This window comes from Gorilla gorilla, chromosome 8, assembly GCF_029281585.2.
Source record: "Gorilla gorilla gorilla isolate KB3781 chromosome 8, NHGRI_mGorGor1-v2.1_pri, whole genome shotgun sequence".
NCBI lineage: Eukaryota > Metazoa > Chordata > Mammalia > Primates > Hominidae > Gorilla > Gorilla gorilla.
In genome coordinates, this window is record NC_073232.2 from 90189870 (window position 1) to 90261958 (window position 72089).

At 42.1% G+C, this 72089-nt stretch overlaps 1 protein-coding gene across 1 annotated transcript; it reads right to left on the reverse strand.

The window, feature by feature from the left end:
- Window positions 1-15025: 15025 nt before the first annotated feature.
- On the reverse strand, window positions 15026-48795 carry LOC109025321 (putative uncharacterized protein C10orf126). Its single transcript, XM_031015694.2, is given in 5 exon segments — window positions 15026-15824; window positions 15827-15887; window positions 22733-22768; window positions 47670-47820; window positions 48773-48795. Coding segments are annotated over 5 exon segments (516 nt in total). The 3' UTR covers window positions 15026-15579.
- Window positions 48796-72089: the final 23294 nt, after the last annotated feature.

The window sequence follows — 72089 nt, forward strand, 5'->3', positions numbered from 1 at the left end:
GGTCCACACTGCCTTTATGAGCTGTAACACTCACCGCGAAGGTCTGCAGCTTCACTCCTGAAGCCAACGAGACCACAAACCCACGGGGAGGAATGGACAACTCCAGACGCGCCACCTTAAGAGCTGTAACACTCACTGTGAAGGTCTGCAGCTTCACTCCTGAGCCAGAGAGACCACGAACCCCCTCAGAAGGAAGAAACTCCGAACACGTCCAAACACCACAAGGAACAAACTCCGGACACGCCGCCTTTAAGAACTGTAACACTCACCTCGAGGGTCTGCGGCTTCATTCTTGAAGTCAGTGAGACCAAGAACCCACCAATTCCGGACACACTATCTTGATGGATATGGAGTCATAGCGTTTGAAAAGAAAAAAAATATTAAGAACTGAGAAAAGGCACTTTGAGAGGTCGAGGTGGGCAGATCACCTGAGGTCAGGAGTTCAAGACCAGCCTGCACAACATGATAAAACCCCGTCTCTATTAAAAATACAAAAATTAGATGGGCATGGTGGCAGGTGACTGTAATCCCAGCTACTTGGGAGGCTGAGACAGGAGGATGGCTGAAACCCAGGAGGCAGAGGTTGCAGTGAGCCGAGACCATACCATTGCCCTGCAGCCTGGCAACAAGGCATGCCCTTGCCCTGCAACAAGAGAGAAATCCCCCCGCCCCCCCCAAAAAAAAAAAAACTCAGAAAAGGAAAGGAAGGTATAGTGGAGAGTGCCGTTAGTTCACTGAAATTCATTTTCCATTTCTTCCTGAGCACAGTCTAGACTACATTTTCCAGCGACTTTTGCAATTAGGTATGGCGTCCAGTCCAGTGGATCATGAGCAAGCAATGAGGAACCCAGGCCTTCAGGGAGTGGGCATGTCTCGTCCATGCTCTTTCCCCTTCTCACAATGGAAACTCAGACATGCCTCTATAATCAGCTTCAGCCATGCAGAAGACAATTCTCCCAGAGAACAGGGGGCAGGGGAGGACAGAGCAATGACTCAAAAGAAACCTGTGTCCTTAAATAACAGTGGAACAGAACAGGCTGCACCTGGAACATTTATTTTGGATGGTTATACAAAAGAAACTTCTTCATCTTTTAAACTTCTATACTGTTGAGTCTGTGTTATGGCAGCTCAGCCTTTTACCCTACCTAATATAAAAATGATTCTCAAATCAGATCAGAAAGAGATTCACCAGGTCCCATCTTTCCTTTACCAGCTCTCCATATGTCACATGTTGGCTGGGCAGGGTGGCTCATGTCTATATCCCAACACTTTGGGAGGCAGGTATGGGAGGATCACTTGAGTTCAGGAGGTTGAGACCAGCCTGGGCAACATGGCGAAACCCTGTCTCTACAAAAAATAAAAAAAAAATTAGCCAGGTATGATGAGGTGCACCTGTAGTCCCAGCTACTCAGGAGGCTGAGGTGAGCTGCACTCCAGCCTGGGCAACAGAATGAGACCCTGTCTCAAAAAAAAAAAAAAAAAAAAGTCACACATCACTGTGCGGAAAGCCAAACCTTGGCCAAGACGAGGGCCAATGATTCCCCCAGCCCCTCAACTCTTTCCTCAGGCAAGCAGCTCACTCGAGCAGCAGTGATGAGCAGTGATGATCTTCAGCTCTCCCTTTGGAAGAGTTTGTTGCTGTCATCTTAAGGCGGCAGCCAAAGTTTCTCAGGCTCACGAGGGCTGGGTGACCTTCCTTCTGAGCAGGGGCAACCCAGTCCATAGTTCACAGAATCTCTCTCCTACCCAGAGGCCAGCAAGGAATTGTGAATGCAGGACTCAAGTGAAATATGTGGAAACAGCCCGAATGCCTGCGTCTTTTAAGACTCACATATGAGAAGGAAATAATCATTTTTCCAGAGAGAATTCTGTATGGAGGATTATTCAGAGTGAGGTGTTACCCTACTGCTCAGAAGCAGGCAATGAGTTTAACTCATTCCCTGAAGTGATTTTTACCTTTGATTTTAAAAAGTGATGGAGATCAAAGAACATGATATGTTTGGGTTGTGAGTAGATTTATACACAAGATTAATGTGTTACTGATTAATACATTAGATTTTCATTCATATGTAGGTTTAAAGTGAACTTTCTGTAATGGTGGGTATGTTCTGTGTCTGTGCTGACCTATATGGTAGCCACTATCCACATGTGGCTAATAAGCACCTGAAATGTAGCTAGTACAAATGAAGAAATGTGTGTGTGTTTGTGTGTGTGTGTGTGTGTGTGTGTATATATATATATATATATATATATATATACAAAAAATATATAAATTTTTTCTGTTGCCCAGGCTAGAGTGCAGTGCCATGATCTTGGCTCACTACAACCTCCGTCTCCCAGGTTCAAGCAATTCTCCCACCTCAGCCTCCCGAGTAGCTGTGATTACAGGCGCCTGCCACTATGCCTGGCTAATTTTTTGTATTTTTAGTAGCAACAGGGTTTCAGCATGTTGGCCAGACTGGTCTCAAATTCCTGACCTCAGGTGATCTGCCCACCTTGGCCTCCAAAGTGCTGGGATTACATGTGTGAGCCACCGTGCCCGGCTGAAGAAACGTATTTTTAATTATATTTAATTTTAAGACATTTACATTTGAATAGCCACATGACACTAGTGGCTGCTGTACTGGATAGCACAACTATAGACAAAGGATCAGCAACTTTTTTTCTCTAGAGGACCAGATAATAAACATCTTAGGCCTTCTGAGAAGTGTGGTCTTCATCACGATGAGTCAATCCTGCCGTTGTAGTGCCAACAGCAGCCATAGAAAATATATAAATGAATGGACATGGCTGTGTTCCAAAAAAAACTTTATTCACTAGAGTCACTGACAAATTTGTAAATACTTTCCACGATATTTTCAGCTACTAAGGCTAAGTAGATTTCCACCAGAGTGTTAGTGACAATATAATTCATTATCTGGATTTTTTTTTTCCTTCTTTGGTAAGAACCCAAGGAAAAGAGTGTTTTACGTGGAAGATTGAATCTCACATGTTAGCATTTCAGACCCTGTTGGACTTGATGGGAGAAAACTTTGGGGCAGAATGGTTTTCCTTCCTCGTGCTCCCACAAACCACATTCCAGAATGAACAGGCCCTTGTTCTGCCTCCTTGAGGAGCTCTGCTCTGTGCCCCAGGCCTTGTCATGAGTGTCAGCTCCTATCAGACCTTCATCTTTACACAGCTCAGAAATGTAGGAAAAATCGCCCTGGCCAGTTTCTCTTCCACAACCAAATCTGTCCTTTCAAAGCTCATTTTTCATGCCACCTTTATTTTGTGCCAAGATTTGAAGATTAAAAGGTAAATAAATCAAAAGCCCTTTTTACCACATGGTAAAGACAAATCAATACACTCAATTTCTCAGAGTGTCAGAGAAGCCATGCATCACTTTTTTTACATTTCACCTCAAAAACCATTACTGGCAAATATAGGATACATTATTTCCTGCGCACTAGGGCTCAGCAAGGAAGAGAAATGGAAAAAAGAGAGTTTTGAGATGAAAGAGTCACAGCAATTAAGGAATCTGGATTAGCCTCAAAATGAAATGCTTTGCACAATCAGACATGTGGTTTAATATTAGTTAAAGAAACGTTTAATTTTAATAAACATTTGTACCCTAAAACATTGCTGTGTACCTTAGAGAAAGACCTTCTTCCCCTGGCCCAAGAGTGGTGGAGATGATCATAGCCCTGAGAATAAATGCTGCTCGATCATTAGGAAAGCACGTGGTTAGATGTATAATATCATCAAAGTTATATCACTAATTGTTTCCAATTGTGGTCATTCTGCAGGAAAATGAGTTTTTCTATGCAGCCATAATATTGTCAACATTAAGTAGGAAATGCTTCCATACATATGACACCCAGCACAGAATACATAACAAAGTTGGGCAGGGCGCAGTGGCTCATACCTGTAATCCCAGCACTTTGGAAGGCTGCGGCAAGAGGATGGCTTGAGCCTAGGAGTTTAAGACCAGTCTGGGCAACATAGGGAGACCTCACCTTTACAACAAAATTTTTAAAAATTAGCCAAGCATTGTGATGCTTGCCTGTAGTTCCAGCTACTTGGAAGGCTAAGGTGGGAGGATTGCTTGAGCCCAGAACGTTGAGGTTGCAGTGAGCCATCATCGCGTTACTGCACTCCAGCCTGGGCCACAGAGCAAGACCCCATCTCAAAAAGTAAATAAATAAATACAATTAAAAATCAAAAACAATAATCCCAGCACTTTGGGAGGCCAAGGCGGGCTGATCACCTGAGGTCAGGAGTTCCAGACCAGCCTGGCCAACATGGTGAAATCCCGTCTCTATTAAAAATACAAAAATTAGCTAGGTGTGGTAGCTAGCGCCTGTAATCCTAGCTACTCAGGAGGCTAAGACAGGAGAATTATTTGAACGCAGGAGGTGGAGGTTGCAGTAAGCCAAGATTGCGCCACTGCACTCCAGCCTGGGTGGCAGAGTGAGACCCTGTCTCAAAAAAAAATTTAAAAAACTAAAATAACCAATGTTGACGGAGGCAACTGTGTATATGCTTTTGCCTTTTCTCTGGTTTGTTGCGTCACCTTCTAAACTTAGCACTAAGTGTCAGCAGAGTATGGCCTAGTTGTGGTGCTTCTCGGAGCACACGCAGAAGGGCCTGAGGATGACAGAACAGAGTTTAAATGAGGAACTGCTCATGTCTGCTTCTTCAGATTATTTCCTAGTTCTTTGCCTCTGTTTCTCGGTACCTCTGGCTTTCCAGTGCTCCACACTAGCAATAGCAAAGGCCCTGCTAGCATCTACACCCCAAGCTTCACCTAGCCTTAGTCAGCAGCTGCCAGGCTCTATGCACCATGTGGCTAATGACTGGGCTTGTCTATTAGAAGGGCCAGCTTCGGTGTCAGCCAGCCAGGGTGCACTAGAAGCCAACTGTGTAACTCTCCAGGATGAGTCAATAGGTGCAGGTAGAAGGGAGGGGTGAGGAAAAGAGAGCCCTGAAGACACCACTCCCTTCTAACATTCTGGCAAAGAGAAAGAAGGGGAAGACCACAGAGGAAGGAAAGGAGAAACACCGCGAAGAGGAGAATCCAGTGCCCGAAGGAGACCCAGATGGTTTTCTGTCCCCTGCAGACCCTCAGCTCTCAGGGCCCTGCCTCAGGAACTATCTGGGAATGTGGTCTCCAATGCAGGTCTCCTGTCAGGAGATTTGTCTGGAATATCCCACAAAGATTTTGAATGCACAGTTAAAACCATACCACCTCTGTTTGATGTAGGCAAGAGACTGCTGAAGCCCTCACTCCGAGGGTGAAGAAGGCTCTGGAAGTTTCTCATGCCCTGGTTATGACAGCTGCAAGGGCCTCTCCCAGAGCCACAATGTGCCCAACTGCATTCTGTAACCTGAGCAACAAAACATTTTCCCCAGCCCCCAGCCAGGGGAAACACATTCCCCACCTCAGGCTCCACAAGGGCTGCCTGGGGCTCTTGGCAAATCCTTAGGGTTGTCTTCAGGAGGAGAGTCCCAGTCCCCCTGATTCTAGAGGATATGAGGAGTGAGAGAGTCCTATAAACTCAGACCTGGTCAGGCCTGCTCTCAACTGGAGTGACCAAAACCTCATTCGATATCTACCTACTCTTAAGGCCTATGACAGCCTTTTACTCATTTAGGGTTTACAGTGTGTGATAATCCCCATTCCCCTCATCCAAACCCCACCCACCAAAAAAACCCAGCTGAGATAATATCCACATTTACTCAACACTGACCAACAGAACCTGCATCTCCTTTTATGGTAACTGTTCTCCAATTTCTGACTCAGAAACTTAGGTCACCATAAGTGAAGTGGGGCAGCACTGGCCTTGAATAAGGTGATCTGAGTTCTAATCCATTCTCAGGAGATTCATTTAATCACATAGTGACATGGTTTGGCTCTGCGTCCCCACCCAAATCTCATCTCCAACTGTAATCCCCACATGTGGAGGGAAGGATGTGGTGGGGAGTGATTGGATGATGGGGGCACTTTCCCCCAGGCTGTTCTTGTGATACTAAGTGAATTCTCATGAGATCCGATGGTTTTATAAGGGGCTCTTCCCGCTTCGCTCCTGTCTCTCCTGCCACCTTGTGAAGAAGGTGCTTCCTTCCTTCACCTTCTGCCATGATTGCAAGTTTCCTGAGGCCTCCCCAGCCACGTGGAATTGTGAATCGATTACACTTCTTTCCTTTATACATTACCCAGTCTTGGGTAGCATCAATAGAGTAGTGTGAAAATGGACTAATACACACAGGTTTTTTAATGTATATTAAATGACAGCTGAAAGAATGACCATCTCTCAAATTCTATGGCTCTCTAAAATAAATGACCAAATCTAGGATGCTAGAAAGTATTTTACATAGATTGACAAAGCCCTGAGGAAGAGGGATAAAAGCAAATGAAACCATCCTAATTACAACTGAGGACAAATGGCCAAATTTGCTACTTTATTAGTATTCCTGATAATTAAAGGAGTTAAAGATACCTAAGAAAGTCAAGGGTCTTAACAAGGAGTTCTAGACACCTGGAAGGATAGGATGTTAACCTCTGCAGTTAACTCAGATCTACCATATAAAGAAGTCTAGCTTATTCTTTATAGTGATACAAGAAAAGTGTTTTAGAAAACTACTTTAATAAAGGGTCCAGCTAGGGGGAAAATCATTCATTGGATGAGAGATAACATTTTAGCAAAAGTTGAAAATTTGGAGAATTTCTGGTGTGAAGCTGTGGAGGCGAAACCCATGATTTTCCACAGAAATGTGAATCCAAAGGAAGCCAAAGATCTTAATGCACATTTCAGTGAAACCACAGGTAGAGAAACCACTGATGCTGCTACTGAACTGTTCACAAACTGGATGGGGAAGATTAAAAACCAGTTTTCTTAGCATAATGTAAAATATCTACAAGACAGCCGGGCATGGTGACTCGCATCTGTAATACCAGCACTGAGGGAGGCCAAGGCAGCAGATCACTTGAGGTCAGGAGTTTGAGACCAGCCTGAGCAACACAGGGAGACCCCATATCTACAAGAATTACAAAATATATATATATATATATATATTTATATGTATATTAGCTGAGCAGGGTGGCAAGCATCTGAAGTCCCAGCTGCTTATGAGGCTAAGGTGGGAGGATTGCTTAAGTCTGAAAGTTCAAGGCTGCAGTGAGCCGTGATCACACCACTGCATTCTCTCTCTCTCTATAAATATATATATTTGATTATATATAATTAATTATATATAAATATATAATTAAATATATAAATATTAAAAATATATATTTAATTATATATTTATATATAATTAAATATATAAATATATATTATTAAACATATAATTAATTATATATAGAGAGATACATATCTAGATATATAAGATCACAGAGTGAGACCCTGTCTCTCTTTATATATGGATCACACCACTATAGATAGGTAGATATAGATATGCCTATATCTGTCACACCACTATAGACAGATAGACCACTAAATATATATATATATATATGGTGGTATAATCTATATATAGAGAGAGCTATATATCTCTCTATATATATAGATATAGATATAATGGTATGATCTCTCTCTCTCTCTCTCTCTCTATATATATATATAAAGAGGGAGAGACAGGGTCTCACTGTGTGTGTGTGTGTGTGTGTGTGTGTGTGTATACATCCACAGGAAGCAGTTGGGTTTTTCTCTCTAGCCGCAATGGTTCACATAGGAGGAAGGTCGCTGGCCAGTGTTCAGGGGTGACTAAAACTGGAATATTAAAGGAAATTTCCTTCCCAGGTCATTTTTCTCCTCAAAGCAAAATAAACCAGTGAGCATTTTATCAAGGAAGAGGGACTTGCCCTCACTGGGGTGATATGACCTCACATTGCGCCAGATGCGCTGTATCCTCCAATGAACCCCAGGACATTAAGGGGCAAGAATTTTTTTAAAAAATCAAACACCACCTGTATAGGCAATTTTCTTCTTTTTTTTTTTTTTTTGTTTTGTTTTTGAGATGGAGTCTTGCTCTGTCACCCAGGCTGGAGTGCAGTGGTGCAATCTCAGCTCACCACAACCTCCACCCCACTGGGTTCAAGTGATTCTCCTGCCTCAGCCTCCTAAGTAGCTGAGATTACAGGCATGTGCCACCACGTCTGGCTAATTTTTTGTATTTTTAGTGGAGACAGGGTTTCACCGTGTTAGCCAGGATGGTCTTGATCTCCTGATCTTGTGATCCGCCTGCCTTGGCCTCCCAAAGTGCTGGGATTACAGGCGTGAGCCACCACGCCCAGCCTGGTATAGGCAATTTTCTAAAGTTCTAATTGTGTTTCTCTAATCCTGGAAGTTGAGAACAGGTGAAACAGACATCAATCAGTTTGTACTACAAAAAAATCTAATCACGATAAGACACTAGTGAGATGATTGAATATTATAGGGTACATCCATAATATAGGATACCATGCAACCGCTTTGAAAGAATAAAGCACAACCTTTGTATTGAACTGAAAAAAATCTCTAAAATATATTGTTATATTTTTCTTAAAATGTTAGTTACAGATTAAAACATATGATGTGATATGGTTTATATTTTTCAAATCTCACAGAAGGAAATCATGTTATATATACACATACCACAAATGCATAAAAACAAAGATCTGGGAATCTCCTAAGAACTTTGGGAGATGACTGATATAAGACAGGGGAGTTAAGGGGGTTATCAGCTGCATTTCTATCGCATGAACATTTTTCCAACTAGGATACATTGTGCATTACATATGATAAAATGATTAAGATCAGGATCTTTGATATAAGACTTGCTGTTTCAAATTTCAGTTTCACTGCTTAGTAACTGAGGTAAATGACTTACACTCTTTTAGCCTCACTTTCCTCATCAATAAAATGGAGAAAACAATAGTTCCTAACTCACAGAGTTGTTATAACAGTTAAATGGCCAGTACACTTACTAGTTACCCACAAAGTTAAAAATTTAAAATTAGAAAAAAGACAACAGGCGTGGTGGCTAACACCTGTAATCCCAGCACTTTGGGAGGCTAAGGCAGGCAGATCATGAGGTCAGGAGTTTGAGACCAGCCTGGCCAACATGGTGAAACCCCATCTCTACTAAAAACACAAAAATTAGCCAGGCATGGTGGAGAGCACCTGTAATCCCAGCTATTAGGGAGGCTGAGGCAGGAGAATTGCTTGAGCCCAGAAGGCAGAGGTTGCAGTGAGTTGAAATCGCACCACTGCACTCCAGCCTGGGCAACAGAGCAAAACTCCGTCTCAAAAAAAAAAAAAATTAAAAAAATTAGAAAAAAGAATTAAATGACCATATGATATGCACTTAATACTATGGCACTTAACACAAATTAAATGCTCAATTAATGTTAACTATTATTATTGCTATTACTACTTCTAAGATTATGCTTAACTCAGTACTGATCAGGAGAGCATGCCAACAGTGATCACGCCCCCATTTCAGAAACTTACTGAAAATGAGCAAATGGGATATAAGTTCCCACTAATGAATTAACAGTCACTAGAGGGGTGTCCCCTCTCCCCACAAGGAACAAGCTTACTCTCAATCAAAACTAGAGGCTATGAGTGGAGAAACACACGGCCAAGAAATCACAAAGAAGGCAGAACCCCAGTCAAAGGGTAGGGCCACTTTGATGCATATCTTGAATGCTCGAATTAATTTCTAGAACCTAACTCATCCCTGAACAATTTTTTCTTTTTCTTTTTTCTTTTTTTAGCATTGGAGTTGGGGTCTTACTCTGTCACCCAGGCTAGAGTGCAGTGGTACAATCACCGCTCACTGCAGCCTCAAACTCCTGGGCTCAAGCTATCCTCCCACCTCAGCCTCCCAATAGCTGGAACTACAGGCATATTCCACCATGCTCAGCTAAGTTGCTGGGGGTTTTGTTGGTTTTGTTTTACTTTTAGAGAAGGGATCTAAACAAAGGATTTAAAATGTGTGCTCGGGACAGACAATTCACAGCCCAAAGGGCACAGACACCTCAAGTGTCAAGGCCCCTCCATCCTAGGGAAGAAATGCTCAGGCCGTAAGAATAGGGAGGGCTGGGAGACAGGGGTGAATCAGGATTTTTCCTTCTTTTTTTCTTATACATAGGCCTCACTTCTGTTTTAAGGAACCTGGAGCTCAGCATGCTTCATTAGGTTACATAAATTAATCTTTAATATCTCAAACAAATCCAGAAGCTGTTATACAACAAAGTCATTTATTTTAACATGTTGAAACACATACCCACACTGCACCCAGAAGAACCACAATTTTTTCAAGCTATCAATTATAGCCATTAGAAACCAGATAATTCAGAGTTAGTCCTTGATGCAAGCCAAGTGCTTTAAAGTCTATTTAGAGATGTAATATACACTTTCATTACTTATAAAACAAACTTTTAGGGGTTTTTTTTGTTTTTTGTTTGTTTGTTTTTTTGTTTGTTTTTGAGATAGAGTCTTGCTCTGTCGCCCAGGCTGGAGTGCAGTGGCGCAATCTCGGCTCACTGCAACCTCTGCCTCCTGGGTTCAAGTGATTCTCTTGCCTCAGCCTCCTGAGTAGCTGGGATTACAGGTGTGCGCCCCCACTCCTGGCTAATTTGTTTGTATTTTTAGTAGAGACAGGGTTTCACCATGTTGGCCAGGCTGGTCTCCAACTCTTGACCTCAAGTGCCTTGGCTTCTCAAAGTGCTGGGATTACACACATGAGCCACTGTGCCCAGCCAAACTTTTAGGTTTTTTGTTTTTTGTTTTCAAAGCTCATGTGTGGCAGGCAGCACTCTTCCTAACTGGCTCAAGACTGACTTTGGCCGGGCGCAGTGGCTCATGCCTATAATCCCAGCACTCTGGGAGACCAAGGTGGGAGGATTGCTTGGGCCCACAAGTTTGAGACCAGCCTGGACTACATAGTGAGACCCTAACTCTACAAAACAAAAACACAAAAATTAGCCGAATGTGGGGGCACGTGCCCATAGTCCCTGCTCCTCAGGAGGCTGAGGCAAGAGGATGGCTTGAGCTCAGGAGATCGAGGCTACAGTGAGCCAAGATTGCGCCACTGCACTCCAGCCTGGGCTACAGAGCAAGACTTTGTCTCAAAAAAAAAAAAAGAGAGAGAGAGAGACTGATTTTGTGCTATAGTAATAATGTTACTAAACTTAGATTTTTGAAAGTCTTCAGACAGATCCTTGAGACAACCAGGGACCAAGGGCCTACTTGAGTCAAGGTGTTAAGTGTTAGAAGAGGTTCAAACTAAACACTTATTAACTAAATTGTTAACTTGGGGGATAAGATCCCACTTAAAGAGGCAGTACTTTGACTGTTTGAGCACCAACAAGGAAATGCTGTAATACCTTAGTCATATTTGCTATCTGGGAAAATAATAACTGAATATATGTTTACTGATAGAAGTAAGTTCTCTGAAGAATGACAGAGTGAGTGTCATTTTCTAAATATTAAACTCCTTTGGCCTGGGGGAGTGTTTCTCATGACAAAGGACTTGCTGTTTGTTTAGTATTAGTATGTATTAATAATGAGTTTTCAAAGAGTGGAAGGGTTGAGGACTGTTTGACTAAACTCTTTCAGAGAGTTCAGTGTACATAAACTGTTCATTAACAAGAGCAGAAAGATCCCTGGAGGTAAAATTTGGATTTCAGAAATGTGATTTTTATTATATTTGGAGCCAAAGCACAGTAGGAATGCATATCAGATTATAATAGAGAGATAAGATTTGAAATTCAATTACTTGCCATAAACAGTTCATGGGTACACGCTCCAAGGATCAATCAAATGAATAAAATGACGACAACTTGGAATCATGCTATTATCAGAACAGGATATCTGAGGAACATTGCACTCTAACTGAGTGCTTCAATGGAAGATTAATTATTCTGAATATAAGTAATTCTAGAAATAGTGTTCAAAGAAAGCTGGGCCTATGGTGGAAGACGGCTTGTCATTCCCGACCACTCTGAATGTTTCTCAAACTCCCCTTTGTACAACAATGTAGCAAACACTGAAGAAATATGGCCAGGAAGTTTTATAATTTATACTCTCAAGGAGTCTGCATTAGTAATGGAAAACAGGACAAACAGACATAGAGATGACACATAGATGAGTGATATACACAGAGAGACCTCACTGCCTGGAGCACAGCGAGGATGCCAAAATTATAAGAACTCTCAAGAAACTTACAATCATGCTCAGAAAATAAAATATACATAGGCGATAACTAGTTTTCTAATAATCAAAGAATATATCAGAATCTAAGCATCTTAGAGGCAGATGAGAAATTGGAGTTGATAGACTAACTCTTTGATAGTTGAAGAAGAAATAAAGATATGAAAAAATAAGGCAGAAACTAATAATGAGTGACTATGGGTAAGACAGACCCCAGGCTGGTCGCCTGATACATTATCTCATGGAATACTCATGACAGCTCTGTGAGGCATGGGGATTACCCTCCTTTGATAAAGGAAAGGACAGAGGATTTGAGAATTGAAGGAAAATCACACGGCTAAGAAGATGGATCAGGGACCAGACCCAGGTTATTTTGTCTATGTCTGTGGTCTTTCCCCAAACAATGCAGGGGGGTACTAAGTGCCAGATCTAATGCCTGGTAACAACATGGATATGTATATTTGAATCCAGAGGAGACAAATCTGGGAAATCTTCACAAGAAAGATGGAATTGAACTAAGATGTAAAAAGAACATAAACCAGAAACGTCTAAAGAACAAAGTAGCTCAGATGGTTTCTACCTCCAGTGTGCGTCTTTCTCACCCATAAAAGAGAAATCTTCGCCAGGGCTAGGCATAGGTCTTACTCTCCACGAAATTTTCAGTGCCAGCCCTCATATCTGGACCTCGGTACCCTGAGTAAGTGTGTGTTGAACTATTAAATGCGGAGAGACTTGGGGATGATAGTGGTAATAGGCTGTGAATTGTAAATTCACAATTGTGAATAGGCTGAGAAACAGAGAGCAGATGTTGCCTAAATGAACAGCAAATAAATGGGGAATATGAAAATTTAACAGATTTATCCAATTATGGTGTCCATTCTGCTGCCCTCCTGTCCCCCATGGGTAGCTGACCTCTGACCTTGGCTAGAAGAGTATTTGCGGTCTTAGAGTCGCTGAGCAAGGGTCACATCATTAGCCCCAAGGTTGAGGGTATTTCTCCCTCCTAAGTCCTAAGAAAGTCAGTGTGAAGGTGGACCCAGGGTCTGAGTCCGCACTAGCGGGCGGGAGCAGAAAAATACCCCAGACCCACCATTACCAACAAACCTGTCAATTGCAGAACTTTGGCTGGCAACATTCTTGGCTTGGGGGTGAGGAGAGAGTTGGAAGGGACAGACAGAAAGGTGCCAGTGAATCAATTTTAGTTTTGGCAAACACTGGATGGAGACACATCAATAACAGTAGGGCTGGAGATTAATTAAGAAAAAACTTTAAGTGGAAGAGATAATCTATTATATCAGATAATCTATTATAGCAGTGGCACGATCTTAGCTCACTGCAATCGCTGCCTCCCGGGTTCAGGCAATTCTCCTGCCTCAGCCTCCCAAGTAGCTGGGATTACAGGCACGTGCCACCATGCCCAGCTAATTTTTGTATTTTTAGTAGAAACATTCATTTAGTGCATAAATTAATATAAATGAAATATATCAATAGAACAGTGCTGGATATAATCTAAGTTCCAGATTTTGCCCTTTTCTCTTTTTTTTCTCAAATATGTTTAGTTGTGTAATATCTCAGCAATTCAGAAGAAATTAAAACAATGACAATGACCAAGGGGTTCATCCACTAGATCTAAGAAGTGTTATCCTTAACACAATCTTTCCTTTAGTTACCTTTTTATTTTTTGAGAAAGAAAATATTTTAGTGTCAGCTAAAGCATCCCCATTTCATTGTTTACTCTCCATCACCAGAGATAGACAGTAATTGACTATATTTTTATATTTTACAGACATAAAACGGTAAGCAATATACAGTAACATTTGAACATCTTTAAACGTACAGATGTGGTGAATTACATTAAAAAGATTTCCTAATGTAAACCATCCTGCCACATTAGGATAAACACTAACTGGTCAAAAATGTATTATTTAAATATTTTGATAGATTTGGTTTACTAATATTTTATTTAAGATCATTACACTCATTTCGTAATTAACAATGACCTATAATTTTGCTACACTCTACTTTACTTGTTCAGTTTTATTATCAAGGTTATGCATACAAAATGATGTGGGAAGTTGTCTTTTTTCTATTCTTTGAAAAAGTTTATACAAAGTAGTGCTTATCTGTTCTTTGAAGATTTTGTAAACTTGGCTGTGTCTGGCCTGTTTTTTGGAAAGGGAGGCATCCGGGGAAGGAAGGCTGTAGATTATTAACTTGATTCACTTCTTTTGTTGATTATAGGTATATTCCAGCTTTTTCTTTCATCAGTTTTTGTAATTAATATTTTTCTAGGAGATTGTCTGATTTCTCTGTTTCCAAATGTATTGTCAGGAACTTGTCCATAGTATTCTCTTACAGGCTTTAAAATCTCCATCAGTAGTTATGCTCTGTTTCTTTTTCATGCTTTTTCTTCTCTCGTCCTTGGTCATTCTTGCCAGAGATGGCTTTATCACTCTTTTCAAGGAACAGGCTTTTAGTTGGGTTGATTTCTGCATTATTACTTTGTTTTCTAGCTCATTAATTGCTCTCCTTATCTTTATGGTTTCCTTCCTTCTTCTGCCTTCTTTCTGCTTGCTTTGCTGTTGTTTTTCTGTTGTACTGTGTCAAGCACGTAGCTGGCAAATTTTTCAGTCTTTTTCATTTTCTAATATATGTGACTGAGGCAGTAAATGTTTATTTGAACCAGAGGTGGCCAGTCTTTTGGCTTCCCTGGGCCACATCAGAAGAAGAAGAATTGTCTTGGGCCACACATAAAATACACTAACACTAATGATAGCTGATGAGCTAAAAAAAAAAAAAAAAAAAAAAAAAGTCTCACAATATTTTAAGAAAGTTTACGAATTTGTGTTGGGCCGCATTCAAATATGTCCTAGGCCACGTTGTGGCCTACAAGACACGGGTTGGATAAGCTTGATTTAAAGTATCATTTATTTAGGCTGCATCCTACAGGTTTTTTCTCTGCTTCATTTTAATTACTTCATAATCCGTATTATTATTTCTTTGGCTCTTACAGTTTTTCAATTTTGTTATGGAGCATTTCAAACATACAAAAGCAAACACTGCTTCACGTGGAATCCTTCTGGAATGTTCCCAGTTCAACATCACTGCAAGTGATATGCTCTTGGGTAATAACATTCTCTCGTTATTTTTACTCTAAAAATCCATGCGTGTGTCTTATTTCTTCTCTTTGAAGACAAAACTATACCTTAAATAACCTCATGTCATACAATGCAAGGGCTTTGCAAAATCCAGCTGAATTAAATCTTTTTTTAAATCCCACATGACCAGATTAAAAGCAGCCCATTTTGCCAAAATGTAGACTTGCTTCATAGACAGTTAAAAGTAATTTTTAAAACACAGCTCTCATTTCATCACTACAATTTCCAAGTTTGAACTTCTACAAAAGTTCAGGATAGTTGAACAAGCACCGTTTTTGGAACTGTAAATAAAGCAGTTGCCTATGGAACCCGGGTCCTGCTTTTTTTGCCTCTTTGCCTGCCACTGATCCTTGTCCTGCTGCTGCCTTTCCAAAGGGCTCAGTGTGTGCACTCCCAGGGAATGAGCCATCCAAGCCGCAATCCTGAGCCCAAGAAAAGCACCACCGAGCCTCCGCAGGAAAAGTAAGTTGCTGCCACACAAAGGAAAGATTCCAGAGCCTTCAGACTCCGCCGCCACTGGCTCAACTGTTTCTAAGAATAGCGTGAACTGTGGAAAAAAAAAAAAAATACTGGCACCAGACATTGGTCTTTAATTGTCTCCAGGCATTAAAATAGAAACAAGCTGAAACGGAAGTGCCCCTGGAAACCCTCTCCCAGCCTCACTCAGTGTGGACCAGGAAGCGGGATGTGGATGCGGCTTCCAGAGACATGGACTCCAGAAGGCCAACCCCGCGCCGTGGTGTCACCACGGAGCACGTTTCCAGGACAGGATGGTCTCTCCCAAAGTGGAAGAAGGCCAGGGGCCAGGAGCAGTCTCCAGGGGCCCAGGCCTCACCCACTCTCAGGCTTCCTAGCGATTCTCTCGAGGCCTCTGATTGGAGGCCCCATGGGATGTGAGGGGTCCGCCTCCCAATAGCCGAAGTTGTTTATCAGAGGCTTCTCTTTCTGGTTCATTTTCATAATCTTAAATTTAGCTAATTGGTTCCTAAATCAAATTTTGCAAATAGTTTCTTGTCATAAAAAACAGCATCAGCCTTATAACTGGGAGGCCCCTCAGCATAAAGGGGTGTGTGCAGTTAGATCCTATATTCATAGGCTGGAGAGCCCATCACATCCCCTACAACATAGAGGGAACTCTTCAGTTCAGAAGGCACAAAATTGTGTTTTGTTTTGTTTAATGAAGATGTGACAGTCATCTGAATACTGGGTTTCACAACCTAAACAGATCTCCAAACTTTGGGGATTGCTTCCAAATAAAAAAAAGTGCTGCATGCAGAAAAAGATCAAGGAGCCCAATTCTAGTTTCCACTCATTCAAATTTCTCTTGCCTAGTGCCTCATTCAAATTTCCCTTGCCTAGTGCATTAATCATTTTATGAAAATAGGTTTTTTCCCTGCAAGGTTTCTAGTATTTATGAAATTACTCTTAGTTGGAAACATAAGATAAACCAACACTCAAGCTTTTCTCAATTCCTAGACAAACACACTAAATAAAAGAGGTGGTTAGGGCTAAGTTTTCCAGAAACCCAGTGCCAATTCCTGATGGGATTATTTCAGCTCTACTTTTTCTAACATGGTTAATTGTTGATGAAGTATGGAAAAAACCAGAAAATAAAATGAAGCTCTTTTCTCTTATGTGCATAATATTCCATAATATATGGAAGTCAAAGGCTGCTTCACAGGTGGGGAACAGGGCTGGAGCAAGGAGAGATACACACTTCAAAAGAATGCAACTTAATAGGGCTGGCAGGCCCCACGTGGCTCCAAACCCTACACAGCATGGCCCTCCCAACTCAAACTCCAGTTGAAGACCTCAGAGGGAATTGACCGGATTCTGTTTTAGAAACACATAAAACCATAAAAATCTAGCACCAGAGGGAGACAGATACAAATGGGAACAGCCCAACCAGATGGAACATTTACAACGTAGGTCTCTCAGAAGCCCTGTCTTTGGTTGCAACCATCAGCACATGCAGAAATGTGTCACCCCCCACTCTACACCCTCCCCCAACACAGTGCTCACTGTGATCCTTATCTACGCAAACCAGATTACTCAAGCCAGAGAAGAGATTGATTGTCTTTGCCAAAGGTCGGCAATCAGCCATCAATTATACTTGCCACATGCTAGGCTGTTCCTAACTCAGAAATCTTAGAGCATTTAGTTGCACATAGAAAGGACTCCATAAATGTTTGTTGAATTGAATGGAATGATTGTGCTCAACTAATAGCCATTGCTCAACTGTTTCCCAATATCCACTGGTCCTTAACATCAACTCTCATCACTTGGACCTTCTCTTGCCTGTGTTTGTCAACAAGGTTTATATTTCAGGACACCAGACCAACTCACCTTCTAGACCCTGAACCTACCTATGTTCTCCACCAACACCTCACCCTCATCTCCGCCTTAACTCGAGATTCACCTGTCTCCACTGTCTGACATCTCTTGATCTATTCACAGCTACCAGTACTCAGCTGTGATATTTAGAAGTGGAATCAAGGAGGAGAAGGATTGTGAGGAAAGAGGAAAGAGTTTACATTTGCTCTCCCCACTGCTGTGTGCCAGGCACTGCATATATTATCTCTTGTAATTCTGTTTTTAAAGAATGCTGGAGACTAGGGAAATGATACTTCCACTGTCTGAGCCTTTGGGTCAGGAAACTAACTCAAATGCCAAGATCCCAAATGCCTTCCACAATGGAGACATTAAACCCTTTTAAATTAGTGATTTTTAATTTATGATTTTAAATTATGAGAATTGATGAACACCCATAATGAAATTTTTCATCCACCCCCTATAAAATGAAGTACTAAAATGTGATTCCCTAAGGCTGAAATATACTATTCAAAGAACTATCCTTTGTTCTGAGACTATAGGGGAATCCTATCTTAGGAAGGAGTAAAATAATCTCTCATTGCAAAAATTCACATGCTCAAAATTGCTCTTCAAAATCTTTCAAGGAGGTACCAAAATCAAGTCCAATAAACCATTACTTCTTCTTCTTTTTTTTTTTTTTTTGAGATGGAGTTTTGCTCTTGTTGCCCAGGCTGGCATGTAATGGCACGATCTTGGCTCACTGCAACCTCCACCTCCTGGGTTCCAGCAATTCTTCTGCCTCAGCCTCCCAAGTAGCTGGGATTACAGGTACGCGCCACCACGCCAGCTAATTTGGCATTTTTAGTAGAGATGGGGTTTCACCATGTTGGCCAGGCTGGTCTCAAACTCCTGACCTCAGGTAATCCACCTGCCTCGGCCTCCCAAAGTGCTGGGATTACAGGCGTGAGCCACCGTGCCCAGCCCCAGTAAACCATTATTACTTAACAAGTTTAATCACAGCCTATTTTTCTTACAGCATTGGACAAGATCACTAGTTCTACAGCTGACTATACCCGGTGAAATATTTGGCTCACTTTAAGTGCCAGGCTGTTAAAAAGAAAAAAAAACAAGCAGAACAAAAACCTTCTCTTAAAGACTAGAATCGCACTCAGTTGAGGAACACGGAACTGTGTGGTAGTCACGTGGTTGTAAGCATATGTATAAAAGTCATCACATTTTTTGCCTTAGATTTTTTCACTTTACTATATTTAAATTTACCTCCATAAAGTGTTATAAGAAAGTCTTATAGTGATTATCAAATGATTTTGCAGGGAATTCTCAAACAAGAATTCTCCCTTCTCTCACAACTGAATTTTAATCAATGCACTTAAATCCTTTAAGCTCCCTCCTTGGGAGGAAGTTCAGTACCTAAGGAACCTTCGTAATTCTTTCATATATTGAGTAAAGATGCCAAAGTCACTGATTAAAGCTCCCTAACCTCTTAACTCATTACCACAAAACCACCCTGGAGGCCAGGGATGCTGGGTTTTCACTGCCTTCTTTATGAAACTTTCTTTCATCTTAGCTGAAATAATAACTCAAAATCAGTATGTTAGTCAGTCAAAGCATTGTTAATCCAATAGCAAATGTCTTGACTTTTTAGATTACAGGCAACTAGGGAAATGCTTATAATAGTTGAGGTTTTTTTAAAAACAAACAAACAAATCTTCCATGAAGTCTATATGAATTTTTTGTTGTTGTTGCTTTACAGAGCAAAAATTGTCTTAAATCTTCTCGATTTAAAAAAAAATCAAAGTGATACTTCCTTGTTAGCTTGCAAAACCCAGAAAATGATACTGTCGGAAAACACTAGTGATTTAATTAGCTATTAAATAGACAACTTCCTTTCACCCTCTCGATTCATAGCTCCCATGGGAGAATTTATTAACTTTAGTGGCTAAGTTCACATTAATTAAGCCTAACTGCCCTTGACCAGTTTAATAGCTAATCTGTAAAAATGCAGCTGATTTTGGATGTGTGTGTGTATAAAATTATTGATAATTTTTTATGTATTTTAATATCGCCATTGCTTCAGGATACTGCTTTACAAGCATGCATCATTAGAAGATAAATCCATAATGATAAAGCATTTCCATTCACACATGCGATCTTTCGCATCAGCCTTGTAAATGTCAGCATTGCCCCCGAACATTTCTTCACGTGTTTTCCAAAGCTAAGTCTCTGGAATCCCTGACTTTAAACTGTTGAGTAAGTTCAAGTTGAGTTTCATGCTGGCAAAGAGAGTGCCTAACTACAAAGAAATACCTACCGTGTAATCGCTGTTTCATGTAATCGCTGTTTCATGTCCGCTCGGACCCCCCATTCTGTTTCATTATTCCTCTTTCAGCCACCTCCAGGTCGAACACTCAGACAAAATCACTCTGGCAACTTGTGAATGCCTTCTGCTCATATAGGATGGCTGTTTTGCCCCCTGTGCTTTCTTTACTGAGCTGTTTAATAAACAGCAGGGTAGCTGGGAATTTCTTGGAAGGAGCCTGGCAGGGAGAGGGCACCGTGGTGCCGACTTTCCAGGCTGACTCGCCGTTGCATTTGCAAACCTGGGGCTCCCCAGCCATCCCCACAGAGCTGCTGAATAGGTTGCTAAGGGCTTGGCAATGTTCTGCACAGCCACTGCTGATACTAAAGAGGCCGCAACAGGCTGGATCCCAGAAGAAAGGAAGTGCTAACAGGTTGAGTCACCATGAATGCGGGACTCCTTCGTCTAATAATCTCAGACAATTCTGTCTGGGCTTAAACGCCCCACAGTCCTGTGACAATGTCCCAGAGATTCAAAGGTAAGTTACCTGATGCCTTCAGAACATATTTCCTTTTATTCATAAGATAGTAAAGCTTCTCCCTCATGCATATTCACTGGGTTTTGTTTTGTTTTGTTTTGTTTTGTTTTGTTTTGTTTTGACGGAGTCTCACTCTGTCACCCAGGCTGGAGTACAATGGCACGATCTCTGCTCACTGCAACATCCATCTCCCAGGTTCAAGTGATTCTCCTGCCTCAGCCTCCCCAGTAGCTGGGACTACAGGTGCCTGCCATCATGCCTGGCTAATTTTTGTATTTTTAGTAGAGACAGGGTTTCGCCATGTGGTCAAGGCTGGTCTCGAACCCCTGACCTCAGGTGATCCTCCTGCCTCGGCCTCCCAAAGTGCTGGGATTACAGGCATAAGCCACTGTGCCACATATTCACTGTTAACCAGCCCTCTTCATTCATGGCATCTGGCCTTAAACAAGGGAATGAAAGTTTTTTGTTTTTGTTTTTGTTTTTACATCAAAAAGGGAGGGGAATAGATGAGAAGGAACATTAATATCACCTTAACTGACCTGAAACAGCAAGTGCAAAGTTGAGGGGGATGTTGGGGTCCAAAGGTGTGTGGAGGTTCAGCAGGCAATCTTTCCCCACACACACACATCCTCCAAGTAGGGGAAGTGGAGATTGGAAGGAGACATTGCTCTTATTTTGGTTGTTAACTGGACACAGGTATGTAGTCATGCCTCAATGACAGTCACAAAGTCCTGGACAAGGTAACATTGGAGTCCAGAATAGATGCCCATTTTATTTCCACCTGCTATAGAATGCTGAGCCCTTAGGAAACAGGAGAGCTTTTGTAGTAGTATTTATCTCCACCCATCTCATTTTTCTGTCACTCTAGGGTGGTTGAACCATGGCATTATGTTCTCTATCTCATTCCTACTATGGGATGAGGCAATGCTTGACAGAGAAAAATTGGGATTTGGACAAGATCTATTCAATGTCCCTGCACATTGTGTAGAAGCTAGAATTGATGGTGCAAATATTACATCTTGAAGATAATGCACCTGATCTCATCCAAACTCAGACGCTAAGCAGGTTTGGGCCTGGTTAGGATTTGGATGGGAGACCACCTGGAAATACTGGGTGCTGTAGGCTTGGCCGGGCACAGTGGCTGATATGGTTTGGCTGTGTCCCTACCCAAATCCCATCTTAAATTGTAGTTCTCATCATCCCCACATGTCATGGGAGGGACCTGATGGGAGGTAATTGAATAATGGGGATGGGTTTTTCTCATACTGTTCTTGTGATAGTGAACACGTCTCATGAGATCTGATGGTTTTATAAAGGGGAGTTCCCCTGCATTCCCTCTCCTGCCTGCTGCCATGTAAGACATGACTTTGCTCCTCTTTCACCTTCCCCCATGATTATGAGGCCTCCCCAGCCATGTGGAGCTGTGAGTCCATTAAACCTCTTTTTTTTCCTGTGAATTACCCAGTCTCAGGTATTTCCTCATAGCAGTATGAAAAAGGATTAGTACAGTGGCCCATGCCTGTCGTCCCAGCTACTGTCATCTCAGCCTGAGGATCACTTGAGACTAGGGGATCATTTGAGCCTAGGAGGTCGAGGCCAGCCTGCACAACACAGGGAAACTTCCTTTCAAGAAGTAATTATTAACTTAAAATTTAAAAGGTGAGACTGCTCCAGGACCTAGCCAGTCTCTGCAGTCACCCTGAGTACGTCACAAGCCACAGGCACACAAGTGCAAACTCCCCCGGGGGACAAGGCCACCTCCTTCCTTGGTGACTTCCTAGCAGGTACAGGGTGTTAGCTTAAACTATAACCTGTCCTCCCCAGGCCACAGGACCTTTGTCCTGGCCCCTCCCTAAGACTCACCAATCACCTCCCTAGGGAAGCAGAAGAAACACATAGGGTGCAGAGTGCCAGAGTGGCACACACCACAGTCCCAAATAATTCACCCGGGTGGCCAGGGGCTCATCTGTTCCCAATTAAAAATACATCTACAAGCCAGAAATCTTGATTTCAAACAGATCCAAGGGTGCAAAAAGGCACTTTGAGCACATAAGGTATAGTATATAATAGGGAACATAAAGTTTCGTTAGAATAAGTAAGTGTTAAGTACACGTGTGTATGTGTGTGTGTGTATATATATATGTATATACTAGAAAACTTTTTCAGTTAATAAAAATATATCGTATATCATGCAAATACACTGTGGTGTGTAATAAGTACTTACTGTCATTGAGTTCCAATCGTACAATTCTAGGCTTACCTGAAAATGAAAAAAAAAAAATCACAACATTAATTAAACCTTAAATAATAGAGACTAAACATAATTCAAGCTGTGTACTTATCCAGCATAACCTGAAAGGAATAGAAATTTCCATTACACATTCATTGCCTTAAAAGATCTTCAAAACCATCATTCATAATCATAAATAAAAATGATTGTAAATCAAAATTTCTCTGATCTACAGGGAGCAGTATGACAAAATCACGTAGAAGGATTTGTTGTGATATCATCCAGTTAAACCCCAGGAAACAGTGATGCAACAGCTCTTGGGAAAGATCCTGCGGTGTTATCAGTTCTTTCTTTCAAATTCTCTTCAAGCTTGTACATCTAGAGTATCTCCTGCTAAATGGTAAATAAGCACTGTTTCATAATGCTTATAAGGCATTCACAAAATAAAATACGGACATTTTTTGACTCTTTTTCTTGTCCATATAATGTGGATTAGTCTCCATGACAACACCAACTGTCGCATCACATTATCACGAACACCTCCCAACAACTGCTGTGCTGCTGTGACCCACAGTAACCCATTGTTCGATTTTTATTTTATTTTTCGAGACAGGGGCTCACTCCATCACTCAAGCTAGAGTGCAGTGGCACAATCATAGCTCACTGCAGCCTCAAAGTCCTGGGCTCAGGCTATCTTCCCACAACAGCCTCCCATGTAGCAGCGACTACAGACACACACCACCATGCCTAGCTATCCTTTTTTTATCTTTAGTAGAGATAGGGTCTTGCTATGTTACCCAGGCTGGTCTCGAACTCCTAGGCTCAAGCGATCTTCCCGCCGTGAGTGCTGAGATTACAGGTGTGAGCTAGCACACCCAGTCCGTCATTCCATTTTTAAATAGATGACCATGTATTGAAAAATCTTGGGGAAATTATTTGGCTGCTTATGTGTGTCTAGTATTTAAATACCCGGAGAAATGGATTTCTCCTATATGTTGTAATTTGGTGTGGATGAGTGTGATTAGGAGGCTGTGGGCCCTGGAAGTCATTCCTAGTGTCTTGGTGACATCAATTCCACTGGAGCTGGCTCCCTGGGAACTTTTCCACACACAATGGGACTTTCCCAGCCTCCAGAGTCCTCATGTCCACACAAATTTAGACACATTCATCACAGAGAGAACATTCTTGAGGCTGTGTGGCAACGAAAACTTCATTTGTTAAAGGTTAATCTATGGGGGCAGCAGAAATACTCAATAAGGGGTTATTAAATTTTCTTATTAAATGTGATCAGGGAGCTTTGTTGTCTGGATGTCAAGTTAAAGCCACAACTGGGCAAAACTCTTCTGAAGACAGTCAAGCACAGTGTAATGCCCCTAACCGTAGGTCAACATACTCTGTCACTTGCACTTGAGAGTCCTTTCATCGTAATGAAATGTATCAAGTGTTGAGTGTGTGTTTTACAGCTTACACAGAGCCATAAGCCAAAGGAGTGGGTTTCAGTATTTCAGAAATTCCCTAGGCTTCAGGTTTGACAGGAGGGAAATAGGCCATTATACCCCATGTCAGGCAAGGGTCCTGTTAGATAGAGTACGCTCCCCACCAGCCCTGTACCCTTCAACTAAGGGACACATAACATGCAGACACGTTTCAGAATAAATTCACAATAACCACATACAGTCCACGACCTCACAACTCATCTGTCTAGATAATGTATTTTACAAATAAGGACGCTGACACTCTGAAAAGTGAGAAGAATTCAGAAAAGTGAGAGACTTCAAAAGAAGGCTGAGCTCTAATCAGAAACCAGGTTTCCAAATTTTGGCTTGTTGCAGGAAACAAGGAGGCATTTGGGCACCAAAGGACAAATGTATAATGGAGCTTTTGATCCCCAAACTAGGGCAGTGATGGCCTCTGACATAGTCCACAGAGGCCTGGACCATGAACACATAAGAGCAGAGCACTGGAAGTTCTGGAACAATCCCAAAGCTAAGGCTGAGTGCACCACGCAGGTAACAGAAAGGCTGGCTGAGGAATGAGTCAAACTGAGAACCCCCAGAAGGAGAGACCCTAGTGGGCCCCAACTGGCTATTGCTCTTTGGGAATGAGCCCAATGACGTCAAAAGAAGCCAGAAATCCAGATAATTTAATATAAAATCTCCCAATTTCTTAATGCCGGCAACCTGTTCAAAACATTTTTTAGGCTGGGCGCAGTGGCTCATGCCTATAATCCTAACACTCTGGGAGGCCAACGCAGGCGGATCACTTGAGGTCAGGAGTTCGAGACCAGCCTGGCCAACATGGTGAAGCCTCATCTCTACTAAAAATACAAAAATTAGCCAGGCATGGTGGCGGGCACCTGTAATCCCAGCTACTCGGGAGGCTGAGGCAGGAGAATCACTTGAACCCAGGAGGTGGAGGTTGCAGTGAGCTGAGACTGCACCACTGCACTCCAGCCTGGGCAACACAGTGAAAAAAACAAAAAACAAAAAAACATTTTTTTAGAAAACTTGCCTGCAGGCATAATTCACTTCCCAGGCCTCCAGCTTTCCATTTCTGTCCTGAAGCAGTTCATACCGAATTTTTTTTTTCAGACAACCATGCATATACTGCTGGGTTGCCCTATTCATTCCTCCATCAAATTGTAGTGCATGTCTTCTGTATCCAGCTCAAAGGTCAAAGGGTGTGCAACCCAAAGATGCAGAGATATCAGGAATATCCAGGAAACCAGAAGAATGAGAGCACCATATTGCTTATGTTTGTAAGGAAGGAACTTGGAAGGATCTTGGAAGGGACTTAACCTACAAGGAGAGAGTGCTGAGGAATAAGACTGTCTTGTAGCAGAGGAGTGGGAAGTCTCAGGATAGCACAGTTAGAATGTCTTGGCAAGAATCCAGTGAAGGTATTATAAGGGGGTAAACAAAGGCAGACTCTCTGGGAATGGAGAGAAAAGATTCAAGAGATATTCAAAAACTAGTTTCAAAATGTGATCCATCAAGAGTGACACTGCCTTCAACATTAGTGGCTTCACACAACCTGCCTCCACCCTGAGGCCTGAGGCCACAGAGCAAACCTCTCCCCGTACCCTCCCCACAGCATCAGTCACATGTAGCCAGCAAATACTTACTGGGCCCCTGATACACACAACACCTCAAAAGTTGATCGGACTAATTTTGACAAAAAGTCTTACTGACAAACACACTCATTATACCAAATGGCATTTAGATTTATTGAAACATAAGTATTTATTATTTAAGGATGTATTGCAACATATTGTGACATCTTTTCAAGGTGTGCATGTACACAGCTTTCTGAAGAGCAATGTTTCAGGACTTATCAGTATCAGTAGGATGTTTTCAGGTGCGAGTAACAGGAAATCACAACTAAAAGTGGCTGTAAAGTAAGGAAATTTGTTAGCTCACATCACAAAAAGCCTAAAGAGAAGGTTTGCCTTAGGCATGATATGTCAGGCTCCGGGGCCACTTCTTTGCATTTCTTTCCACTTTGATCTCCATGTGTATTAGCCTCGGTCACAGACTGGAGATAAGATGGCTGAATCAGCACCAGGCCTCACAATTAAAAGCATCTAGAGAAAGAAGAGGAGGAATCATCTCTTCAATGGTTTCTAAAGGAATTTAGAACCTTTCCCTGAAGTCTCCCTCAAGCCAGCTCTCCACCTTTGTGTTAGAATTCTTTTCATATCCATCAACTAAAGTGAGGTCACTCGTGTATTCCAAAACCCATCGTTGGCATGAGTTGCACAGTCACCATGATTGGCTTAGGTTAATCCATTGTAGTGGAGTGAATATTGAGGAGTTGATGACATTAGCCACAATAATATCAAAAACCTTGGCCGCGCAGTAGCTCACACCTGTAATCCCAGCACTTTGAGAGTCGTGGCAGATGGATCGCTTGAGCCCAGGAGTTCAAGCTCAGCCTGGGCAATGTAGTGAGATCCTGTCTCAAAAAATATATATATAGAAAAGATTAGCTGGGCATGGTGGTGTGCACCTATAGTCCCAGCTATTCTGGGAGCTAAGGTGGGAGGATCGGTTAAGTGAAGGCGTTCAAGGCTGCAGTGAGCTACAGTCCCACCACTGCACTCTAGCCTGGGTGAGAAAGCGAGCCCCTGTCTCGCCAGAAAAACAGGCTGCAACTTTTTACCGTCTTTAAAAAAAAAAAAAATCCCTTAACTCCAAGTCCCTCAATGCACCTCCTATATTCTGTTCCCTTTTGTAATAAAACTTCTCTAAAGAATTATCTGTGTTGACCATCTTTCTTTTCTCCTTTCTTATCCTTTCATGAAAATACTCCATTTAGGCAGGGCGCAATGGCTCATGCCTATAATCCCAGCACTTTGGTAGGCCCAGGAGACAGGATCACTTGAGCCCAGGAGGTGGAGGCTACAGTGGGCTGCATTCGTGCCACTGCACTCCAGTCTGGGTGACAGATTGAGACCTTGTCTCAAAATATAAAAATTAAAAAATATATACTCCATTTAGACTTTCATCTTCACTAATCCGCAGAAACCGCCCTTGTCAAGATCAAAACGACCTCCCCATTGACAAAATGAATGGCCAGTGTTGTGTTACTTGTTGCATCCGCTGTGCTTGGCACTGCTGAACAATCTCCCTTTCCTGAACACTTCCTAAGTTTGGCTTCCAAGGCTATATGATTTTAAACTTCTGTGCAGCCAGAAAGGGAGCCCTGCTCTACACTCTGGCATCGCTAGACTACAGTTCTCAGACCTCAGCTTTTCTTTTCCATCCATTTTCACACCCCAGATGACTGATTCTATGCTGGGGACTCCCAAAGTAACATCCTCACCTTACCTTTCTCCCAAACTCCATACTTTGCCTATTAGACAAAACCTCTCTTGTCTAATAATGAAAGACAGTTCCCCAAAAGCCCTTTTACAAGAATTTCCATTATTCTAAAAGTTCTTTAAATATCTGCAGTTCATTCTCGGTTCTTTGCCAACTTGTTTTCAGCATATGCTCAATAAATGATGGTGAGTGATAAATTATTCATTGATCATAGTAGCAACTTAGGACTCCCCTCAGATGGAAATGTAATACAGATGAAAAGAACCAGGCAATTCCACAGATAGGACATAAAAGGGCACCTAGATTTTATATATTAAAATGAAGAATTAGGGCCAGGCATGGTGGCTCACTCTTATAATCTCAGAGATTTGGGAGGCCATGGCAGGAGAATTGCTTGAGTTAAAAAACTCAAGACCAGCCTGGGCAACATAGCAAGGTCCTGAATCTACAAAGAAAAACAAAAATTAGCCAGGCATGGTGTTGCACACCTATAGTCCCAGCTACTCGGGAGGCCAAGGTCAATGATCACTTAAGCCCAGGAGGTGGAGGCTGCAGTGAGCTATGATTGCACCACTGTACTCCAGCCTGGGCAACAGAGCAAGACCCTGTTTGTCTCTAAAAAATGTTGTAATTAAAAAAAATAATAAAGTTAAGTGAAGATTTATAGTGCATTCATTCACTACAGAATGGCAAGGAGTGAGGATGCATTATTTTTTTAACCTGAAACTAGGCCAATAATTTTTTTCTTTTTTTTTTTTTTTTTTTTGAGACAGAGTCTTGCTCTTTCACCCAGTCTGGAGTGCAGTGGCGCAATCTCGGCTCACTGCAACCTCCATCTGCCAGGTTCACACCATTCCCCTGCCTCAGTCTCCTGAGTAGCTGGGACTACAGGTGCCCACCGCCACACCCGGCTAATTTTTTGTATTTTTAGTAGAGACAAGGTTTCACCGTGTTAGCCAGGATGGTCTCGATCTCCTGACCTTGTGATCCGCCCACCTTGGCCTCCCAAAGTGCTGGGATTACAGGCATGAGCCACCAAGCCCAGCCCTGGCCAAGCATATTTTTAAAGCTTTAGGTCTCATTCAAGAGCAACCCAGAAGCAAAAGTATCTTATTCAATCACCAAAACACAGTAGGCACTGATCCAGAGGAAGGAGAAGCTGGCTACTCACTCCAGCGGTTCTCAGCTTTAGGCAAGCCAAAAGCTTACATTTCTTAAATCTGCAAAAAAGGAAATATGTCTGCCCTGCAAGTCTTTATAGGGTCCTGTGTTGGTAAAACTAAATATCTGGGATAATAGTCTTTTGAAGATTATTTAAAGTGATACTACATTTATTCTTATTGTACAACCCAGGGCCATATTTAATAACCAATTATTTAAGGAGTGCTATATTAACAATTTATCACAGAAAGCTATAAAGAGAAATGTTTAAATTTAGACTGTCTGATATTCGAGGTTACAATTTTCCCCATAATCATTACAAGAACGATTTTTTAATAAACCCATGTCGGTGATCATAAGACCGCCAAGAAATATGTTGAACTTGCTCGTTTTAACATCATTCCAGCGTATCTTCCTCCTGCCAATATATTATGTCATCATTAGTGGTAACGTTTTAATTCTAAAGATTCTTTTAAAGGAAAGTCCAATGTGGCAAAGTTTTTTCCTGCCCTACTCCCACCAAACTGTTACAAATATTATTTACTTGTCAAATTTTTGTGTAAACTAAGATTTTCATTAAATTTTTAAATAATCTTTCAAAAATCACATTATTTTAAGATGTAGTGAAAATTTCAATGACACTCATTTTTGGATCCCTTTTAGCCCAAGTGCTACCTTCTTCCTGCCGGCTTCCATGGCAGTTCCCACTTTCAGATTCTATATCTGTAGCTAACGTTACACACCAATTCTGGGTCATAGCACATATTCTTAAAATTAACTGTTTGACTTTGCTGTCTAATCATCAGTTGCTTCTTTGGGAAAACATTGGAGATTAACCACATTAAAGAAATAGCTGACATTTTTAATGGGGAAAATAAAACATGTCCCTAAACATTTCATGGAAACTCAGTATTTGTTAATTCATACCTCCAAAAAATCCTAACATTTAACATTGTTTCACAGTGAAAAGTGGGAATTAGGCAGAATAATGAACCTATTACTTCAACTATGTTCAAAGTCGCCCCATAAACTGGAGCTTTGATTTTACAATGGAGACACTGAATGCTTTTGTGTTTAATCTGTCTTCATTGTGGTTCCACAGGGAGTCCCTATATTTCAAACATGTCTGGCTTAATGAATTTTTTTTTCTTATTATTGCTGCAATCTGTTTTGTTGTCAGATTTACTCCAGCTTGGAGGGCTTTATTATTCTCTTTTCAGGCATCAGACCCTTTCAGTTTCTGGATATGTTGACTGAGGATGCAAAACAACTGGTCTAAGTGGACCTGCAATGCCACCATGGTAGAAACCAGACGAAACCTTCAAAACAACTCCCGCCTCCTTTTGATCAGTGAAGCAACCGCAGCCTAATATTTTGAAGTGTATTTTTCTTATCTTTAGATCAACTCAAATGCATGCAGTCATGAGAACAGACCTCCCTAGAACCTCTGAGGTCCACAGCAGCCTGGCTCTCATCATTTTATTTGTGTTGAGGTCATCGTTCATCGTTAGGTGCCATGTTTTTATAATTTATAAGGATACTAATCCACTAAGAAATGGTTTCACCAAGGAAGATCTCAAAGATCTGCTCTAAGAGTCTGAAAATCTCCATGACCCCTCAAGACGATATCGTCTATATCATTTTACCACAAGCAAAGGGCAAACTGATGTCCAGGTAAGATACAGTCACATACGCACAGCTATGTAATTTCTCCATTCCCTGATTTCTATTTAAAAAATCTGCATGCCATACTCTGGAAAATAGGAAAGTGTCATATGACAACACAATGCCCCTGTCCTCTGATGGGGGTGTCTGCCTTTTGTGTGGCCATTGGGCTTGCTCTGCTAGAGTCTGATGCTGGCCCTACTGAGGACTTGGAATAAGAGTGGTCGAAGTTCAGGGTGGGAGTTAGCCCCTCCCTGCAGGGAGTGGACATCCCAGCATCGGAGAGGAGGAAGGATCTTAGAAGCAAAATGGAACCCTGAAGATGTCCCGAGATAGGAATGAGAGGGGGCGTGGTGAGGTGGCTCACACCTGTAATCCCAACACTTTGGGAGGCCCAGGTGGGAGGATCACTTGAGGTCAGGAGTTCAAGACCAGCCTGGGCAATATAGTGAGACTCCCATCTCTATAACAAATTTAAAAATAAGCCAGGCATCATGATGCATGCCTGTGGTCCAACTACTTTGAGAGATCAAGGTGGGAGGATTGCTTGAGCCTGGGTGTTTGAGGCTGCAGTAAGCAGTGACTGCACCACTATACTCTGGTCTGGGCAACAGAGTGAGACCCTGTCTTAAAAAAAAAAAAAAAAAGGGAATGAGAAGGAATACCTCTGTCTTTATGGGCTTCTGTCTTTTGCTTCTCTTGCAGGCCCTCCCAGGAGGTAGGATCAAACATGCCCACTCTCCTGTGAACACAGGGGTAAAGCCATGTGGGAAGGTGACCAAGAAGAGACAGTAATTGGAAAATGCAGTGATATGATTTTATAAGCCAGATTATTTAACATCATGTTCCTCTTTAGAATTATATCCTTGCAATTGTCCCTTTCCATTTGTTGAACTCAAGTTTAAGTGTTTAGCCTGAACACAATGGTGGCAAAGACTCAACGAGCAAGACTACAAGTCCTGCCATTTTTGCCCACAGGAAGAATCTCCCTTTTTAGAAACCCTGGCATATCTGGGTTTTATATTATTCACAGTGGGGCCGGGCACAGTGGCTCACACCTGTAATCTCAGCACTCTGGGAGGCTGAGGTGGACAGATCACTTGAGGCCAGGAGTTTGAGACCAGTCTGGGCAACATGGCAAAACCCCATCTCTCCCTAAAAATACAAAAATTAGCTGAGCGTGGTGGCACATGCCTGTAGTCCTAGCTGCTTGGGAGACTGAGGCATGAGAATCACTTGAACCTGAGAGGTGGAGGTTGCAGTGAGCCGAGATCACACCATTACACTCCAGCCTGGGCAACAGAGCCAGACTGAATATATATATATGTATATATATATATATCACAGTTTAGTGAATAATGCTCTCACTTTTGATTGGGTAAAGATGGAGAGAAATGGAGGTAAACAGCACACTATTTGGATTCAATTTAACCCCTGTAGATGAGAAAGAGATATAAATAATATTAATATTACAGCCCAAACCTGCAAGTCTCAAGCCTTTGAAGACCCCTTAGCTCTGGACAAACCATGAGAGTTGGTCACTATCCAGGATAGATTCACAAACACAATGAAGTGGCCAAAAGGCCAAGTTCCATCACGAAGGCTGACCACAGCCCCCGAATCAACCTTGGTCTTCTGGAGCGATAGACCCATGATGAACACTCACATCAAGTACTGGAGCACAGAGCGTGGCTGCCTCTGGAGAAGGAGATTCTCCCACATTCTGATAGTTTCAGCCTTGCTGTCTACACAGCATATATAAATTAAAAAACAAAAAGGAAGGAGGAAGGAAGAAAGGAAAGATGGAATGAAGGAAAGACTCATTCTTCATCCCAAATTGCTTTCCTTAGCTTAGGCTCAACCTCCGTTGGTATCACAGGTTGGTCCATTCTCTAACCTTGGCCACTACTGAAGACAAGCTGCCTTGAAAACACAGTCTCATTGCAAGTATACACACCCACACACACACACACATATACATATACGCACACATATACACACACAAAACACACATATACATATATGCACACATATACACATACATATATGCACACATATACACATACACACACACATATACATATACGCACACATATACACATATACACACACAAACACACATATACATATACGCACACATAAACACATATACACACACACATACAAACACATATACATATATGCACACATATACACATCTACACACACACATATATATATGTATGTATGTAAGCCTGGCATGGAGGTTCACATCTATAATCCCAACCCTTTGGGAGGCCAAAGTGGGCGGATCACTGACTCCAGGAGTTCGAGACCAGTGTGGGCAACATGGCAAAACCTGGTCTCTACCAAAAATACAAAAAATTAGCCAAGCATGGTGGCATATGCCTGTAGTCCCATATACCCTGGAAGCTGAGGCAGGAGGATCACTTGAGCTCAGGAGGTGGAGGTTGCAGTGAGCCATGATCTCACCCCCACGCTCCAGCCTGGGCGACAGAGTGAGACCCTGTCTCGAAAACTATATATATGTGTATATATATTCCACCTGTCCTCCCTTTCTCTCATTCTTCTCCACCCTAATTAGTAAAATGATTGTGAACAGGGTTCATTCCGCACGGGAAGAAAACTCAAAACCTGATATCATCAGTGTTTCCCTAGTTGCTTTTTGGTTTTGATTCATTCAGACTTAAATTCCAGGTGACCAACTCTCCTGTTTGCCCAGAACTAAGGGGTTTTCCAGAGCTTGAGACTTTCCCTTTTAAACCCAGAATAGTCCCCAGCAAACTGGAACCATTGCTCTCCCTAAGTCAGCTGGGCGAGGCTGGATCCTGGTGCTCCTGAGGCTCTTGACGACTTCTGTACCAAAGCTTATGTGAGTTCATCATTTCAAACGCAATAATCCCACATCACTGCTTCATCAAGTCAGGTTCTTGGTCACAAGAGGCCAAACTAGCAATCTTGTCAGCAGCCCCTTGGTCCCAGCTACCATTTTCAATTATAGCCCAAGGAATAAAGTAAACTCCTTCAAATCAGGTTCCAACTTAATTCGACATCTAAACAGACCTGAATGAAACTCCTCAAAAGACAACAATTAAAACTCAGAAACAGACAAACCCTTAGGCTAAGGATTAAAGACAAGAGAAGTAAACATTCCGAGTTATTGCCTGGACTATAGGACCAAAAAGGGACTTTGGACGTATTACAGCAGGTGGCTTAAGACTGGACCAGGAACCATCTCCTTTATGCTAAGTCCTTTGGGATTGTCTCCTGTTTTCAATTAAATGTGAAATTATTCCTGTAGATCCTATAGTTTTTGTGTTTTAAAAGTCAACCATTAGAACTCAATGACTGCCTGTGTGGGAGTAGAAAGTCCCTTTGACTGGAAAAAAAATATACGGTTGACCCTTGAACTGCAAGTTTCCACTTATATGTGGATTTTCTTCCACCCCTGCCACACCCGAGACAGCAAAACCAACCTCTCCTCTCTCTCCTCCTCCCCAGCCTACTCAACACAGAGAAAACTAGAATGAAGACCTTTATGACGATCCACTCCCACTTAATGAATAACAAATACATTTTCTCTTCCTTATAATTTAATAACATTTCCTTTTCTCTAGCTTACTTTATTGTAAGAATACAGTACAAAATACGTAGAACATACAAAATACATGTTAATCAACGGTTTATCTTATGGATAAGGTTTCCCGTCAATAGTGGACTATGAGTCGTTAAGTTTTTGGGAAGGCAAAAGTTATACATAGAATTTGGAGTATGGAGGAGTATGCATACCGCCCTAACCTTCAAGTTGTTCAAGGGTTAATTGTACCTCAAAACATAAAATGGCAATGCTCTGAACATGGGGTATGACTCTTATTTTCAGCCATTGGCTACCCTTGTTAAAACAGAACGGTATCATCTAGTGAGGTGGTCCTAGGAAGGAAATTACAGTTGCCCATGTTTCTCTTAGATATTTAAAGATGTCTCAGTACAAACCTCTCAGGAAATCCTCAGAATTTTCTATCATCTCAAATTCTCTGACTTGGAAGAGAAGCTGTATGAGTAAAGAAGAGGGGAGAAAGCTATGAATCCCCCACACACTAGTAGGGTTTATTTCATGACGACGCCATCTTGTTTTTGGCTTCTGCCAGCTGGGTGGTGCTCCGGCACTGGAAACTCTAAAGCTTGCCACAGGAGCATGGGAAAATTCTGAACTTCCGAAGAGCACTATATGAGGATCATCTCAGCACGGAGAGAAAACAAAAGGAAGAGATGAGTCTTGGTGAGATCTGCGTGAACTTCATCGTGATTGTAAAAGGGTTGACTAGGGTAGAAAAAAAGCTGAGTTGGAGAGAGGTTAGAGTTTGCAAGCAGCTTCCCTGCAACACTGCCTGCATTAGGAAGGCTCCATTCAGAAACATCTGAATACCCATTATGGAAAAATAGACTTGCATTGTAGAATAAGGGGAAAAGGTCACTGCTTGGTGGTCTTAGCTTTTTATACTTTCCAATTCTTCTGCACCCTCAAAATGATAGCCACATTCAGGGCATGTGGAGTAAATGAATACTCTTTACCCAGGCTGCCCCCCACAAAGGACGAGGGCATTTGCCCAGAGAGAGGCCTCTGCTGGGGCTGCTGCTCCTGGTGTAGGGGCTAATTAGCACACGCAAGGTCCCCAACGCTTCTGTGGTGTGGGTTGGCCCGTGGATGGATTTTCCATTCGATCTTTATTTTTTTTCCCCTTCACATTTTCCACACGGCACTAAAATTACTCTTCAGAAAAGCATTTATCTTCCTATTGCTGCTTCACAGCCTGTCGCCGTTAGAGGATTTTCAGGAAAGACTAGCTGGTACCTGTAAAAATATCCACTGACTTTTATGAGTGGAACATCACCAAAAACTCCTATTTCCTTTCCTCCCCGTTCCCTCCTAACCCATCCTTTCCCTGCTCCCACTCAACTCATAAACTCAGTAAAAAGATTTCACCATTTCTCATCCTTTTTCTCACTTTTTTCTTCAATTTTTTTTGTTGTTTTCGGAAAATTTATTTTGAGAAGAAGCTTCATTTCCAGTACCTGTAGCTGACTTCCAGAAACATGTGAGAAAATGCACAATGAGATATCCCAGTGTGTCTCGTTTTATTAATATCAAAGTGTGATGCGTGTTTGCATTGCTCAACAGGGATTTTTGTTTGTTTTCATTTGTTTTTATTTTATCGTGTGTGTGTGCGCGCGCGCGCGTTTGTGTGTTTGTGTAAGAACTATTTCCTCCAGGTTTTTTTTTTTTTACTTTTTTATCATAAAAAAACTATCTATTTTTATAATTCATGCTGGAAGATTTGGAAATACCAAAATAGGGAAGAAAAAAAAAACTTCCACCAAGCTAAAAGCCAGGAATGCTAATATTAATAATTTAGCATATTTTTCCATTCTATTTTCTGAAGTTATTGTTTTTATGAGATGGTTTAGATTTACGGGGAGGTTCATCAACTCAATTCAAGTGTTCCTTCCCTGAGAAGCCTTTCCTTGGCTTCCCCTCGTGTTCACCCCATTAAAATGAATTGTAAATATTCTCTGTGTACACATTTGTGTCACTTACTTGACTGACAGCTCCTGTTTGATGGAAGCTTTCTTTAGTTCATCTTAGTTACTCTAGGATCTAACACGTGGCAATAAATTCAACAATCAAAACAAATATTAATTTGCACAATCTCTGCACTGGGGCAGTTACCAGAGACTGAGCATTAATCAGTGAAACAGACAGATATGAGGAGGGCCAGCCACGGGTTGTGGAAAGAGGAGGGGCAGAGACATGGTGAGAGAAGGAGGGCTTATAGAAAGGCAGGGGCCAAACCAAGTAGGGCCATATGAGCTGGGCAATGGGGAGCCACTGAAAGATTTATACAGGCATCACACTTTCCCTGGATGCTGCGTAGGAAGAAATTGAAGCCTTCCACAAGTGGAATCAGGTAAACCACTTAAGAAGCTTACGGTGAGCTGGGCACGGTGGCTGACACCTGTAATCTCAGCATTTTGGGAAGATCACTTAAGGACAGTAGTTTGAGACCAGCCTGGGCAACATAGCAAGACCTTGTCTCTAAAAAAAAAAAAAAAAAAATTAAAGATTAACTGAGCATAGTAGTTAACTGGCCTGTAGTCCTAGCTGCCTGGGAGGCTGAGGTGGGAGGATCACTTGAGCCCAGGAGGTGGAGGCTATGGTGAGCTATGATTGTACCACTGCACTCCAGCCTGGACAACAGAGCAAAACCATGCCCCCCCCCCCCGCCCCTACCCCCACCACCCCCAAAAAAAAGAAGAAGAAGAAGGAGAAGAAAAAACTGGTGGTGGCTTGGACTATAGTGAGAGAAGAGGTAATAGGTGGACGGATTCAAGATGTGTTTTAGAGGTAGAATAGTCCGGAATTTCTGACAAATCGGCTATGAAGGTAAGTATAGGGAAAAGACACGTAGGCCATCCAGGTCTCTGAATGGAGCCACAGGTGGATGAAGGTGTGATTTATTGAGACAGGGAAGACAGGAGATAAACAGATTGAAGTGGCAGGAATTAAGAGTTCATTCTGGGACATACTAACTTTGGGATGCTTGTGAAATTGCTACATGGGAGTAGAGAGTGGGCAGTTGGATACACAAGTCTGAAGTTCAGAGGAACAGTGGTCTAAGCTAAGGCTATAAATTCAGGAATCACCAGCAAATAAATGCTATTTAAAGCCATGGGTCAAGTTGGGACCACCCACAGAGAGTGTGGCAAGAGCAGTGGAGGGCTCAGGAACACAGTCATACAGCTGTGTTAGGAGGGGAGGAGGAGCCAGCAAGGGAAATGGGAAAGACAAAGAAACCCAGGGGAGGTGGTGACTGCCCTTGAGCAAGGAGCAAGATGAAGGCAGAAAGCTGAGGCTGGGCACAGTGGCTCATGCCTGTAATCCCAGCACTTTGGAAGGCCAAGACGGGCAGATGACTTGAGGTCAGGAGTTCGAGACCAGCCTGGCCAAAATGGCAAACCCCAACTTTACTAAAAATACAAAAATTAGCAGGCATGGTGGTACACGCCTGTAATCCCAGCTACTTGGCAGGCTGAGGCAGGAGGATCACTTGAACCCGGAAGGTGCAGCTTGCAGTGAGCCAAGATCACGCCACTGCACTCCAGCCTGGGCAACAGAGTGAAACTTTGTCTCAAAAAAAAAAAAAAAAAGGAAAGAAAGAAAGAAAAGAAAAAAGAAAGCTGAGCCCTGAGTGTGGCAAGGAGGAGGTCACTGCTCACCTGGAGCAGGAGTCACCATCAAGCAGCAGAAGTGGGAGCCCGACTGGCATGGAGAAGAGGTGAGGTGGTGAGATGGCATGCCCAGCTGAGTCTTCCATGAATTTTAGGCATAAAAAGCAGACAAATGGAATGATAGCCAGACATCCTCTAAAGGATCAAGGAAAAACATTCAGAATGTTTGCATGCTGATGGGAATAATCCAGGAGAAAGGGGAAGCTTGATGAGGTTAGAGATAGAGGTGATAATAAAAGGAGGAAGTCCCTGAGATGGTGCAGGGATTGTGTGCAAGGCATGAGCATAGGAATTGGCCTTGGACAGGGGAGGGATGCATGACAATTGTACCTGGAGGGAAGAAAGGGGAACAGTGGAGGGAGATGATTATAGATTTTGTAGGAGATGGGCCGGGCACAGTGGCTCACACCTGTAATCCCAGCACTTTGGGAGGCCGAGGCAGGTGGATCACTTGAGATCAGGAGTTCAAGACCAGCCTGGCCAAAACAGTGAAACCCTGTCCCTACTAAAAATAGAAAAATTAGATGGGTGTGGTGGCGGGCGTCTGTAGTCCCAGCTACTCGGGAGGCTGAGGCATGAGAATTGAGAATCACTTGAACCTGACAGGTGGAGGTTGCAGTCAGCCGAGATCATGCCACTCTACTCCAGCCTAGGTGACAGAGCAAGACTCCATCTCAAAGAGAAAAAAAAGACACATGGTTGATGTCTAGTGGGGGTATGTGATAATTCTTTTCCATATCCTCTTCCCCCTTGTCCAAGCTTCAAGTCAGCAGTTTTGATGAGAAGATTTAGTGGGAGTCTGACAGAGTTCTTCTTCAAAGAAGTGTGATGTGAGGCCACCAAGTGAGATCAAGGAGGGAAGGTGGGTGAGCATGCCCACTGAGCACACAGGAGCAACCTAGTCCAGCCTAGGGGAGGCTGGAAAACTGAGTTCCGTAGAGAAGGAGGAGGAATGGGGAAATACTGGAAGATGCTAAGCAGGGAAGTGACAGGATCTGACTAGAGGCAGAGAAGATGCGGGGTGGGCATGGACAGTAGGTTGCTGGGGGAAAGAGATTGGAACAAAAGAGACCAAGTGGGAGGCTGAGAGTTTAATGGACATGGGAGGTGAGGCAGGCCTGGAATAAAGGTGTGGTGGTGATGGAGAGAAGTGGGCAGATTTCAGAAATACTTAGGAGAAGGGGCCAAAAAGATGAACTTGAATCAAAAACACATTTATTTATAATTTTCTTAAACAAACATGACTTCATTTTGAACTGCCAGGTAGCTATGTTATCAAATATATTAACCTGAGGGTCCTTTGGTAAGTCTGATGGTAGTCCCAGGCATTGGTTTGTAAATGCCCTCGTTGAGATGTCTGTTTCCCCCGGCTTCTCAGCACAGTCTAGGCACACAGCCTTGGGTAAGTGATTTTTTTTTTTCCAGCCAAGTGAAGCTACCCAGGGGTAGGACTGCAGCTTGCTCTGGCCTTCCTCTGCTGCAGGGAGCTGGCCAGTAGCACTCACAGTGCCTGGTGACCATGCAACTGGGTCACACATCATAATAAAACCTCAGTGATACCTTGCACTAGTGTGTAAGGCTATGTGTCACAACATGCTGTCATCTGTATCATTTGATCCTTTCCAACCCTGAGAGGTGAGCAGAACAGAATTAATCATCTCAGTGTTACAGATCACAACACTGGTAGCCCAGAGAGGCTAAGTGAATCCCCTAAGGTCCCAAAGCCAAGAAAAAAGGAAAGGGTCAAAACATCTTGCCCCATACATCACAAGGAGCAAGTTTCTTCCTTTTATTTTTATTATCTTTATGTTTTTGAGAGAAGGTCTTGCTCTGCTGCCCAGCTTAGAGTGCAGTGGCACAAACACCGCTCACTGCAGCCTCAACCTCCTGGGTTCAAACCATCCTCCTGCCTCAGCCTCCCATGTAGCTGGGACTACAGGCATGCGCCATCATATCTGGCTAGTTGTTTTATTTTTTGTAAAGACAGGGGTCTCATTTTTCTCATTTTGTTGCGCAGACTGGTTTCGAATTCCTGGACTCAAGTGATCCTCCTGCCTCAGCCTCCTAAAGTGCTGGGATTACAGGCATGAACCACTGCACCAGGCCATTCTTCATTCTAGAGCCATACCCTTTAATGTCTTCCTTTAGGGTGACAAGAAGTGACTGTGTGGACTCTCAGAACATGTGTTCCTAATTAAGAACTCTTGAACTCTAACGCTGGAAAGGCCTCAAAACATCAGTGCAGTGGCTTCTGGTTGCACCCACATCATCAGAAAGCATTTATTCAGTATCTTCTTAGGCCCTTTTGCTATCGTCCAACAGAAAGAATTAATTTTCAAGGGATAAATTGATTATTTTCCCCAACTTGCCCAACCTAGTGGGCAAGTCAGGGAATGATTCTATAATTTGCACCTATGGCCTACAATTCCAGCATCATTTAAGCAAATAGGTCACCCAAGAAGAAATCACAAGCCCTGCCTCCCGCCTTCCCTCTAAGGTTTGGCTCATGGGCTCACTCAACTCCAGGCCTCAAAAGATCTTTTCTTTCACCTTGATTCTCTTCTGCTTGCATTGGAAAGTAATAGTTTTGGGCCTCTCTTTCTCCTCCTATTTTCTTGTTTCTTCTTCCCACTTCTCAATCTAGTGTTGGTGAGGAAAATTTAGAAGGATTCAGAATTGAGAAGATAGCGATTCAAAGAGGTGAGTGGGCCAGGTGCGGTGGCTGACACCTGTCATCTCAGCACACTTTGGGAGGCTGAGTTGGAAGGATCATTTGAGGCCAAGAGTTGCAGACCTGCCTGGCCAACGTAGTGAAACTTCATCTCTAGCAAAAATTTAAAAATTAGCCTGGCATGGTAGTGCGTGTCCGTGGTCCCAGCTAGTCAGGAGGCTGAGGTGGGAGGATCACCTGAGCCTAGGAGTTCAAGGCTGCAGTGAGCTATGATTGCACCACTGCACTCCAGCTCAGGTGATGGAGCAAGACCCTGTCTCAAAAAAAGAGATGAAGAAGCAAAGGAGGGCCATAAGCTGGAGGAGGGTCTAGAATAAGGGGCCAGAGTAAGACAAGGAGCACAGAGAGGGGGCAAGCATAAAACACACTCAGCATTTACAGCCCATGAGAAAAGAATGCCACACAGGGGTTTTCTAAATTAAAAGTATCCTAAAATATATTAGAGAAAATTGTTTTTTAAAAAAAAAAGTTATTTTTTTAAGGGGAATGGCTTACGAAGACCAAAATCACCACCATAGCAATTCAAGGATAGAGAATTTATTCTAGAGAATCACAGAGGTGCAATGCCAGGTAGAAGGATAAGGAGGAAGGAGACGGGGAACCCCAGCCCAGGACCACATGTTGGAGAGCACACGGCAAGCCAGCCTGGAGGGCCAGGGCGGAAGGGAGGCCAGGGCCCATGACCAATACCAGAGCAGAGCAACCCAGAACGGGGTGAGGCAGAGACAAGACCAGGAACTGGTGAAGCGTGTGGGAGTGGAGCGGGGGCCCTGAAAACCACTTCAGTCTTACAGGTACAGGATCCTGGCACCAACCTTCACTGACTTTGCCCCATTGCCTAAACTGGGTTAAATGCCACCCTGTTACATATGCATGCAGCAATGAGTGCTTTGTATAATTTCTACCAAAAAATTTATTTTAAGCCATAAACCATGGAAAAAGACACTACACACACACGTACACGCCCACACACCCACACACCAGTGCTTACCAAACATTGAGAAAAAATAAAAGTAATGTCCTTAATATTCCATTTAACTTTCTAGCCCTTCCATTTATTCTCAGTTTATGTTCTGTCTGCATATTTGGAGTTTAAATGTCCCTTTTCTTTCTGAAGTAGTAGTGATAGTTTTCCCACCTGCTCATCTCTCATTGAACTTCTCATCGTTCAAGTCACTTTAGATGTATCTCTGTTCACTCTATTTAAGTACATTTCCCCCACACCTATCCCATTGTTTTGTTATTGCACCCTGTGGGTTTGCTTTATCAGACTCAAGGAAACTTTCCGATGGCCATGGTTGCTCACGACTGCGATTCCAATATTTTGGGAGGCAGAAGCAGGAGGACTGCTTGAGACCATGAATTTGAGACCAGCCTGGGCAACATAGCGAGATCCCTCTTCATAAAACTTTTTTTATATTAGCTGGGTGTGGCAGTACATGCCTATAGTCCCAACTACTGGGGAGGCTGAGGTAGGAAAATCACTTGAGCCCAGGAGTTTGAGGCTGCAGTGAGCTTTGATCACACCACTGCACTCCAGCCTGGGTGCAGAGCAAGACCCCATCTCAAAAAGGTGAGAGAGAAATTGTTCAGCTTCACAGACCACAAGACTGTTGCTCAAAGTGACATAAAGCATCAGGAATGTGTACTAGATCATAGAGCACACTGTCCCCTTTCAGGGCACCTCCAAAATTGATTCATTCAAAGGCACAGTGGCCTCAAGGACACGCTCCCCTTCCATTTTTTGACTCTGCTATCCACAACATGTTGGTCTCTCTCATCTGGATCCCTTCATTGTTCAAAATGGCTGCCTCCAAGGTCCCAGGGTCACCTGCTGACACAATGACCTCCAGTACAAGAGAGACTGTGTCTTCCTCCTCTGTGAGTCTTTTCAAGAACCATTCCTCGAAGCCCCCTATATCAGTCAAGGTTTGAGCAGGGAAGAGCTTGCACTCTTAGAGAATTTAATAGAAGTGAATTTAATGGAGGGGCTGTTTAAAGACTGCAAGCAAGCAAAGTTAAGAGAACCAAGGAGAAAAGGTGAAGTGCCAAGGATTATAGCAGGAAGTCCACCCTGCTTCTGGTCCTGAAGGAGAAAGGAGAAAGGAAGTTTCCACCCTTCACAAAGAGAGCTGTAGCTGAGGAAGAAAGCTTGCCTGACACGGGAGCTGTGCCTTAGAGGAACGTGGCTACTGTCTGGATCGCAGCCAGGAGGAAGGGAGTCTGAGGTCGAATTATGAATACTCTGCCCTCCTAGCAATGCCTCCATTAGCCAAATCCAGTGGAATGCCAGAGGACAAGGAAGACTTCACAGTGCAATCCTTAGAGGTCAACCTCCTGGGGCACAGAGAAAAGCAGAAAAAGACAGATGAGTTCTGGATAGAGCGGGACAAATGGAAACAGACCAGCATAAACCCCTAACAGACCTTCCCATGTACATAGTAGTCCAGAAAAGGATCTCATGCCTCCCCTTAAGCCAATCACTGTCAAGGATATTGACTTACAGGCTTCGACTTGTCAAGATTTAACTTTAACTCATATGGGAAAGGGATAAACTCCCACATGAAATTGAAGTTTTGCCAAAAAGGGAGGAGAGAGGAATATCTGCTACAGTAAATACTTCTGGGAAAAAAAAAATCTGTTTGACAATCTCTTTTAAAAAACTATTTTTACCTGAGAAAATAAAAATATTAAAAACTTTAAGCAAGGCTTCAAAAATATATTTGGAAATTTACTAGTCAGTGAAATCTAAAAAGCTTTGGAATAGCTTCTACACACGTATAAAAACAAAAGACTATTTAGTCTCATTAGGATTTAGGGGTAGATGGTGGGGGTAGATGGTGGGGAGGCAGATCGCCAGTTAAAACAATTCTCTGGGGGACACTCTCCAGTGCTCTGTCTACTAGAGTTTTAAGTGGCTCACAGAGGTGATCCTGGGGAAGACCAACACATTTCCTCTCCTGTTCTGAAGCAGATCACAACGCACATATCACATTTAATCCTTACCCAATGCAACAATTATTACAAGAGACACAAAGGCAAAGGTAACCGTTTATTACTTAGACCAAAAGTCACTCCCATTGTGACCTCTTTATTGAAAGAAGAACAAGCTAGGAAATGAAATGTGTGAATTGCAGACATACATCCCTGAACTGTCTCATGATAAGTAGTTGATCATTTTGTTTAATTGCAGTTGGCAAAACATTTAAAACGTTTGTCTTCTGTTCCTGAAATGCAGATGTTAGAACTATGAGGAATATACTGTGATCTCGATTTCCTTTATCTCTGTTAAACTTCCAGTTGCCTTCCAGACAATTCTGGTGTGAAGAACTAAAGTATTAAATGAAACAAAAGCTACAAATTAAAATCAAGAAATAAACATTTATCAAATGTCAACAGTACCAAGACCTAGAAACAAAAAGGCAACAAAGATGTCAGATGTCTGGCTCAATGGATGATAAGCAAACAGGTATACATAAATAGCTTGATGTCAGTTACAATTTGAGAGATTTCCTTCTGTGTGTTCTCATAGGTATGTTCTAACTCAAGGGGAAACCAGCTAATACCAGGAAAAGTATCAGCACGTCTTTGGCTCAGCATTTTTGTTACTTATAGCATAGTTATTTGTTAACTCCAGTAAAATCCTTAGCTCTGACAGCAAACAACTATATAAAAATCACAGGTGGGGCGCGGTGGCTCACACCTGTAATCCCAGCACTTTGGGAGGCCAAGGTAGACGGATCACGAGGTCAAGAGATCAAGACCATCCGGGCTAACACAGTGAAACCCCGTCTCTACTAAAAATACAAAAAATTAGCTGGGTGTGGTGTTGTGCACCTGTAGTCCCAGCTACTCGGGAAGCTGACGCAGGAGAATCGTTAGAACCCGGGAGGCGGAGGTTGCAGTGAACCAAGATCGTACCACTGCACTCCAACCTGGAGGACAGAACGAGACTCCATCCCAAAAAATAATAATAATAATAAAACAATTACAAAGTAGCCAAATTAGTCCCTCAATCCTCAAATTTCAGATGGTGATTTTGAATATTCTCCTTTATTCTTTTTTTTTTTTTTTTTGAGACGAGGTTTCACTGTCACCCAGGCTGGGGTGCAGCGATGCAATCAGGGCTCACTGAAGCCTCCACCTCCTGGGCTCAGGTGATCCTCCCACTTCAGCCTCCTGAGTAGCTGGGACCACAGGCATGCACCACCATGCCAGGCTAATTTTTAGTATTTTCTGTAGAGACAGGGTTTCGCCATGTTGCCCAGGCTGGTCTCAAACTCCTGGGCTCAAGGGATCCTCCCACCTCAGCCTCCCAAAATGCCAAGATTACAGGCATGTTCGGCCTCTCCTTCATTCTCACACATTTATGATTGTAATGAAGGAGGAGTAGTTTGACCACAGTTCTATAAGAGAGAAGAAATTGGCAAATATGCCCGTTTGTATCTTTCAAGCACAGGCATTCTGCCAGTCACCATTTATCTTTACACTTGTACAAACAAGCTCATGGCTAAGGAAGCATTAAGATAATGACGACGAAGAAGAAATCATTTGGAGGCAGTTAGAATAGACCTTTAGAAGGAAATGGTTAAGAAGGAATCTCAAGATTGAAGGAGATATTGATAAAATGAGAATGTCTGGAAAACGGTCTAGTAATAGTCAGCATCCGAAGAAGAAAAACGGGCCGCGTGTATTGAAGGTGTTGGCTTGGCTGGAATTTAAGTTCTGAGGAGACTGGTTATTAAAGGGAGGAGATTTGTGGATAAAGATGCAACAAATCTCAAAGTCCATGGGCTTCGAGCTTTAAAAGAGAAAAGAGGAAAAGACTGGATGATGGAAAACCAAATAAAGAATCTTAGGTAAAAGATTATGTTCTTTGTATAAAAGCTATTTTGAAGAACTGGTTTTATTTACTAAGTGCCTGGATGAAGAAACGGAAAGACCTTCCCACTCTCACCCTTGTCTCAGCCATTGTGAGAAGCTGTGTGACCTCTTCCTAAGTCCAAGGAATTGAGCTGTTGTCAAGGATCTCAAATATTTTTTTTTAAGTGGCAGCCAAGATGTTGTTGTTGTCTAAACCTAGTAAACATATATGATTGCGGTGCCACAAATAGCACTAGGTAATAAGAAAGGCAAGAGAGTGTTGAAACAGAAGGCGAAGAATGTATCCACCACTGTCCTTAATTTTGGGTGACTATCAAATATTCAAGAGGAAGTGGCTCAGCCATAGAAGGTGCTTAATCTAAATGTGAGACCAGTTTGGTTTTGTTGCCCAGAATTTAGCTGCTTCCAAAATACAAAAAGCAAATTCCATAACAAGCAAGAAACGTCTGTGTGCAATTCACAGAACCCCAGCCTAACTCTGGTTGAAGGAAGTAGGGTAGATGCTTACATTTAAAACAGAAATTTTGCATCTGTAATTAACTTAGATTTATCTTCAATGTAGTTTTCCTACTTAACTTCCAGAATATTTTAACTGTAAGAGCCCCTGCATTAAAATACTGTAATGAGAAAATCTGGTACTACTTTGTGAATCAACTTTTTAAATGTGCATAAACATTTCCATGTGTTAGCAAGCCTCTGCAAAGCCATTGACCGCACCCGACTGCCTTATCTGTGGCTAAACAGACTACAACCCAGCAGACCAGAGCATCATGTCAGTTGCATCCTAAGGAAAGCAGACAATGAGGTCGATTTAGAAGTGCAAGAGATTTGGGGTGGGGGGTAATATTTGTAAAAAGCGTAAGAGGAAATATCAAGATTGCCCAAGCATGGAAAGCCTTCAGATCACGATGCAGATTTGACGCTTACAAAAGGAAAAAGGGTAGAAAACAAGATAGACAAGACAGCCTCAGATTTTGGTGGGTCAGACACGGATTTGACCAACATGATGGGAAGCTCTGGAGCAAAGAGGATTCCTGTGTTGGACAGACACGGCCTTGGTACCGCCATGGTGCCGGTATTGGCTGGGAGCTGCCCAGAAAAAGTGTGGTCTTGGTTGAAAAGCTGAAGCAGATCCTCCAGGTGCTGCAGCTGGAAGCTGTCGGCTGCCTACACTCCTTGCAGCTGACAGGTAAGTCCTTTCTCCAGTGAAGATCTGAATCATTGCACACCTCAATGCCTACCTCCATCCATCCCTGCAGGGCATCCAGTAATCTTCAAAACATCTGGGAGTTTTTCCCCAGAGTAGAGTCACTTGAATAAATGTCCTTTGGGAAGGACAAAAGGAATTATACCCATAGACTTGGTGTGGTGTTGCTGGGTCCTTCATCCTGGGAACATGGCCACCCTTTCTATTGGGGGATTCCAGGTCTGAAAACTGCCTCAGGTTCCAGGTACTAGACAAGGAATTGCAAATGTTTGATAGAGCAAACACCTTCAGCCTCCTGGGCATCCCTGTTGGATTTTTTTTTTTTTAATACAAGGTCTCACTCTGTTGCCCAGGCTAGAGTGAAGTGGCACGACTTCAGCTCGCTGCAACCTCTGCCTTCCGGGTTCAAGTGATTCTCCTGCCTCAGCCTCCAAGTAGCTGGGACCACAGGTGCACACCATCACATCCAGCTGATTTTTGTATTTTTAGTAGAGACAGGGTTTCACCATGTTGGCCAGGCTAGTCTTGAATTCCTGACCTCAAGTGATCCACCCACCTCGGCCTCCCAAAGTGCTGAGATTACAGGTGGGAGCCACTGCGCCTGGCCTGTGTTGGCTCTCTTTTGATTAGATGTATTAAGAAGTATCCTCACAAGATTCCCATCTGTTTCACCCCATCATCACTACTCTCTGTGGATTCAACTCCACAACAGCCTTTCACACCACCAGTTGCGGTCTGCAGAGGAAAGCCTTCAGCTAATTTCCCAGTGGCTTGGTGAATGCTGTGTTCTCCAGACCTCCCTGGGCATCATAATCCTCTGATGGGTCTTCTGATCACCATAATATACCAGCATGTTCACTTCCCTGAGCCTTTAAAAATCTGTTTCAGCTCCACTCAGCATGGACCTATCTCCAGGCTTGTTGAACCACCCAAGCAGCAAGTCTGCACCATCCTCTAGGGTCTTTGCCAAGCATTAAGTCCCATATCCTGAGAAAATGCCCTCACATTCCTGTATTCTCCTTTATCCTGCCTCCTTGATCAAGCGCCTTCAAAATCCAGTTCCTTCCTTCTAGTACATGGGGGTGAATTTTTCACAGTTTGGGGGAGGTACAGTCTCTTTCTAGCTCATCAATGTTGCCATAATATTCTTGGCTTGGTGATGTTGTGACTTACCTCTAGTGATTGGTCTGGCAACCAGGCAAGAAGTTGAGGATCCTGAGAAGCCCTCCTTGGCCCGTGGGGACAGAACTCTGTGGTGTTGGCCCATATGGGGAGTTTCAGATCATAACAGGGAAGGATGAGCCACCTCTGCAGGCTCTGAGGGCTTAGAAGAGTTTGAGAGCTCAAAATATTTGGAGGCATCCACCCAAATGTCCCCATCCCGTGCACAAGAGCTCCATGTTTTCCCAACCAGTGCTCTGATCTTTGTGTAATGGTAATCATCTTTGAAGCTAGGCAAGCCTATTAAATCCATAGTTTGGTCTTCTGCTTTTTCTACACTGAATGGAGTGAATATGGGCCCCATTCCTGGAGGCCCTCAGGCCTTCACACTTGGCTTTCGATTGCTCCCTAACTGCCTACAGCTTTTCATTATCCTAATGTAGAGCCTCAATGCAACTGAGCAACAAGCAGCCAATTCCATTGTCCTTGGATACCTTGCTTCTCTCTGACCTCTCAAATGCCTGAATCCTCTCTCCATCCAGGGCTTTCCCGTCCACCAGAACATTCTTCCAAGTCACTGACATTGAACGTTTTAGGCAGGGCTCAGTGGCCCGTGCCTGTAATCCCAACACTTTGGGAGGACAAGGCAAGAGAATCACTAAAGGCCAGGAGTTCAAGACCAGCCTGAGCCTTGCTCTGTTGCCCAGGCTGGAGTGCAGTGGCATGATCATAGCTCACTGCAGCCTCGAGCTCCTGTGCTCAAGCAATCCTCCCGCCTCAACCTCCTGAGTAGTTGGGACTCCAGGCATGAGCCACCATGCCTGGCCGCAACATTCAGATGGATTTTTAAACTACCTGAGCCAAGTTAATTTCCTCATAGATTGGATGTGCATGTGAGAGCAAAAGAAGAGTCAAGGATGACCCAAGGGTTTGCCTTGAGCACATTCCTCAGTGCTTCCAGGGCATATGGCCTCTGAATGGTGCCCATGGGCTTATAAATCCATCTCCTCCCAAGAGATAACACATTTATTTTGTCCCTGGACCTTATGAAAGTTGTCAGAATCAAAATAGAATCACTAGTGTTTTTTAAGGAAAACAACAAACAAACAAAAAACCTGAACTGGATGCAGTGGTTCATGGCTGTAGTCGCAACTCAGGAAGCTGAGGCAGGAGGACTACTTGAGCTCAGGAGGTTGAGGCTGCAGTGAGCTATGATCACACCACTGCACTCCAGCCTGGGCGACAGAAGGAGGCCCATCTCTAAAAAACAAACATAAAAAGACTTCACTCTCATCACTCTTGAGATTAAGGATTTACCTAAGTAGTAAAATATGTCGGATCAGATTCTGGGCTCAGGAACTCTGAATCTGGGATGTGAAAAGGTTTCTGGAGAGGCGTTCTGTTTCTCATATCATTAACCACAGGAAGATATTATTTGGTATACAAGAGGACATTGCTTAAAGAGGTGAGAAACAGAAACTATCTCTCCCTTATATTTCTCCAAATACCTTGTAAGGTTGTGAGTTAAAGAAAAAAGAACGATGTTCACTCAAAGGGGAGATGCAAAAATAAAAAGGTAAAACCTTTTCCCTTACCCTAAGGAGATAATGTGTGCATTTAAAAAAAGTTCTAATATTGTTTTTGCAAGTCAATATATAAGCATTATTGAAAAGTCCAATCTTGCCTGTGCTTTACAGCTCTCAGCTCCTTTCAGGAAGCAACTAAATCAGAAAACAGTGTTCTCTCTTCCTTGGAGCTGGCACAGGTTTTGATAACATCGATTGAATGCCAAGCGTAAGTACAGATTGGAAGTTAGAAGTATTGCTATTGACCGTTTTCTAATATGTCCTTCAGCTCAGTAATTAATCGATTTGTGACAAAATGAATAAGAAGCTGAGGTCTTCTAAGAGCTTACCATGTGGCAGACGCGAGCTCAGTGCTGTACATTCGCATTCATGCTCTTCATCCCTGTCTCTCAAGCCACTCGTCACACCCACACTCTCCGGGCCAGGAGGCTTGCACAACCCGCACTGGGAAACTTTCTCCCACCTGTTCTTGACTCCTGAAACCCCTCCACGGTGCCATCAGCCTGATCCACTAATAGCAAAACGCCTCACATCCCAAATCTAACTTCCAAATAGTCCCTCCTTGTTCTGACAAAAACTGACTCTTCCCTGAGGACGATGCTCACATCTTCTCTCATGCGCTGGCTGTTTTTCTTTTTCTTTTTTTGAGATGGAGTCTCCCTCTGTCGCCAGGCTGGAGTGCAGTGGTGCGGTCTCAGCTCACTGCAACCTCCACCTCCCGGGTTCAAGTGGTTCTCCTACCTCAGCCTCCCAAGTAGCTGGGATTACAGGCACACACCACCACACCCAGCTAATTTTTGTATTTTTAGTGGAGACGGGGTTTCACCAGGATGGTCTCAATCTCTTGGCCTCGTGATCTGCCCGTCTCAGCCCCCCAAAGTGCTGGGATTACAGGCGTGAGCCACTGTGCCTGGCCGCTGGCTGTTTTTCATTCCAGGCCCTCCTGCCACCTCCTGCAGACCTGGAGGTGATGGAGGGACCCTGCTGGTCCTCTTTTCCCCTTCCAGAGCCTTCTCCTTCCCTTCTACTGCAAATCTCATACCATCATCATCTATCACCCCTGAAACTGTCCCTAGAAACTTTATACAATTAATCAGAAGAGAAGGGAGGGAGAGAAACAAAAATAAGCCAAGCTTGCACATACTCAGTGTTAGTCATGGGGTCAGCTGTTCTCTGATCCTTCCTCATAGTGTTTTGCTACCTATTGCTCCAGAATCACACAGACCCTGTCACAAGATTAGAGTCCCCCTTCACTGCTCTACAGATAACAACTGAACATTGTGAAATGTTGCTTTCCATTTGAGATATTCTTGTAGGTCGTGCATACTGATGAAACTACTGACGCCAGATGGTCTGAAGGACCCCACGAGAAGCTGACTCACTGAAGAATGCAGTTTCTACATCTTGATGATTTCATCCCCCTTTCCCCAACCAATCAATGACTACAGTTTTTCAGCCCCTCACCCCCCACAATCCCCTTGAAAACCTCAGCCTAGAACTCTTCGGGGAGATGGATTTGAGGGTCTTCTCCCATCTGCTCACTCGGCCTCCCTGCTGTCATCAAACCCTCTCTCTGCTGCAAAGCCTGCCATCTTGGTGTATTGATCTGTTTCTGCACAACAGGCATACAAACATGTTGGTCCTGTAATACCCCTGCCCAACATTGTTCCCCACCTTTTTCAACAACATCAGTTCTCAGCCCATTGGCATCCTCCCCAATACTTCTCCTCTCTTTTCTGAGCATGTTCAATGCATAGATAATAATCTTTCCAAAACTCCACCATCACAGGTCATTAAACTTCTCTCCTCCTTCAGTCATCTTGACCTCTACCCTCCTAGAAACAGTCACTCACTTTGATGGCAATACATGGATCTTGTCATGCACATTCATTGCAGTCCTTAGCCCCTTTTAACTTCTAATCACTCTGGGGCTCAGTCGTTGCTGTTGTTTTCATTTCTGTCTCTACTTACTCCGTTGGAGATCTCATGTGGTTCCATGGCTTTAAATACTACCCACACACTGATAACGCCCAAATGAATATCTCCAGTTTAGTCCTCTGTCCTGAACTCCAAACCTGCATATCCAATAGCGTACTCATCATTTTCATTTTAATATCTAATATACTTCTCTAACTCACACGTCCACTACTAAACTGATTTTCCCTACCTATCCCACTGCACCCACAACCTTCCCCATGTTAGTTAGTTGATGACAATTTCGTCCTTGTGGCCTAAAACAGAACACTTCTTGGATTCATCCTTGACTCCTCTCTTTCTCCCCTATCCTACATCCAATTCATCAAGAATATCCCTTGTCTCTTTCTTCAAAACACATCCAGATTCTGACAACTTCTCACTGCCTTTGCTGCTCTTATTCTGATCCCAATACCATCTGGAGGACTGCTCTAGCCTCCTGGAGGCTGCCTTTACTGCTCTTGTTCTGATCCCAATACCATCTGGAGGACCGCTCTGGCCTCCTGAAAGGCCCTCCTGCTCCTATACCTTGCCCCTTATCATCTATTCCATGTGATTCAGGCTTCTGTGACCTCCCTAGTCTCAGCTCCTACCATCCCAGCTCCAGCACAGCAATTCCCTTCTGCTCCTCAATCAACCTCCAGGCTCCTTCCTTTCCTCAGCCTGAACATCATGCCGTCAAAGATCCACACGGCTCACTTCCTCTCCCTGTCTAAGACTTTATTCAAATCTCATGATCTCACATTGTCTTAAGCCAGTTCTCATCATCCTATTTAAACTCACAACTTTAGCTCCTTCCTTAAACACACTATTCCTTTATCCTGCCCTACACTCTTCCTTTTCTTTTTTATTTCTTTCATTTTGGACAGCATGGCATTTATTATCTTCTGACAGTCTATATAATTTACTTTATTATTATGTTTATTATTGATTATATTTATAGTGAATTCCTTTCATCCTCTTCTTGGTAGAGATAGAGTCATTGAGCACGATAATACAGAAGCTGTTGTGTTGCAGATTACCATGGCAATAACGACAACAAAAAAAAGTGCAGTCATTTTTTTTTTAGGCTCCAATTTGAAGACTGCAAGAATCTATCAATAGAGACAAGAACAGGTCTCAACCACAAGAAGCTGCAGCAATATGAAGGAAGGATAGATGGGCAAGGAGAAAAAGGGCAGAAATGGAAGAGAGAAGGGGCTTTTGAATGTCAGTTCAAAGTGGGTTATGTTCAGAATAAAATATGACCTAATCAGAATGGAGAAGAAGCATTTGGACTCTCTGAACCCCAGCCACTGAGGAATAGGGGCCTCTTTCTGTTAATGCACCCTTTCCAACGTGATAAGGCATCAAAACAGGGTGACCCTCTTTTAAAATTACTAATAAGGAAGAAAGTCTACTAGTATGAAGCAATCATTTTTAATGCATTTTTTTATTCAACAGAATTTTTCAAGAGCCTACTGTGTGTAAAGTATTGTGGTTATACTATGGAAGATTTTAAATGGAATGAGAAATTATGTCATCCTGAAGATGCTAGAATATAGTAGAGGGAGGCCAGGCACAGTGGCTCAGGCCTGTAAACCCAGCACTTTGGGAGGCTGAGGAGGGCAGATCACTTGAGGTCAGGAGTTCGAGACCAGCCTCGCCAACATGGTGAAACCCTGTCTCTACTAAAAATACAAAAATTAGCCAGGTGTGGTGGCGGGTACCTGTAATCCCAGCTACTCAGGAGGCTGAAGCAGGAGAATCGTTTGAATCCAGGAGGTGGAGGTTGCAGTGAGCTGAGATCTCACCACTGCACTCCAGCCTAGGCAACAGAGAGAGACTCTGTCTAAAAAAAAATATATATATATATACCTATATCTATATCTATATATACCTATATCTATATATCTATATCTATATCTATATATCTATATATATATAGTAGGGGGAGAGGGCAAATAAACAGATTACTATAAATATAAAGTAGAAATTTTCATTATTGAGGCACAGCAAATGTATTAAGAACAAAGGAAGGGATTATATATTCTGCATGAGGCTAAATCAGCAAGCACCCTGGCTACCAAACTGCAAATAAAGAAGGGACCCTTTCTTTCCTAGCAGCAGTTTATGCTGATTTGAATCAAAAACGCTTTCTCTAGCACGCTGGAGAAACAAAACCCACAAAGTGATAGGCACAAGATAGAGACTTCTGAGTCCTGTGCTGGAGATCTGATGAGTAAACCAAAGCCATGACTCAATAATAGGAATTTGTCTATGGTTTGTTTCAGTATGAAGATCTCTAAGGAAATCCCTTCTGTTGCTTGGCATGGAAACATTGTGAACAACTAGGGACAAATCCCTAGGGAAAAAGGGACTCTGGGGATTACAACAGGGGTTCTTGAGTTCAGCCATGCCTCCAAAAATAGAAAGTACCCCACTGTTGCCCACTGTGGAGAATGTGAATTTGCTTTTATTGACAGAGCTTCAGACCTAGAATGAATGATTTTATCTTCTACAATATGGCACAGAGTGTTGTCATTAACAATTGATATGGAGGGCACAACATTTATTAAATTTTTTAAAACTTTTCTTTCCAAATACTGAAGCCAACCGTTAACAACAAACTATTTATTTATTTATAGACAGGATCTCACTTTGCCACCCAGGCTGGCATGCAGCGGCACAATCACAGCTCACAGCAGACTCAACCTCCCTGACTCAAGCGATCCTCCCGCCTTAGCCTCCTGAGTATCTGGAATCACAGGCACACACTACCTTGCATGGCTAATTGATTTATTTCTTGTAGAGACAAGTTCTATGTTGCCTAGGCTGGTCTCGTAGTCTTGGGTTAAAGCAATCTTCCCACCTAGGCCTCCCAAAGTGCAGATTACAGGCATGAGCCACTGCGCCTGGCCCATAACAATCTATTTATATGATTTCTGGAGTAGTTAGTGACTGGCCTTTCTTTTAATGTGGATCAGATTTCTCTCCACCTCTAAAATATAAACGATTCATCCTGGAAAGATGGGTATTATGCTACCGAGCCAAAATGCTTTTTTTTTTTTTTTTAGAACGGGAAAAAAATCAGTGTGATTTCTAAGCTTTTACCTAATATCATCCCTAGAAAACAGCTTGCTGAATGTCTTATATAGCTTTGTCTTATAATTAGATTCACATACACAGTGAAAATTTAGCATATACAATTTATTGAAACCAGATATTTCTGTTTCATGCTGCCCCATACTTTGCCTGATGGGCAAACAAAACGAATGCTTATTTTAGAATATTTAAGTTTAACAAACACAAAGCACAGTTAGTTTTCACACAACAGTGCCTCCTTGTAGCAACAACCCTACAAGGCACTTGAGTTGAGCCAGGGGGAGGACCTCCACCCCACATCTTTCAGGATAAAGTGGTAAATGGGAGGTGGTACTAAAGTCCTATAATTCCTCTTAAGCTTTTAAGAAATTCCCTCCATTAATATCAGTAGCTAGTTTTCCTTAAGGCTTTGGTCTGAAGGAATGTATTACTGGCAATCTTGACAAAAGATGTTTTAGTTTATGTGCAGTCGTCTCAAGATTGTACAGATATTTGCTTTGACTAACCTCAGAAATTCAAGCAAAGCCATGTTACAGTAGGCATATAAACAAGTAGGTCACAGGGTTAATGTTTGATGCTAACACTGACTTTTTTCTACCACTCAAAAGCACGCAGGAGCAGTAAGATGTGCTACCCAGAAGCAACAAAAGATAAACACTTAACTATCCGCAGTCAACCAGCTTGGAGCTTTCAGGCGATGAAAAGTTATTTAATTATTAAGGCAAAAAGCACACAGGCGTACGACTGAGGACACCAGAGAAGTTGATGCTTTCCAAATTTTGAATAAAAGACTGTAACTTTAAAAGTGATTTTATGGAATAAAAATAATATCTTAATGGATCTGTAAGAATGTATTTAAAAATTGATCAGAAAATGATATTTCTTAATCCATTAATCATTAGCAAAAAAAGAACTCCTCCATGCATGCATCATAAATGATATGGAAAACGTATTGAATATTGATTTTGGCAGGGTGGGAACACATTTCCAAATGTGTTTCTGGACTAGGGATCTATGTATCTGTCTTGCCTATCTCACCTCGAGACTGAGCTCCTGGTCGGGTGGCTCACACCTATAATCCCAGTTCTTTGGAGGCCAAGGCAGGAGGATCGCTTGAGGCCCCTGGCAATATAGCAAGACCCTATCTCTACAAAAATAATTTTAAAATTAGCTGAGTGTGTTGGCGTGTGCCTGTAGTCCTAGCTACTCGGGAGGCTGAGTACTCAAGGAGGATCAGTTGAGCCCAGGACAGGAGTTCAAGGCTGCAGTGGGCTTTGATTGTACCACTGCACTCCAGCCTGGGCAACAGAGCAAGACTCTGCCTCAAAGGAAAAAAAAAAAGACTGAGCTCCCCGAAGGTCCAACGGCACTCTGAGCAGAGAAAGGGCTCAGAAAGTCTTGTGTTGAATTTCAGTAAAACAGACAAGATCACATCCCAACTGTTATCAACAATAATTGTGAACTCTCTTCACTTGACCTCTCTCTTAAACTTCAAGTCAAAATTCCCCATCTAGAGAATGGGAGAAGTAATTTTATGCAGCAGAGTCATGGTTCCAAAGCTTTCCACGAACTTTAAAGGCAGTACCACTCCGCCTAAACCCAGATATTAATATTTAAGATACTTTCATTCTAGGGTGCAGGAGACCAGCTTTCCCATTCCTTCAGGAAGAGAAACAGAATGTGTACCAATAAAAATGTTTGCAGGGACAAGGAGCTGCAGACTGGCTGATAAACAAGCTCTAGATTTAGTAGACGTGGTTTACAAAGGTCCCAAGTTCCGGCAGTAAGTCATTCCACATTTATCTGAGACGCTCTTCTCACAGATAAATGCAGCCCTTATCAAGAGGCTACGTATGTGCCCAGCACCGTTTATTTTGGCAGTGGCTCAGTTTCTGCCTCTATAATTAACTGAGGCTGATGAGTCGACAGCAGCTCCAAGAGAGATCAGAGGAAATTTGACTTCATCTCCCTGCCTTTTATTTTCTCTGCTCTCCACTGCCTGGCCTCCCTTCTTTTTTTTTTTTTTTTTTTTTTTTTTCATTAATACAGGAGAGCAAATTTAACCCACATCCTGGCCCAGCAGGGGAGCTCAGGAACAACATAAAATTCCAAATATGTGTTTTGATCCTCATTGCCCCTCTGCCAGAAACAGCAACTTCACTTCTCATCAGACACTAGCAACAGCTTCTTAATTATCCCCACAAAGAATAAGAGACACTGTCCGGATCTTTACTGAAATCTGAAATAGCCCTTAACTCTGTATTCTACTAACGAGGACTCTAGAACATTAAGGTAAATGCTCACTAATGGGCTAGTGCTTGAATTCATCATAGAAAATGCTCTCGAGTGCATAGGATAGCTGTGAAAACAAAGGCAATCAACAAGTCCACAGTTGACTACCAGTTCTAAATTCATAAACCTTCTTGTTGAATGATAGGTCAAAGAACAAATGTAATATCATGGGCCACTATTTACTCATAGGCTGATATCTCTGCAGGGTGTGTGTGTGTGTGTGTATGTACGTGCACACGTCCACACAATACAAATGTTGGTTCAGGCCAGACACAGTGACTCATGCCTATAATCCCAGTGCTTTGGGAGGCTAAGGCAGGAGGGTCACTTGAGGTCAGGAGTTTGAGACCAGCCTGGGCAACAAAGCAAGATCCCTCTCTACAAACAATTTTTTAAAATTAGCCAGGCATGGTGGCACCAATCTGTAGTTCCAGCTACTCAGGAGGCTAAGATGGGAGGATCACTTGAGCCCAGGAGTCTGAGGCTGCAGTAAGCTACAATTGCACCACTGTACTCCAACCTTGCAACAGAGGGAGACCCAAACAACTTTTGGTTTCTTCCTACCACCCAGATCTTGTTTCAGACATTCTAATTCAAAAAGCAACCTCTGTATCCTTCTTCTTTTTTGTTTTTGTTTTATCCAAGGGCTGATATTTTATTTTTTATTTTATTTTTTATTTATAACTGACACATAATCATTGTACATATTTATAGGGTACGGTGTGGTGTTTACATGCAGGTATACATAGTATAATGATCAAATCAGGGTAATTACCATATCCATCACTTTAAACATTTATCATTCTTTGTGGTGACAACATTCAAAATCTTCTGTCTTGAAATACTGTGTACGCTACATTGTTATTTGCTGTAGTCACCCTACCCTGTAACAGAACTCCAAAACTTATTCTTCCTGTCTAACTGCAATTTCATATTCTTCTTTATAGTAGCTCTAGACACAACTGCAGGCACACTGCATGAGACTCAGTTGCTGTGCCACACTTAACTAAGAAGAATAGATTTCCCGAACTCTCTTAAGAGAGTAGCTCATGGGTTAAACATAGCTAGTGTCAGATTTTGACCTAAAGTAGCAGAATGTGAGGTTACCCATGACACATTTCCATGCATTCCTCATAAATACCCATCAGAAGATAGGCATTATCTCAGCTGGAAATGTGCCATCTTCTCCGTGATGAAGAAAAATCATTTCTATTATAAAATAATCTGATAAAAGCAACCCACATTAACAGCTTCCCATATTAACAGCATTTCATATCTGGTCATGTAAAGTGTCCTAACACACACTGTCTCCTCTAGACAGACTCCATCGTGTCCTCCTGAATGCTCCTAAACTGTGATTATCATCCTTTAAGTGTCTGCCTCCCCTGTGCAGCTGTGTTCAAGAGCAATTCCTGTCTCATTCTTTCTTTTTCTTTCTGTTCTGTTGTTTTATTTCTCTTTTTTTCCTTCTTTCTCTTTCTCTTTTCTTGTTTCTTTTCTCTCTTTCCTTCTTTCTCTTTTCCTTCCTGTCTCTTTCTCTTTTTTCTTCTTTCTCTCTCTCTTTTCTTCTTTCTTTCTCTTTTTCTTTCCTTTCTTTCTTTCTTGCGTTCTTCTTTTTCTTTCCCTCCTTCCCTCCCTCCTTTCTTTTCCTCCCTCCTCTCCTCTCCTCTCCTTTTCTGTCCTCTCCTTTTCTGACAGGGTCTCACTCTATTGCCAAGGCCAGAGTGCAGTGTAAGGATCATGGCTCACTGCAGCCTCAACCTCCCAGCCTCAAGCAATCCTCACACCTCAGCCTCCCAAGTTTCTGGGACTACGAGCATGCATCACTGTGACCTGCTAATTTTTCATTTTTTGTAGAGAAAGAGTTTTGCCATGTTGTCCAGGCTGGTCTCAAACTCCCGGGCTCAAGCGATCCTCCCACCTCAGCCTCCCAAAGTGCTGAGATTACAAGCATGAGCCACTATGCCTGGTGTATTCATCTTTCTAACTCCAGCAGTGTGCAAACTCCCTAGCGCACCTGAGTTTCAACAAAACCATTTATAGAAATGGAATAAATCATCTCCTTTGATCCTTGCAACAGTTATGGGAGCTAACGCCGAGAGGAGTTAGACGTGGATAATTGAACACATGACCAGTGATAGAGAGAAAACAAAGGCATTTGGTGCCAGGTCTAACCTCATGTCACCCCATCAGGTACCTGCTTTAATTGAATACTCACCCAGTGAATCACTCTGCAGCTTCAATATTTATTTTCACATTAGTGTGTTTCATGTACCCACAGGGATTATTATTTCTTTGAAGGCAGAAGATTTAAAATTAATAAAACATATTGTACATTTGCATGGCTCTCAACACAGTTTGAATTCCTTCCTCATTGCAAGGAGTGTAAAAAATAACATTTAGGACAGATGCAGTGGCTCATACCTGTAATCCCAGCACTTTGGGAGCCCAAGGCAGGGGTATCACTTGAGGCCAGGAGTTCAAGATCAGTTTGGGAAACATAGAAAGACCCTGTCTTTACATAAAAATTTTTTTAAAACTTAGCCAGGTTTGGTGGCACATGCCTGTAGTCCCAGCTACTGCGGCTGAGGCAGGAAGATCACTTGAGTCCAGGAGTTCAAGACTGCAGTGAGCTATCTCACTTTGCCTTTGCAAGACTATTGGATTCCAAGCCTAGAGAGTGACATCAGCCTAAGCCAGGCCAATAGCTCAATATTCCAGCATCGTTTTGGAAAATAAATATGTAAACCATGGCACTCCTGCCTGGTTGACAGGGTGGCACCCTGTCTCAAAAAGAAAGAAAGAAAGAAAAGAAAGCATGAAAGAAAAAGAGAGAGAGAAGGAGGGAAGGAAGGAAGGAATGGGAGAGAGAAAGGGAAAGAAAAAAGGAAGGAAGAAAAAGAAAGAAAGAAAAGAAAAAAGAAGGAAAGAAGGAAGGAGAGAAAAGAAAGAGAAAAAGAGAGGAAGGAAGGAAAGAAGGAAGGAAGGAGAGGGGAAAGACAAAGAGAAAGAAAGAAAGAAAGAGAGAGAGAAAGAGAAAGAAGGAAAGAAAGAAGAGAAAGAAAGAAAGAAAGAAAGAAAGAAAGAAAGAAAGAAAGAAAGAAAGAAAGAGGGAGGAAGGAAGGAGGAAAATAATATTTAATAGTGTTCACATAAATCCTAATATGTCATTTACACAAATTGTCCAGTGATAACCATCAGGACCTGCTGTGGGAGTGAGACCTGAACCCTCCCATCCCTTTCTGTCCAGCAGCATCAGTGTATTTTGTCTCTCACTTTGCCTTTCCAAGACTATTGGATTCCAAGCTTAGAGAGTGACATCAGCCTAAGCCAGGCCAACAGCTCAATATTCTGGCATCTTTTTGGAAATTCTTTTGTCATTCCCAAACCCACCCTGACACTTGAGATTCAATGCTCCCTGTGACTCCCCAGTACTAAAGAAGTGCCAAGCTCAGCTGGATTCATCCCAGTGTGAGATTTTACAGTCACTCAAGAACCAGGCACCTGGAAACTGGGAAACACTCTTACTTTCTCTACCACACTTGGAGCTTCTTATAGGATATCACATAAGTTCAATCAGTAACTCCAATCATCAGAACAAACCTTTGATGAAACAAAGGATTTATTCCTGGGTCAATACCTGAACTTCTAGACTTCATTCAGTATCATCCTTGTAGTATTTTGTCTTACTCCTCATGCTACATCCTTTCCTTCAACTAAATTCCTATTATGAGCCACTTGATTGACTTAAATTTTTCAACCTAGCACCCACAGCATTTACATATGTAATTGAGTATGCACAAGGAGTATTTTGATGACTATGTTTTTGTGTATTTTCACATGTACTCATTCTGTCTTTTCCCACTAAGCAGTAAATAACTTGAAGTTAGAGGCTGTGTCTTTATTTTTTTATCTCCTTACAACATCCAACTCAGAACTCTGTGGAATGAGTATTCAATAAAGTTGTTTGCTCCTTAAGTAGGTAATTTTATAGAATATGATAGAAATGTAACAGATGTGACTGTGCCTTATACATGTTGTAAAATAGAACAGAAGAGAGATATTTCCTCTTTAGAGATTGAGCTCTGTGAGAGTAAACATCCATCCAAATTCTATCGCTGTTCCAAGCCTTCATTTCTTTAGAAGCATAAAGTCTACACAGAGCAACTATCTTGCAAGTAGTCACCAGACTGCATCAGTAAAGATTTACAAGGACCAGATGCAGCAGCTCATGCCTGTTATCCCAGTGCTTTGGGAGGCTGAGGCAGGAGGATCACTTTAGGCCAGGAGTTCAAGACCAGCCTGGGCAACATGGTGAGATGTCCCCATCTCTAAAAAAATAAAATAAAATAAAATAAAAAAGTAGCTAGGCATGGTGGCATGCATCTGTAGTCCCAGCTACTTAGGAGGCTGAAGTGGGAGGATCACTGAGCCCAAGAGTTCATGGTTACAGTGAGCTATGATCATACCACTCACTCCAGCCTGGGCAACAGAGTGACACTCTCTAAAAAAAAAAAAAAAAAAAAAAAAAAGATTTACCCAGAACAATCAACAAAAGAAATTAAGATTCCAGCCATTATGTTCTGAGAAGTTCCAAGGTGTAGGATAGGCAGATAAGAATGATTATTCATTAGGGGCTGATGTAACCAGTACTTATTTTGGAGGATTTAAAATCAAACACTAATCCCATTCAGAAAGGTTTGGGAATTAGCCTAATAGCCTAATAGCCATTGAAACGTAAGCTCTCATTTCCATAGTGGAGCCCTTCCAGGCTATATTTTGTCTCAAATAAGATGGATGCCTGAGACTGGGTCAGGCCGGTGTCCTGCACCCGTACATTTTTTTTCTATGAATTGCATGTCATCAAGAAACCATTGAAAATGGAAGTCCACACTTTACCCATTATTATATCAATGAGATGAAAATGTGTAACCGATTCTGTCCGTTCTGTTTCCATGCTGACATGGCTTAAGCCCTTTTGCTGCATGATCATTTTGTTGGACCACATCTCAAAACTAGAAACATCAGAAACTTGTTATTTAAGTGTTCAATTTTAACTATCTATAGTTTGCTGAAGGTGTGAGATACAGGCAGCATTGCATGACTATAAAGGATTATTCACTAGATTAAATATAATATATAATAAATTATTATATATTATATTTGATTCCTGTTGGAATTATATATATATGATTCCTGTTGGAATCAGATGGGTTTGAACAACCCACAGAAAGTCTGTGGCAGAACCTAGAACCAAAACAATAGAAACCTTAACACTTGCTTAGCCCTGTTCCATGGAAACTGTAGAGGTTGGTTTTTTCCTCTATTCTATAGCCATTTTTCATAAGTTGATTCCAGCCTGTCTATTGACAAACAACCGATTTTGGAGCACTTAACGATCTTGGTTGGAAAAACACTGGTGCTTTAAAAAATTACTAGTGTTTTGATAATTGTTTTTATGGCATGTTTGGGCATACCACATAATTTACTTAAATAAGCATCCCAATGTGAAGTTAATTAAGTTCTGAAGAGAGTTAGCAAAACTCTCAAGAAATAGATTATTAAAAAAACTGCAACCAACTTGGTTCTTGGCTGTCACAACTTAGATTTAGATTGCTGTAAGTATACTTAATCGTGCTTACTGCCAAATACTGTATTTCTGTGTTTGTTCATAAAAATTTAATTTGAAATGCATGTAAGGATGGTACAGCCTTTTTATAAAAGGAAGTTATTATCTGTGATAAAAGCAGTTGTTGACATTAGAAATGCAGACGCAAGGATCCAGACGGGAAATGTAATAAAAAGAAAACAAATGTAGCAGAGGAGAGGGGAGTTAAAAATATGGCAAAACAAAGCCAGATGTGGCTGCAAAAATCTGCCCACAGGCAAAGCTGGAACTCCTACCTTTCATATGGGCCATCATTGGCCATTAGAAGTAAAATATCCATCCTGGCTAACACGGTGAAACCCCGTCTCTGCTGAAAATACAAAAAATTAGCTGGGCGTGATGGCTCGTGCCTGTAGTCCCAGCTACTCAGGAGGCTAAGGTAGGAGAATCGCTTGAACCCGGGAGGCGGAGGTTGCAGTGAGCCAAGATGGCGCCACTGCACTCCAGTCTAGGAGACAAAGTGAGACTCTGTCTCAAAAAATAAAAAATAAAAAATAAAAATAAAAATAAAAAAATTAAAAAGTAAAACATGACTGCAGATCTAGAAAGCAAAGTGGACGATTCAATTCACAGCTGCCTGCTGAATGCAACCTCTGCAAGTAGAGGTTGAACATTTATTCAATGAGGAATGAACAAATGAACACTGCTTCTATTTTTTTCTAAACACTGCTTCTTTTTTCTTTTTGGAGACAAGGCCTCATTCAGTCACCCAGGCTGGAATCCAGTGGTGCGATCACGGCTCACTGCAGCCTTGACCTTCCAGGCTCAAGCTGATCCTCCCACCTCAGCCTCCTGAATAGCTTGGACTACAGGCGTGTGCCACCACACCTGGCTAATTTTTTTATTTTTCTGTAAAAACAGGGGTCTTAGTATGTTGCCCAGGCTGGTCTTGAACTCCTGGGCTCAAGTGATCCTCCCACCTTGGCCTCCCACTGCTTCTTTTAGTGTCTCGGGATAATTGACTGTGGATTTCCCCCCACACTGCTGAGCCTTCTTGTTTCCATTGCTTCTTCATCAGACGTTCTCCAGTGGGGCTCCCACACAGCAGTTTAATGAACAGGCTTTAATACTATTCCCCACAGAGCTGCAAAGACATGAGGCTGTGTGGTAAAAACTGGTACTTCAACACATTTTACTTAGGCTCAGATAATCTGTTAAATGTTAGATTCTTTTAACGAAACCCATGGCAGTTTCTCCCCTCCCCACATCCATACAGTTGTCATCCTGGAAATTATTTTCACAGATCACCAGGATACTATAAGACTCCCCAGGTTCACCTTGATGTTCACCAAAGCAAGTCATTAATGATGTACTCAGCGGCAGGTGTCAGTGCTGGGTCTTGGCTGATGTTTTTAATCTTTCCTGTAAGACAAATGTGTTTTTAAACTTGTGTTTTATCCGCCCCCACTCCCCGCCCCTCCCCTAGGCTGTCTAGGGTTGCTCCTTAATGTTCAAAATAATTCCATGCTTATGCAAATAACGGAAAACTCATAGATCTCCCAAAAAGGGTTTCTTAGGGCCCAGTGCAGTGGCTCACGCCTGTAATTACAGCACTTTGGGAGGCTGAGGCAGGCAGATCACTTGAGGCCAGGAGTTCCAGACCAGCCTGAACAACATGATGAAACCCTGTCCCCACTAAAAATACAAAACTTAGCCGGGCATGGTGGCGGACGCATGTAATCCCAGCTACCTGGGAGGCTGAGGTGGGAGAACTGCTTGAACCCGGGAGGTGGGGAGGTTGCAGTGAGCCGAGATTATGCCACTCACTGCACTCCAGCGTGGGTGACAGAGCAAGACTCCGTCTCAAGAGAAAAAAAAAATTCCTATCACTCAAGACAGCCCATAATCTTGAATATCATGAAGCCCCTGCCTTTTCCTTCTTCTCTTCCTAAGTGAATTGCTGGAAGACTCAAATTTTAATGAAACTAAAAAGCATGAAAACTGTGGGAGGCGTAGAAATAAATACTTGGTCCTACCTGAAACCCACAAAAGTTCCAGAAGGGAGGCAGCACCCAAGGGTGTGCACAGGACATTGTAGGAGAAGGACTGACCTCGAGACCCAGAATGATTTGCTAAATCTCCCACATCTGCATCTTCAATAGCACAGAAATGTTTCTAATAAGTTGGTTCACAACAAGAACCAAACGTTTCCTCAAGTCTTGCCACGAATATTTTCGAAAACAACGATAGCCACATTAATAGAAATCAGACCTGGAAATACATACCCAGGTTGTTATAAGGATATCCAGATTAGAGAGTTTAAGAAAGTTCAGACCCTTAAACAAAGTTTCCTGTGTGATATTAGGAATTGGCAATTGAGTCCCACAGCCTACGAGTCTTGTGTTGAAACTCTCCATCCTAGAGGCTGTTTTCAGCCTCTGGGTGGAAATCTGTGCCTATCACTGTCTCCCCAGCCCTCCTTCTCTGCTGATGTGGGTGGACACACAGACATACATATTGGCCAGCCAGTCAGATTTTGGCCAACTTTTTAAATGTTAATTATAAAACGTTTATTATAAAACCTTTAAAAATCAGGTTTTAGGCCAGGCACGGTGGCTCACGCCTGTAATCCCAGCACTTTGGGAGGCCGAGGTGGGCGGATCACGAGGTCAGGAGATTGAGACCATCCTGGCTAACAGGGTGAAACCCCGTCTCTACTAAAAATACAAAAAATTAGCCGGGTGTGGTGGTGAGCACCTGTAGTCCCAGCTACTTGGGAGGCTGAGACAGGAGAATGGCATGAACCTGGGAGGCAGAGCTTGCAGTGAGCCGAGCGCCACTGCACTCCATCCAGCCTGGGCGACAGAGCGAGACTCCATCTCAAAAAAAATAAAAATTTAAAAATCAGGTTTTAAAATGGCATAAAATAGATGGAATAAAAGTGTTTTATTTCATCATTTATTTTGCACCCTTTTAATAGTTCTGTATTATTTCATTCTATGTATGGATGTACCACAGCTTACTTAACCAAACCATCACTGTCAAACACACATCTTTTACACAATTTTACAAGGTGCTATGCTAAGTGTAAATTTTTACACATATCTATGACAGTTTTGTGAGATAAGCAGACCTACTACATCAAAGAACACAAAGGTTTCAGGACTTTTGAAATTTATTTGTAAATTAGCCACCACTTATGTTTTACATTCCCAGCAACAATATGTGATTTCTCACTCTTCCAAACACTAATCACTTTTTAAATTTTACCAACTTGTTAGGTTAAAAACAACACCTTGTTTGGATTTGTAGTGTGTTTCATTATTAGGGAAATTGAACCTCTTGTCATTTGGTTAGTTGGTTGCTTCGGTCAATAATAAGATATTTATTGAGTGCCTATTATGTTACCAGTTCTAAACTGGGGAAGACAAATGGTTTGCAGATCATGTAAAGAACAATAAAATACCAGGATATATAACAAGAAAAAAACAAGACTTAGAAAGGACAATTGTTTTAAGAGCTGAGCTCTAGAAAGAAAGTTAGACTGATGCATTTTTTTCTCCTTATAATCTTTTCTATTTTTGTTGTTGTTGTTACTTTGTCTTGTCTTTGTTTTTTGTTGTTTGAAACAGAGTCTCTCTCTGTCGCCCAGGCTGGAGTGCAGTGACACGATCTCAGCTCACTGCAACCTCTGCCTCCTGGATTCAAGCAATTCTCCTGCCTCAGCCTCCCAAGTAGTTGGGATTACAGGCATGGCCAATACTCCTGGCTAATTTTTGTATTTTTTGTAGAGATGGGGTTTCGCCATGTTGCCCAGGCTGGTCTGGAACTCCTGGCCTCAAGTGCTCAAGTGATCCTCCAGTCTTGGCCTCCCAAAGTGCTGAGATTACAGGCGTTAGCCACCATGCCTGGCCAATCTACTCTGTTTTTAAACTTGTTTTGTATATACACTATACACCAAAAAACACATACTTATGTACATCTTAAAGAATTATAGAAATAAAAAAATGAAATTAAAGAAATGAAACATAAACCCATGTGCCAGTCTCCCAGCTTAAGAAAGAAAGGTAACTGATTATTCTGCAGCCTTATAAATACCTCCACCCAGAAACAGGTTCTCCTCTTTTTTTCTAAGAGGTAAGTGCTGAGCTTTATATAAACCCCCTCCTGAATTTTCTTTAGAGATTTTAACATATGTGAACATATCTCTGATTAACACATTGTTGAGTTTGGCCTGTTGTTGAATCATATATAAGTTCCACAATTTAGGCCTTTTTTTGTTTTGCTTGGTTCTCTTTTTTCATACACTTTGTTCTTGACCTGTATCGAGTATAGGTTTTTCATTTTCAGTGATATAAAGTCTACCATTACTTAGTATACATCAATATACTTATCCATCCTGCCATCACTGGACATTTGAGTTCAGGTTGTTTTCTTTTTAGAATTATCACAAGCAATATTGCTATGAAGAATCTTATGCATGTCTCCAGATCAAAAGTGGTGCAAGAGTGTCTTTAGGGTATATATTAGGTTGAACCAAATGAAATTGCCATTTTTGTATGTCACAGACAGTCTAATTACTCGCTTACAGGGTCTGCATGTGTTTGACTTAATTCCTAACAAATTATTTTATAAAATGGTTTTATCAACTTGCACAAACACAGCAGTGTTTGAAAGCTCCTTTTGTTCCACATTCCTGCCAATACTTGGCTTTGCAAGACATTTTGATTTGGGCCACTGTAGAGGATGTGCAGTGATGTCTCATAGTGGTTATCATCATCCTGATAACCAGTGAGGTCGAGCATTTTTCATTTGTGTATTAGTTATTTATGTCTTCCTCTAGGTCATACCTGTTCATATTTTCTGCCTTTTTTTAAATTGGAGTGTTTATCTTTTCCTTATTAATTTATAAACATTTAAACAGATGAGTATTCTGTATACATATTTTTATATAAAAGGTTGAGTATTCTGTGTATATAATATACAGAATATACTTTATATTACAGAATACTCATCCTTTGTCCTTCATGTGCTGAAATATCTCAGATTATGACTTGTCTTTTCAGTCTCTCATTGATGTCTTTTGGACAGAAGATCTTGATTTTATTGTGATTGAATTTATTGATATTTTCCTTTATGATTTGTGCTCTCTGTGCTTGTTAAAGAAATTCTGCTCTATCCCCAGGGTCATAAAGATATTCTTTCTATATTTTTTTCCAAGTACTTTAAAATTTTACCTTTCACATTTTGGACTGTAATCCACCTTGCCCTCTGACTTCAGCATTGTCATCTGAAAACGGACTGAGACAGCTTTCGTGATTTTTCCCATACACATGACCAACTGTCCTGGTGCCACTTGTTGAATAATCTGCCATTTGTACACTGATCTGCAATTATCAGCTTGGTCGTGGATCAAACTGCTATATTTGGCAGGCCTTTTCTTGGGCTCTGTGTTCCATTCCTGTTGTCTCTCTGGGCCAATAGGCACTAACTTAATTGCTAAAACTTTATAGTAAGTCTTGATATCTTGTAGACGTCAAGTATCTTGTAGATAATCTTGTTATCTTGTACATGTCCCACCTGGTTCTTTTCAAGATTGTCTTGGTTATTCCTATCAATTTACTCTTCTGTTTAAATTTTATCACCATTGCGGTGGCTCACACCTGTAATCCCAGCACTTTGGGAGGCCAAGGCAGGCAGATCACCTGAGGTCAGGAATTCAAAACCAGCCTGGCCAACATGGGGAAACCTCGTCTCTACTAAAAATACAAAAATTAGCCAGGCGTGGTGGCATACACCTGTAATCCCAGCTACTCAGGAGGCTGAGGCAGGAGAATCATTTGAACCCGGGAGGCAAAGGTTGCAGTGAGCCGAGATTGTGCCACTACACTTCAGCCTGGGTGACACAGCAAGACTCTGTCTCAAAAAAACAAATAAATAAAATAGATTAAGTTTAGAATTCGCTTATCAAGTTCTGCACAAAATATCCTTTTGGCATTCTTACTAAAATTGCATTAAGTATCTTATCATTTGGGGTAGAATTGCCATTTTTATTATGTCTTTCTACCATGAATATGGTTCTCTCTCCATTTATTTAGCATTTTTATTATAACTGAATACAATTGTACAATTTTCTGCATGAAGGACCTGCACAGAGTTTGTCAGATGCATCTGGGTTATCCTGCCTTTGCCTTCCAAGTGTACCCTCCATCCTTCCTACCATGTCATGTGCCCAGGAGACTAACTCTGTGGACAGCATCGACAGGCTCTCTGGATCCTGACTCCCTGGAATGTTGGAAGTAGAAAGCAATGGGTGGGAGATCAGAGGGCAGAAGAAGAGTGAATTGGAGGTCAGGCATGGTAGCTCATGCCTGTAATCCCAGCACTTTGGGAGGCCGAGCCAGGCGGATCATTTGAGGTCTGCGGTTCTAGACCAGCCTGGCCAACATGGTGAAACCCCGTCTCTATTAAAAATACAAAAATTAGCCAGGTGTGGTGGCGCACATCTGTAATCCCAGCTACTTGGGACGCTGAGGCACGAGAATCGCTTGAACCCAGGAGGCAGAGGTTTCAGTGAGTCAAGATCGCACCATTGCACTCCAGCCTGAGTGACAGAGGGAGACTCCATCTCAAAAACAAAAAACAAAACAATAAAATAGAAAAGCCATGCATAGCGGCTCACGCCTGTAATGCCAGCACTTTGGGAGGCTGAGGCGGGTGGATCACCTGAGGTCACGAGTTCGAGACCAGCTTGGACAACATAGTGAAACCCCCGTTTCCACTACAAATACAAAAATTACCCGGGCATGGTGGCAGGCGCCTGTAGTCCCAGCTACTTGGGAGGCTGAGGCAGGAGAATCACTTTCAACCCAGAAAGCAGAGGTTGCAGTGAGCTAAGATTGAGCGACTGAACTCCAGCCCGGGTGAAAGAGGGAGAGACAAAGTCTCAATAAATAAATAAATAAAAAGAGTGAATTGGGTCTTACTTCCCAGCACCTTCTCTACCAGGCAGCCGGTAGGCAGTGACTGTGCTCTTCTCCTGAAACAAACACCTCCCGCTTGCAGCTCCAGCTAAAGCTGAAATTCGCTCCAGCTTCTGCTTCCCATTCTTGCCTCCCAGGCCTGAGGGTCCCTGGCTATTACTTGCCCGGGGATTTGATCATCTTCGCTGGTATCCCTTCACCCCGCCCAGACCTTTGCAGTCATTAAACTGCATTGGAGTTGCCACCTATTTCCTGTAGAGACCCTGCCTGATACAACTGTGAGTGTGTGAAATTTCTCATGCTTTGTAAATTCTTTCACGTTTTCTACGTAGAAAATCGTATCATCTGCAAATAGTAATATTTTATTTTTTTCCTTTCTGATTCTTACACTTTCTACTTTCCTTACACCGGCTTGTGCTCCAGAGCACTGCTGGTCTGCAGTGGCAAGAGCAGCCACCCCTGTTTCATGCCTGATTTTTAAAGAGATGGCTTTTCATAATTCTCTACTCATAAGATGTTGGCTGTCGGTATAGGGATTTCCATCCTAAACCTTGCTTGCTAAGATTTTATCATGAATGGCTTACGAATTTCCTCAAATGCTTTTTCTGAATCTATTATGATCACAGGATTTTTCTCAAGACTATTGATATGAGGTATGACATAGTACATTTTATAACGCTAAATCAATCATTCTAGAAATAAACAGTACTTGTGCATTGCTTGCTATGGATTGCTATTTAGGATTCTTGTCTTTAGATTGGTCTGGGGATCTTTTTTTCTCCTAAATGTCCTTGTTTGCTACTGGAATCTGGATTACATTTGTCTCATAAAATAGGTGAAAAATATTCTGTCTCTTTCTATTCTTTGAGTTTGTATAAGCTTGAAACTAGCTGTTCCTTGAATATACAGTAGAAACTACTTATAAAAACATCTGGGATTGGTGTTTATTTTGTGGGAAGATTTTTAACTACCGACTCAAATTCTTTAAAAATTATAGGGCCCTTCAGGTGTTTATTACTTAAATCAGTTTTAAAATTTATACGTTTCCAGGAATTTTTCCACTTAACCTAAGTTTTTAAGTATTTGACATTAAGTTGATCATAGTATTCCCATAAAATGTAATCTCTGCTGCATTAGCAGTTATGAACTTCATTCATTCAGATACTGTTTGTCATTTCTCTTTTTATTGATCTTACAAAAAGTTTGTCATTTTAAGCAGCTTTGGCTTTGATAATTTTGCGTCTTTGTTTCTTATTTTATTTCTTATTTCTATCTTATTATTTCTTTCTTCTTATCTTCTTAAGATAGATACATAGCCTTTCTTTTTTTTCCAGGTAAGCATTTAAGGTTAGAAATTATACTCTAAAATATGACTTTAGCTATGTCTGCCAAGTTTCAACATATAATATTCCTGTTTTATTCAATTTTTACTATTTTCTAATTTCCACAATGGTTTCCTCTTTGAGCCATAGGTCCTTTTTATGTTTTATTTATTTAGAGATGGGGTTTCACTCTTGTCGCCCAGGCGGGAGTGCAATGGCACGATCTCGGCTCACTGCAACCTCTGCCTCCCGGGTTCAAGCCATTCTCCTGCCTCAGCCTCCCGAGTAGCTGGGATTACAGGCGCCCACCACCACACCCAGCTAATTTTTGTATTTTTAGTAGAGACAGGGTTTCATCATGTTGGCCAGAATGGTCTCGAACTCCTGACCTCAGGTGACTGCCCGCCTCAGCCTCCCAAAGTGCTGGGATTACAGGCATGAGCCACCACGCCCAGCCCATGGGTCTTTTTTAACATTACATGATAAGACATTTATTTTAAGTTTATCTTTTAAACACTAATTTCTGGTTTATTTGTATCGTGCTAGGGACTTTGAGATTTGTAAGCTTGCTTTATGACCTGTTAAGTATAGGTGTCCCTCAGAGGCATTGGTTCCAGGACCCCCGTGGATTCCAAAACCCAAAGATGCTCAAGTTCCTCATATAAAATGGGAGTAGTGTTTGATTATAACCTATACACATCCTCCTACATACTTTAAATCATCGCTAGATTACTTATAGTACCTAATATAATGTAAATACTATGTAAATAGTTGTTACACTGTATTGTTTTTAATCAGTAGTTTTTCATTGTTTTTGCTTTGTTATTATTTTATATTGGTTTGTTTTCATTGTTTTATTGTTACCTTTTTTTTTTTCAAACACTTTCTACTCAAGATTGATTGAATCTGAAGTTGTGGAACCACAGAGGGCCAACTGTCATCAATTTATAAATTGGCCTATGAGTACTTAAAAAGAATGTGCATTGACCAGGAACTGGGCACATTTTACACACGCACACACACACATACATACATATATATGTATGCACATTTCTCAGTAGATTAATATTGGTAATTGTGCTGTTCAAATCATCTATGTCTCCAACGATTTTTTAGTGAATCTATCACTAATTCCGAGAGAGATGTTTTAAAACCTCGATTTATCCTTAAAACTGTTAACTTAGGCTTTATATGTGATTCAGTGCCTATAAATTTAGAATTGTAACTTTCTGTTTAATTGAAACTTCTACCATTATGTTGAAACTGTAATAAATTATTTTTGCCCTTAAGCTAATTTGTCTTGACATGGTCCTATCTGCCAAGTCACTGAAGCCATCAGCATCCTGTGCTAGTTAAGTAATAACTGGAAATCTGGAATACAGAACCTGTCTTTTAGTAGTCACTAAATAAATTATTGTTGAAATAGTGAATGAATGGATGAATGAATACACCCAACTGACTGCCTGAATAGACAGTCAAAATAGCTTTCAGCTGAAGAGAGAAATTATATTCCCACCCATTTGTTTTTCATCCTCAAGCAAAAACCACAATACTGTAGCCAACACGAGAGTCTGTCCAATCAG